The following is a 70,019-nucleotide window of genomic DNA, read 5'->3' as shown; positions in this document are numbered from 1 at the left end:
GGATTGTGTCAATCAAAAACCAAGCAGTGGGGTGCTTACGCTGTTTCTTTTTTGAAAAAATCTCTCGACAGCTCGATGATGCCTTTCTAGAGCATCCGGAGACCCTGGGCAGCGTTGCACCAAGCAGCGAGGATGAACTGGGCCCCCCTTTTTTTTGCTCAACGCCGATACAAAATGTTGAAGAGGACTCCGAGGAGGACGGCGAGGAGGAGATTAGGAGGAGGAGGCTTGGCATGGAACTGACTGAGCCAGTGCCACGTCGTGAGCGTAACAAAGTCATGCGGACTATTGTACGCGTTGCTGTTTGTGCTGTTCTTAATCACTGTCTTAGGGAAAAGCTTTTTGAAGATTGTGAGGGCTGTGTCATAGATGTGCCAGGCCAGCGGCACCCTGACTGTGTGACTTGGACTTCAGTGGATATAAACTGCCAGCTCCGGGGCCTGTGTGCTGAGCTGGGTTTGGAAAGCTTATTAACCACTGTGATTGCCATAGGTTATGCTATGCACTGTCTGTGTCTAACCCAAGAACGTTTAGCGCAAGGGGTGACCTTGATAAATGCTGAGCAATTCAGTGGAGACCCTGACCGTGTTTTAAAGAAAATGACCAAAGCGGAAGATGCCTGCTTAGAGCGTTATATTGACCGGTGGTCCGCACAAAAAGTTACAGAACCCTGCTTAAGAAAATGGCTATTTGTAAGAAATCTAAAAGGATTAAGTTAGAAAATGGTGAGGGGCCAAACATGCGATATAAAACTTGGGAGCTGTAAATTAAAAAAAAAATCTATTGAAAAGGGCTTTGTGACTCTCTGTATTTCTGTTAAAAGGGCTCTGGCCCTTAAGGGAGTTTAAAGGTTTTTTTTCTTTCTTTCTTTTTTTTTTTTTTTTTAATGGAGCATCTTGGTTTGTTTTGAAGGAGCTGTATGTCTTTTAAATAAAAAATTGTTTGTGAGCACCTCGCTCTTGTGTCTTTTGTGTAAGAGAGAGACCCATTGACAGCAAAAAAAAAAAAAGCTGAAATGTATGTTGTGGAAGGGGAAAAAATATCCTAAAAACGTGTTTACAATAAAACAAACAGGGATGGTTCAGACATGTGGTTCAGGACAATAGAGCTGACTTATCCTGTTGAACTGAATGGGTTTAACCACCCCCCTCACTGAATAGCCAGAGTGACTGTGATTACTCACCCTTGTTGCCATAGGGTTAATTTTGATGGCGGGGGGGTGCACCCATAGTCAGGGAGGTGGGTGGATGAGGATGGTGAGTTCTGATTAATATGAAATGAAATAAAACCTCAGGAGTTCACAGATGCTATTGGACAGTTTAAATGTAACCCCTGGAGTTGGCAGAACTCTATTGGACAGTTTAAATATGACCCCTGGAGTTGGCAGAATTCTATCGGACAGTTTAAATATAACCCCTGGTGTTGGCAGAACTCTATTGGACAGTTTAAATATAACCCCTGGTGTTGGCAGAACTCTATTGGACAGTTTAAATATGACCCAGGAGTTGGTGGAACGCTATAGGCCAGTTTAAATATGACTGAAGGCCATGGGGCACTTTTTCTAGAAAGCACCCCCACCCCACCAAACTTTAAGCATGAAAGACACATGTTTAAAACAACAACAACAACAAAAAACACAACCCCCAAGACATTCATTGATATCTGCAAAGGGTCCCTCACTTGAAATGGTTATTGTAAGAAGGCCCTACAGGGGTGGGGGGAAAAATGTATTTGAACTTAAAAAAGAAAAGCAGCCCAATTGTGCAGAAAACTTATTCCCCTCAGATCACAAAAGGGAATGCTAGGGAGGGGTCATCTAATCAACCTGCTAACTATTTTGAAACAAAAGAGTTAGGATGGTATAAAAACCTCAGGTAGCTTGGAGACTGTCTCTTTCAACAGCAACTCTCTTGAATTGCTGCTGGACTGGAAGAGGAGGTATGTTCCCTGTTTTTAACTCTGAAAATATATCTATATATTAGATAATGCCATTCTTTGGCCATGCTGTCTTAGTAAATAATGGTGCCTATCTTTCTTGCAGTGTGATCTGTTTAGCATGGAGCCAGTAACTTTAAGTTGCAGTTCATCACCAGGCCAAGGTAAAAAAAAAACATTTTTAACTGTAGTTTTGCTTAATAACTTCTGGTATTACATAGGATGAAAAGGGATTTGGGGGCTAATACTAACTAACATTTTGGCTTGTTTTTTAACCCAGAGGCCCCAAGCACACATGGCTGGGGCGGGGGACAGAACAACCAGGGGTCTCTTTAAAACCATGTGGGTTTATTGAAAAGTATTTTGTTGCAAACAGGGTTTTAAACTGCTCTGTGTGTGTGTGTGTGTAAAACATTGGTGGTTTTTAAAAAGTATATGTCTACAAAGTGATGGTGATGGTGTGTTTCCAATTAACAGGGTTTTTACTTTGCAAAATGAGATGTATTTTAAAATGTATATATATATATTTGTGGGGGTTGTTTTTAAAGTGGTAGAAATAAACTCAAAACCTGTGTTTGTTGTACAGCCTGAAATGGATTATTTTGTTTTAAAGCTAGGACTTTTTTAAATAGAAAAAACACCCTAATGTATATTTTTTGATTTTAAAGTTTACGAGACAGTTTCATGTGTCTTATTAGAATGTTGTTTGCTTTACAGTACGGTCAAAACGTGAGGGGGTAAACAGCCTCAAAAGAAAAAGGAAAGAGACAACTGAAAAGAAAAATTCACCAGTATCAGTGACGGATGGATGGATGAAGCCGGGTAAATATATTTTGCTTATTAGTCTGGTTAATTTACGAGGTTTGGTATTTTAAGTAAATACATAGGTATGGGTGAGAAAGCTGGCAAAGTTACGTTTTTGTACAAAATGCATTTTTCCCCCCTGCCCCAGTCAGTCATGTGCAGCCGTTCTGACAAGGCTGTAGTGGGAGCTACAAGGACACAACCCCGAGAACCACCAAAGAACCAGGAATCTGCTTTGAGACCTTTAACAAGGCAAAACAGCACAAGAGTGCAGATGAAGCATCAGGCCAGTCCAAACCTCATTTACGTCAAAGCCAAGGACAAAACAAAACACTCTGGTAAAAAACATCCATGCAAACACAACTCCAGTTCCTCAGCAGCCACAGCCACACCGAGCCCTGAGAAAACTGTGAGCGAAAACGCCCACATTCACAAACCCAGAGCACGCACTCTAGAGGCTCTGAATGTGCGCAGAAACACACACATTCACAAACCCGGAGCAGGCGCTCTAGGGGTTGTGAATAAAAAACCAAGGATTGATAAGCCATTCTCCCAAAACCATAAGCTTGTCACAGATCCCCCATATTCTAGTAGTTTGGAAGAGTTTGATGCTTCATTCAGAAAACTGATGGACGCTGTATGCTCGGGGGGTCTAAAACAACGGCATTCTCAAAAGATTTGGAAAAAATACGACGCTTTGTTCAGAAAACTGATGGACGCTGAATCCTCAGAGGGCCTAAAGGAAAGTTTTTCTGGAAAGGTTGGCTCTGATCAGGCATGACTAGGTGTGGAAAGGGGTACCCTCAAGGGTGCACATCAGCTCATGTGTAAACAAAAGGGCGGACAGCGCTTGGGGGATGAACAGATGGCTGCCAAAAAGTTCCAGGCCAGGGTAGCTGTAAAAATTTTAAAAAGGACTAAAGAGGTAATGAGGAAAAAAAAACAAAAAGAGATGCCCCCTGCCGGAGGCTCTCAAACTGGCATGTCTGAAAATGGGGAGGCGAAATCAGACTCTGGTTTAGAAAATTCCCCAGAGGGCTCCCTAGACGGGGCCCCATCTGCTCCCAATGACCCTCACGGAGGCGTCTCAGAGTCTGACTCTCAATTAGTATGGGGTGTAGAAGATGCCACTGATGGTTCCGTAGAGGAACCCCCAAGTAACCCTGAAAATGCAGAGGTGCATATGGAGAGAGTGAGAAGTTGGCAACGTGAATTACCTAGATTTGGGGGGTCGGTGTATTGTGAGGAGTTTCGTTTTGTCAATCTTGAGCAAATGAATTCAGCTGAAGAGGTTGTTGAAGCCATACACAGAGGGATACAGCTAGTTCTTGATGACATGAATGGTAGGGTAGGCCCTGATGATTCTGTACAGTTACGTATAGAGAGCCGTCATTGAACTGACCCTTTGTTTTCAGTCAGAAGAAGTAGGGATGAGCTGTCCGCTGAGGATTTCTTAAACCAGACCTCAAAGCTGCTACAGAGCAGTAGAGAATTGCATGTCGATGGGACATTGCGCCTCGTTGTGACAGTTATAAAAAATAGGGGTGGGGGCACTCGTAGAGTTTTAAATTCTATCCTTAGTAGTCAAATTATTCCAAAAAAGAGACAATGTTTAGTAGACCTGACTTACACCGGTACCAATCTATGTTTTGCGGGTGGGCTCTTTGCCGTCATGGCCGGTCATAAACCTACGGATGTGGAATTGTTAGCAGAGGCTAGAAAGTTGCACGAGAAACTGGGGTGGTGAGATCCAAAAAAGGTTCTGCTCAGTGACGTAGCAAAGTTTGAGCAGCATTTTGGAGTTAACATACAGGTGGTGCTGTATGCAGTGAAAGGTGGCTGGGGTTTTTTTAAAATGGGGTGCCCTGTGTACCCTAAGACTTACTTCATCCTGTTGCATGATGAACATTACTATGGGGTTCTGGTGTGGGGGTGCCGCTGAGGTGTCCTAGCTGTAGACTGTTGTGTTGGTCCAAAGAGTGTTTAGACAGACATGTCAACTGTGCATCAAAAAAACCAGTTGAATGTCTGTCTAAAACTTCGTGTGATCAGTGTCAGTCATACGTGGACAAGCGGCACCGGTGTAAAGGGAGGCGCTGTAAGCAGGGTCAGGGTTTGATCGTTGGAGATATAGACAGTCACCTCTGGTTTATGGACAGCCTTAGGAAGATCGAATCCTCAGAAAAGTATATTTTCTATGATTTTGAATGTACTCAGGAGACTGGGTTGCATGTGCCCAATTACATTTTTGCGATGTCCCTAAAGCCAGAACAATCCTGGGAAGTGAAGGGTGACGAATGTCTTTCTATGTTTGTTAAGACCTTTATTGGCAAAGAGTTCCGGGACTACACGTTCCTAGCGCACAAAGGTTCCAAAGGTTATGATGCGTACTTCAGCGTTAGACAGTTACTGAAGGAAAAGATGTGCACAGAACTGATCACTCAGGGTACTAAACTCATGTGTGTAGAAGTTAAGGCCCTGGGCATTGGTTTTATAGACTCTTTAAACTTCTTGCCCATGAAGCTTAGCAAGCTCCGGAAGGTGATGGGGTTTGAAGGTTACAAAGGGTATTTTCCACAGTTTTTTTTACCACTTTAGAAAATCAAAATTATGGGGGGCCTATGCCTGGTGTGGAGCACTATAGTGTAGAAAGCATGATGCCCAGGGAAAAAGCAGAGTTTCTCGACTGGTATCAAGACCACAGCTCTGAGACTTTTGACCTGCAGAAAGAGCTTGCGTATTACTGTCAGCAGGATGTAAAAATTTTGAGACAGGCTTGTATGCTATACAGAAAAGAAATGATGAAAATGACGGAGAAGGGCGATATAGTAGAGAGAGAACCTGGTAAATTCACCGAGATAAAACTGTGTATAGATCCATTCCGGCACATAACGCTGGCATCTGTCTGCATGGCTATGTACAGGTTTATGTTTTTGGAGCCTAACCTGGTAGCTCTTCTCCCTCCAGACAACTATCACAGACAGAAAAAGAGATATTCAACTCCATCTATTCAGTGGCTGTTGCATACCTCTCAAAAAGAAACTATACAAATACGGCACGCTTTACAGGGTGGGGAACTACAGGTAGGCCCCTACTTTGTAGACGGTTATGCCAATGTTGATTGGGTACACACAGCCTTTGAGTTTAATGGGGGTTTTTTTCACGGTTGTGTCACCTGTCATTGTGAAAAAGCACAAAACCCTATGATGGGTACAACTTTTGGATTTCTTTATTACAAGACGCAGCTCAAGACCGACTATCTAAAACGACTCGGTTTTGTAGTGAGGACTCTTTGGGAGCACGAGTGGGAGGTGATGAAAGAAACAGAGAGGGAGCTTGCACGCTTTTTAAACCGAGCCCAGTTACCCCAGCCTCTGATGCCTAGGGATGCTCTTTTTGGGGGGAGGACAAACGCTCTACGTCTATAGTATAAACCTAACCCTGGCGAAGAAATCCACTATTATGATTTTACCAGCCTGTACCCTTTCATAAACAAAACCAAAGACTATCCTATTGGACACCCCGATATAGTTTATGACAAATTTGGACCCCTTGCAAATTATTTTGGAATTGCAAAAGTTAAAGTGTTCCCTCCACGAGGCCTCTTTTTCCCATTGTTACCTGTCAGAGTGGGTGGCAAGCTTATGTTCCCACTATGCCAAACCTGTGCGGAAACCGAGCAGCGGGAGACGTGCACCCATACTGACGAGGAGAGGGCCATCCTGGGGACTTGGTGCACGGTGGAATTGAACGCTGCCATAGCGAAGGGGTACGTGGTGGCTAAAATCTAGGAAATCTGGCATTTTAATGAAACATCTGATGAACTCTTTTTAGAGTACATAAAATTACACCTCCGCCAGAAACAAGAGGCTTCAGGGTATCCCAGCTGGTGCACAGATGAAGAAAAACAAAATAAGTATGTTAACAATTTCTACCAGAAAGAAGGTGTGCATTTACACCAACACAAGATCAGGCTAAACCCCGCTAAACGCCAAATTGCTAAAGTGTTTTTAAATTCTCTCTGGGGTAAATTAGGCCAAAGAACAAAGCTGCCCAATACCAGCATTGTGAGAGACCCCGATGAACTCTTTCAGTATCTGTTTTCCCCCAACTATGAGGTTTCATCCTGTGAGTTTATCGACGATGAAACAGCGTGCGTATCTTGGAAGCAAGCAAAGGACCGTTATTCTCTCTCTGGCAATACCAGTGTTTTCATAGCCTGTTTCCCCACCGCTTATGCCCGCTTAGAGCTATACAGCCTCCTAGACGGGTTGCAAGAGCGGTGCCTGTACCACGACCCTGACTCGGTGATATTTGTGAAAAGGGAGGGGGCCTGGAATCCCCCTCTGGGGGATTATTTAGGGGACCTCATGAGCGAGATCCCGCCAGATCAACACATCACAGAGTTTGTGTCGGCAGGCCCCAAAACATACGGGTATAAGCTGTCGGGAGGAAAGGCCTGTACGAAGGTCAAAGGTATTACCCTGAACGTAGCAAACTGTGAAAAGATCAACTTTGACAGTTTGAAAGATCTAGTCCTGGACTATTGCACGGGCCTGCGAGAAAACCCCTCAAAAAAGATAGAGGTGCAGCAGCCCTCGATTGTAAGAAACAAAATCAGTGGCAAATAGAGACAAAAACCCTTAAAGAAATACAGAAAGTCGTTCACAACAAGAGGGTCCTAGGAGAAAGGTTTAAAACCCTGCCCTACGGCTTTTGATAAATGGATACAAGGTGGAAACACCCCTTTTCTGCAATTCTGGCGGGGCCTAGCAACTGCGGAAGAAGTTACTTTCTAACAAATGTATTGGATAATGCCATACAAACATTGTCTGTTACGCCTGAGACTATCGTGTGGCGTTACGGTTGTTGGCAACCTCTGTAGAAAGAACTGCTCTGTAAATATCCCTTTCTCAATTTTGTGGAGGGGCTGCCTGATGCGTTTGACGATGACCGTTTGTTTCCTACCAATAAAGTAAACATGATTATCCTAGATGATCTGATGAACTCTGCCTGTGAAAGCGATGAAATTGAGAAAGCCTTTACCAAGTATGAATTTTCTTTTTACGAATACAGACTAACACGGCTGTTACTCTGAAATTTACCAAGTACTTTCATCACAGGAACCTGACCATTATGTATATCGTTCAGAACGTATTTTGCCAAGGAAAAAAGAGTCACGCTATTAACCTAAACACAAAGTACATGGTTCTGTTCAAAAACCCCTGGGATAGATTACAAATTGCTAGACTCACTTGGCAAATGTACCCCGGCAAAGCTCAATTCTTTCTAGAAGCTTTTGAGGATGCTACCAAAAGGCCTTATGGCTACCTGGTGGTGGTGGATTTAAATGCTTCCACACCAGAAGCTTATAGACTAAGAACTGGTCTTTTCCCTCCAGACTGGCTGGCCGTTTATACTTAAAAAAGAACAACAGCCGGGTAGAAAAAGAGATGAATTATTGGCAGGCCCCTTTTTAACGGCTGGGGCTGCTGACTGAAAACATGTCTAGCTGTGTGAAGAGAAACCTGGGCCTTTTCAAATTACTTAGCAAATCGTCCCCGCAGCAAAGGAGGGCTATACTGTGCTCGGCCTCTGACGATCTAGTAGCGGCCATCTCAGAAATAGCGCTCAATGCCGTAAAAGGAAACGTACCTTTGACACAGAATCAAGTGCGTGTGCTGAAAGAGAAACACACGCTTATAAAAACTTTGTGTAATAAAAGGGTTTCACTTACAAGAAAGAAGCATCTGGTGAAGCAGTCTGGGGGGTTTATCGGAGAATGGTTAAGTTTTGCTATCCCTCTGATAAAGGGGCTTTTAACTAATCAATAATGGACTATGCAGAAAAAATGTACCTGTTGCCTAGCCGCCAGTTGGAGCAATTAAGGACTCCCCCTCCAGTAGAGGAAAATATCAGAACGATCGCAACACGCTTACTGGCTACTGAAATGAAGTCTGTTCTTCAAAGAACCGACTTAGGTGAATATGAAAAGGCTAAACTTTACAGCACCGTGCTTCAAAGGTACCTAACGTACGTGAAGCAGAGCGATGTGGAAGGGAAAAATAAGTCTGTTTCTACCAGAACAGGAACAGAGTGTGACTGCCAAACCCTCCGAAACACCAAAGACCGCAGACTCTGTTGCTCAGGAGGTGTTGGATAACGTGAATAAGTGTTATAAGAAAAATGCATTCGTATTGCTAAATAAGCTGGGCCAGGATAAAAGTCTCTCTTCATGGAACGATAAAGGGTCTTTTGTGTACAAAGGCTCTGTGGTTAATGGTTCTAACATGCTCGACTTAGTCAGGGCCGTCACCCAGATGCGCTCTGTTCCTAGCAGACACGTACCTAAAGGATGGGGTGTGTTTATGAATGCCATGGCGGAACTGAACATACCATCTTCCGTCATGGGCAATGCGACCAACAGAGATCTTTTGGAACGCCTCAAGGCCTCGACCGCCGACACCGGGGTGGATCAAGAAACCATGACCCCTTTTTTGCCATCTAAAAAACGAAAATTGGCTAAAAGAGCTGAATGGCTCAGTATGTGATCTTTTTCACGTTCCTTTTTCACGGCTCTTTTTCACGTTCCTTTTTCACGGAATGGCTCAGTATGTGATCTTTTTCATGTTCCTGTTTCACTTTCTAATTTTTTTTTGGTAATGTTTTGCTTTAAATAAAACATTTCTGAATTGGTCATTGTGTTTTGTTTGTTTGTTTGTTTGTTTTTAAAAAAACCATGCCAAACATCAATTGTCTTTAAACCCCTCACCTGGGGTGCTTTATTGGGTAACATGACTATGAAAATCATTACAAGATACACATGTCTGGGTTTGTTGAAACATGCTTTGAGCAAGGCTAGGCACGTCCAAGTATTTAAATTTATTTTTTACAAAATTCATTACCGTCCGGTCGTTTTGCACTAAGTCATTAGAATACAATTTTAAAATCTGGTCAAAAGATCAAGCCATGCTACGATGGTGTATGAAAAACACGCAGTGATAGCCGCAGGCAACGGAGCTGGGGTCTTGTAATTGTCTGTTGTGAAACACAATGTCTGTGGCATTTTTGTTTAAAAATTTCATCATGCTTTTAGGAAAGAACGCACTGTTTGGGGGATGCCCATACGAGTCAAGAAACTCTCCAAGGTTGCGCTCCACCAGATACAAGGCAAGCCAGTGTTCACCCGGTTGGTGGTGTGGATGTGTGTTGACCACCAAACCTAGGGGTCTCTGAGACAGCTTGCCGCCAGGGAGCCAATCGCAGGGAAATACATCTAAGAAATTCTTTTTCCTGTAAGGGTCCATTGATAAGACACGTGAGAGCTGCACGGTGTCCATGTTCACAAACAGAACATTTCTCCTCTGATTTATCTCTGTGATGTTGTCAAAAACCACATACACGATCATATTGACGGTAACGGTTAAAGCCTTCCCAAAACATATTTGTGCTCTCAGGTTCCCGGTTTTAATCAGGGAATAGCGATCGGCGCATTCCTGGTCTGGGGACAGGTCAAAGGGAAACAAGGTGTAACCCTGTGCAAACTCCTGACTGTCGATTAACAGAGAACGATCTTTCATGTGTTTACCAGCCGTCTGTACCAGATTCATGTATTCTCTCATGCAGCGTCCTGCCTCGAAGTCTGGTTGCAGAGGCGTGGTTGGTATCTGTTCACCATCCACAAAGAAGGCCACAAAATTAATATCGTAATGCTTAAAATGAAAGGGATTTTTAGTGTAACTTCCGCTAAAGGCATCATTATCCACAAACCCTAGTATTTTGGTTTACTGTCCCCAAAACAGGTTCTCCTGGTTACAGACCCTGCTGCCCGCAGGGATGCTAAACACTTTGATTCCCACACGGTTCACAGGGTATTTAGCATTAGTGGTAAGCAGGGCCTCAGCGTGCCCCAGACGAACACTCTGGGCCACCTGTACTTTCTTCACGAAAAGGGATGCTGACAGAATGCGCAGTTTAAAACCTTCGGTTCCGCTGCCCATTAAACAGAAAGCATCTTTACTGCGCGTCAGTTTAATTTTCATATCCTCTCCATTCAACCATCGTTTTTCTTGAAAAAACAGGTCGCTGTGTAGATGACCCGGAAGCTCTACTGTCCTGCTTTGGGCAGTCAGCTTTGCACGCCTCACAAACCCTAGATTCTCGCCATCCAACCCCGTTTCTTCCTGTTGTCTGGCAGGGTCTTTGTAAAAGGGGCCAGCGGAAAATTGTGTTGCCAGGGTGCCGTCGCTGTAATTGAGCCCCGATTCTATAAAGGCCCTGAGAGGGTAACAGTTCTTGCTTTGGCTGACAAGGCGGTCTCCCGGCGTGACATCCAGCTGACTAAACATAGAGGCCACTGGGTAATTCACCAGGCCCACCTCGGCGTCCGTGGCGAGCTCAGTTCCGTCTCCTTTTCCAATCTTGCAACACAGGTACAGCAGTGTGTTGTTTAAATCCATATAATCTACGCCATTCCCTGCTAGAAAAACGTCAATGGGGGCAGACTCCGTAACGGCCCACAGAGGTGGCACCTCGATGTAGATGCTTTTCTCCATGCTGGTCTGCGGAGGGGCTGTTTGGAACAAGTCTAATTCGGATTTGGTGCACTCTTCAGAACTGCAGTGAACAAAAGCCATGTTGATTCAAATATATCTCTTTTATCAGGCAGCCAGCGTTTCCTCTTTCGTCCCGGCTTCCTCTTGGACTTTCGCTTGTGGCTGACCCTGCGGGTCAAAGCCCTTCTTTTAAAGGGTTTCGGGGGGCCTGTGCGTCGCGGGTATGACGCATTTCTCTTTCTCTTCTTCCTCCTTTTAATGTACATCAGCCCCGATCCTTCCTGTGAAGCTGTGTTCCCCACCTTCTCCAGAACAGCGCGGGAGACATGACCTACCACGTCTTTAGCTATGTTTTGAGCGGCAGTTTTTACGTGGGGTTTAATAATCTCTAGCCCCCTCCTCAAAAGCGGTACGGCTTTTCGAAAGAGGCTACGGAATATTCCACCCACGCCCGCCCCATACGTCACGGGGGCACCATGATATCCAGGAAGGGCATATCCCACCTGGGCTTTGGAATAGTTCCTGTAGATGTTGGGGTCGCCGTAATTTTTTAGGATCGCCATAATAGTGTTTTGCTTTTTAGAAAACTCGCTGTCTCCGGGGACGCAGGTGTAGCTTGATGATCACCTTGCCAAAGCGAAATGAGACGCTTCTGTTCTGATCTGTCTTTATTTCAATGGTAACGGTGTCGATGTGGTGTTTACTGATAGGGACGTAATGAGGTTTATCGTAGGTGATGGTGACAAACTCGTTGTTCCTTCCTTGGACGGGGACACAACGTAACAGGGGAACAGAAAAGTCCCCCACAAAGTGATGTTCTACGATATCCGTGTACAGATACAAGGAATTAAAACCCCCTGTAATGTCTGCCGAGAAAGGGAATTTTTGGACGCTGCGTTTCGGGCCCAAGCCCAGGATATTAGCTAGCTCCCCGCTGGTAGAAAACATATAAGTAAAAGCAGCGGATTTAAGTCTAATTTTTCTACCCACAGGGTCGTAGTTCATGACCATCTCAGGCGATCCGGGGTGACGAGCCACGGTCCTGTTCATATGATCCAGTAATTCGGGTATGGACGGGTAAAAACCTCATTGTAGGATGAAACTCCACGCCATATCTCCAAAGGTGATTTCAAAAGGGGTGTCGTCGTTGATAGTGTTCCAGCTGTGCGGGTGTTGTATTTCCACTATCCCCACCTCCCAGGAACCCGGGAGATCCAAGGGCTTCATTAGCCATATTGTGAAGTTCGAGCTGGTGTTTGGGGAAAAATTGCAGAGCTGGCATTGCTGGGCAAAGTCATGTAAAACCCGCTGTCGCTCATCTTCTCTGTCTTTGTAGGAGGAATAACTTTTGTTTGTTTTTGTTGTTTGTTTGTTGTTTGTGTCTAAATGTCACAGAGTTGAGAAGCTTTCACCCCGCTGTTAAACTTATCAGGCCACCCCAACCATTTCACCAGTAGTTGCTTTTTTCTCCCTTTTCCTTTCTCCGCTAGAATTTTTTCAATCCTGTAAATCCTGTCTCGTTTGGGGTTTACTTTTTGTAATTCTTCAGGGTAAAAAGATCCAGGAACTGTCTCACCCTCCTAGTCTTTTAATCGGTATACAGGTCTCTGACCCCTGGTTAAGGCTTCATCCACTATGACTATCTCATCGGTAAATGTCTGTTCATAACCTTTTTCAAAAGCTCCTTTGGTTTTAGATAAAATATCTCCACATCCTAGTTTTTAAAGTTCTGTTAAACCGCTCCAGAACCCCTGCTTTGACTTCATTATTAGTAACAAAATGGGGAATGCCATGCCGTTTTAACAATCTGCTTAAGGGTTTGTTTAAAAATTCTTTCCCCCGATCGGTTTGTGATTTTTGAGGCACAGGCCCTTCGCTAAAAATAGCTTGAAAGGCCTTGGATACCTCACCACTTGTCTTGTCCCTTAGGCCTAAGGCCCAGGCATATTTGGATAGAATGTCTACCACTGTTAAGATGTACTTAAAATTGCTGTTGTGTTTGGAGACCTGGTGCATATCCACCCAATCTGCCTGCCATTGCGCATCCACATCTGAAACAATGGTCTTGTTTCTTTTAAAACGTATTTGAGCCACTTTGTGTAAAGTCTAAGCATCCTGGTCTGAAAGCCACACTGTTACTTGTCTTCTATTTGAAGTTTTACTCTGCTTTTTGGCACTTGAAAAAGAGGGTTCACCCCGCCAAAGCTCCCAGCTTCCCCGCGGGTGTAATATATTTTCTTTAGCAGAGCCACCTGTGGAGACATGACTGTTCCTGGCACCATCTTTTACTAACACAAGTGTGGGTGGGGGACAACATTCATATCAACACATTTAAATAAGTTTTATTAATCGCCTGGTTTAACACAACCTTTTACAACCGCCTGTAAAAATGGACGCCATGAGTCCAAACATGAGGGTGTCTGTGCTGGTTCATTCTTCTATTTTGTCCTTTTCTTCTTGAGATCTGTGTCTCAGACATGAGCAAAAACAGCTGATGCATGATACATTTACTCCCACAGGGCTACCGATGTGTAAGTTCTCAAAGGCCTCCAGAAAGGCATCATCGAGCTGTGGAGAGATTTTTTCAAAAAAGAAACAGCGTAAGCACCCCACTGCTTGGTTTTTGATTTACACAATCCCTGGTTCCTAGCCCCCCATTACACACCCCCACCCCGACCGTCACATCTGAAACATTCATTTACCTCAGCCACGTCTTTTTCATTCACCTTGTCCACCCGTAACTCCCCCAAGCCATGATCACCTTCCACCTCTAGGGGGGTGGACAACAAGAGGCCATCATGCTCATCGCGGTGCCTCACAAGCAGCCGGGTTTCGGGGTCCGGTGTGTCCATCAACGGCTGGGCCAAAGGGTCCTCCTCAGAACTCTCGCTGATGTCGCGCTTTCTCCACACAAGTCCAAAGGCCCTCGGGGCTAAAACAAAGTCTGAAGTTCTCACGGGGGTGGTGAAGGAGTCCATGTTTCAAGGATTTCTAAAACACGCGCTCTTGGTAAAAGACAGTCTCTTCTGACCGATGCTGGGACTTATGGGGTGATGGTGCGGCGCTCTGATTGGCACAGGGGTCACATGCCCCTCTTCTGGGTGGTTCACCCCATCCCTGAACCTGCCCTATTTTGGTCAAATCTGCTCTCGGGGCGGCGTGATTGGTAGACGTTGGTGGGAGGAGGAGTTGTTAGAGGGGTCACAAGACCCACTTCCAGAGAGGACACCCCGCCCCGGAACTTATTGGTTCCTGATTGGTCAAATCTCCTCTTGGGGGAAGTCCTACAGGGGCAAAACCACTCCTGATTGGTAGAGGGCAGAGGGTTAGAGCAGTCACATGGCATACCTTGCTTCCGGTCATGTGGCAACCTTGCCCCTGGAAGTAATACCCCATGGGGCGGGACTTCCGGTGAACGGGGGCAGAGGTCAAGGGGTGGGGATAAGGAGAAAAGGGGTGGGGTGGGTGTCACCTGACACACCTTGCTTCAGGTCATGTGGCAGCCTTGACCGCCGAAGTGATACCCCACGGGAGCGGGACTTACGTTGGGGGGGGGCAGGAGTCAAGGGGTGGGACTAAGGGGTCAAGGGGCGGGGTTAGGTTTTGATTGACGGTAGGGCCCTCATACTCCTGAGGTTACCTTTAGCTTCTTAACCCCTTACAGATGACAGGATTTTTCCTCTGGACAGGAGGGATTGTAAAGGAGTTTACCCTTCCCTTTATATTTATGACAACAGGTGAAAGTGTTTTGCCTCTGGCCACAAGGGATTTTATAGCACCGGGGACAGAAAGGTGGTTCCCCTTCCCTTTATATTTATGACAGGCCCTTTCTTATGTTATTATAAAAATACATAAGTGTCACGGCCACATTGTGACTGACAAATAGCTTCCTTTCTCATTTCCACTGTGTAATTATAAAATAACTCCACTGGGATATAAATATTGCTCTTACATTTCAGTGGATAGTACATAGGGCTGCACAAACAAGTCATTGTGTCAGGAAATTTTAGCTCGTACTGACTTCATTAGTGCTTTTTATCTGGCCTGTTGTAAAACGAGGCAAATATCAGGATGAGCTGATGTACCCCCAGAAGACCTGTGTGTACCCCTGGGGTACACGGACCCCTGGCTGAGAACCACTGATCTCCACTAACGCACAAGGGAATTGGCCTCAGTACACATTGGCATCACCTGATCAGCCAGTGTCCCATGCAGGGCTGTGAAATCTCCCATCTCCGGGCCCACCAGGATGTCATGGGGCAGCCCCAGCCGATCCCCCAGGGGGCAGGTGTTTGCCAACCTTTCTGCAGAGAAGGACCTGGGGATCACAGTGGATGAGAAGCTGGCTATGAGTCAGCAGGGTGGCCTTGTTGCCAAGAAGGCTAACGGCATTTTGGGCTGCATTAGTAGGAGCGTTGCCAGCAGATGGAGGGAAGTGATTATTCCCCTCTATTCGGCACTGGTGAGGCCACATCTGGAGTAGTGGGTCCAATTTTGGGCCCCCCACTACAGAAGGGATGTGGACAAATTGGAGAGAGTCCAGCGGAGGACAACGAAAATGATTAGGGGGCTGGGGCACATGACTTAGGAAGGGAGGCTGAGGGAACTGGGCTTATTTAATCTGCGGAAGAGAAGAGTGAGGGGGAATTTGAGAGCAACCTTCAACTACCTGAGGGGGTTCCAAAGAGGATGGAGCTCGGCTGTTCTCAGTGGTGGCAAATGACAGAACGAGGAGCAATGGTCTCCAGTTGCAGTGGGGGAGGTCTAGGGTGGAGATGAGGAAACACTATTTCAATAGGAGTGTGGTGAAGAGCTCCATTGGGTTGCCTAGGGAGGAGGTGGAATCTCCATCCTTTGAGGTAGGGTTTAAGGCCCAGCTTGACACAGCCCTGGTTGGGGTGGGTCCTGCTTTGACCTCCTGAGCTCTCTTCCAACCCTGATCTTCCATGGTTCTCTGATTCTCTGAACCTGCCTGCTGTACCCACAGCCAGCTGCTTCATTGTTGCTCTGGTCACTGCAGAAAATGCCCAGCCACCATGTGGGTGCCCCAGGCCCTCTGCCTGCTGTCTGCTCTCCTGGTCATAGGGGAGTCCCATCCGCCCCCAGGCACAGGGAGCCGGGCACCGATGAGGAGCAGGAAAGGTTTGGAAATCACAGAGAATTCTCAGGAGCCAGGAAAACCGTCCCCCAACCTTGTCATCCTGCTTGGAAATGTTCCTCTGCCCCCAGCGCTGAGATTCCTGCCAGGACTCCTGGGATCATTCCCCGGCTCTGGGAGGGAGTGGGGGGTCTCTTCTAGGGTGTATGTACCCCACGCTGGCCCAGCGAGTGCAGGGAGAAAAGGGCCGAGCAGCAGAGAGGGGTTTGCAGATTCCTGGGCACAGGGACTAGCGTGAGGGCCGTGCTGAGCTGGGTGAGCTGGGACCGCGCCCTGCTTGGCCAGGAGGGGAGACTGTTGCACCATCGCACTGACTCACATGGTCTCATTTCTGGGAGCCAGGACTCCTGGGTTCTATGGCCAGGTCAGGGACGGGGTGGGTCTAGAATAGGGTGGAAGCCAGCAGCAATTAGGACTCCTTGGTTAAAAGAACAGGAGTACTTGTGGCACCTTAGAGACTAACAAATTCATATAAATTTGTTAGTCTCTAAGGTGCCACAAGTACTCCTGTTCTTTTTGGGGATACAGACTAACACGGCTGCTACTCTGAAATCTGACTCCTTGGCTGTATTCGTGGCTCCGAGTCTGACACCGCCTCTTTCTGCCTCAGTTTCCCTGTTTATAAGATGGGGATAATGTTTCCTTCCTCCCACCTGGGACCCTGGCAAAGGCAGGGAAAAAACATTTGGAGGTTGAAGTGATGTTTCCAGAGGAAAGCTCCAAAAAAAACCGAAATGGACCAACCGTTTTTCTTTCTTTCTTCCGTCACTTAAAAACTTATGTTCACTGACTGAATTGAAACTCTCCCAAGCTCTGGACAGGAAAGAGTTAACGATCATGGGATCTCTTTAGCCAGCCCAGAGTTTTTGCATGCATGGTGGAGGTGTGAAGCCATCAGTGGCAAGGGTGAACGATCACCAATCAAATTCGGAAGAAGAGAGTTGACAGGACAGGATGGTCCCCGGCTTTGGAGTCGAAACTTTATTCGTGGTTGCATTTCAGTGTAGAGTATATAGAGCAATATGAACAAGGGGTCGACAGTTTAGCTCGTACTGACTTCACTCGTGCCTTAATGTGGCCTGTTGTAAAACAAGGCAAATATCAGGATGAGCTGATGTACCCCCGGACGACCTGTGTGTACCCCTGGGGTACACGGACCCCTGGCTGAGAACCGCTGATCTCCACGAATGCACAAGGGAATTGGCCTCAGTACACATTGGCATCACCTGATCAGCCAGTGTCCCATGCAGGGCTGTGAAATCTCCCATGTCCGGGTCCACCAGGATGTCATGGGGCAGCCCCAACCAATGCCCCAGGGGGCAGGTATTTGCCAACCTGCCGGATAAAACCACAGCCAGATGCTTCCTCGCTGTTCTGCTCACTGCAGCAAACACCCGGGCACCATGTGGGTGGCTCTGCCCCTCTGCCTGCTGTCCGCTCTCCTGGCCACAGGTGAGTCCCGTCCGTCCCCGGGCACAGGGACCGGGGTGGTGGGGGCGGGAATTCACCTGGGGAACGTGCCACTGTCGATGGCGGATTCTGGGGTCAGGATGGAATTTGTGGGTAAACCCAGTGAGAGGAAAACCCGGGGCCACGTCCCCCGGCTGACTCGGGGAGAGCAGGGATTGGAGCCTGGGACTCCCACAGCCCACGCTAGGGGCCTGGCCAGCAGGTCTGAGTCCGTCTGTCCTTCCTTCTTCTCATTCTCCTCCAGCTCTCACCCGGGCTTGGGGTCATCCCGATGAGGAGCACCACCCCCGTCCACATGTAATCCTGCTTGGAAATGTTCCCCTGCCCATCAGCACTGAGATTCCTGCCAGGACTCCTGGGTTCATTCCCCGCTTTTGAAAGGGGAATGGGGGTGCAACAGGTGGGGGCTGGGAGCCAGGACTCCTGGGCTCACTCCCCAGCTGCAGAAGAGGGCTGGGGTGTAGTGAGTTTGCACAGAGACACCTGCAAATCAGGACTCCCGGGTTCTGTCCGTGGCTCTAAAAGAGGAGTGGGGTCTCGTGGGTTAGAGTGGGCTGGGAGTCAGGAGTGAGGACTTCTCTGCAAACACGGAATTGAACACATATTTTTTCTACCTCAGTTTCCCTATTTCTTTGGTAGGGATAATATAACTTTGCTACCCTCTATGGGCATAGAAGGGGCAGGGGTAGGGGCAGGGTTCTGCAGTTTAATTGATGTTTCCACATGAAAGCTCTAAAAAACCAAAGTGGGCAAATTTCTTTCTTTCTTTCTTTCTTTCTTTCTTTCTTTCTTTCTTTCTTTCTTTCTTTCTTTCTTTCTTTCTTTCTTTCTTTCTTAAAAACCTTTCGCTCATGTCATGAATTTAAAGGCCCCCACGCTCTGGAGAGGAAAGAGTTGATGCTCCTGGGATCTCTGGCTGGAGGCGCACAGCCATCAATCCAGAGGCTTAACAAGCATCAATCGTATCCTGAAGAAGAGAATTGGCAGGATCAGCGATGAAAAGTGGGCTGAAGTCGAGTGTGGCTGAGCTGACGTAACTCTGAGAGGCAGAGGCCTGGAGCAGAGAGTTACGGCGGGGTGTGTGTGTGTGTGTGTGTGTGTGAAAGGTTCACCACAAAGCCAGGCAGAAACCCCTCTTCAGAGCAGCCGAATTCTTGTTTTTCTGTCTACACAGACGTGTGGGGTTTGTTCGCAGGCACAAGCTGCACCCCAGATAGCCACGTCAGCAGCTGAAAATGTATTCTAGCCACAGACACTCAGGCAGCAAACAGACTTGTCTGCAGTGTTGAGTCAGATACAAATGACCAGCTAGCAAGATGCCTTTCCCCATGCAGAGAGTTAAATGGGAACTGGGCAGAACTGCTGCAAAAGCAGGTGGAATTTCTCCAAGATCTGCCTGCCCACACGTTCAGTGAGGAGGCATTGGTGGTAACAACTCCCACAGCGCCAGCTCTTGGTTCCTGGTGGTATTTCGCCCACGGGCACTGCCTGGGGCGGGGTGGGGAGCCGGGGTTTGTACTGAGAAGGGATTTTTCCAACCTCCAGGGAGCGCTCTGCAATGTGAGGTGTGTGCGTCCAAAGGGCTATCGTGCTCCGGCCCCCTGCAGCCCTGCGCCCCCTCGGAAGGGACCTGCGTCACCATCGTGGCAGAGTTTAGGCCGGGTGAGTGAAAGAAGATTCCTACTCAGTGTAGACACCATTGTCCTCCTGAAGCCAGGGGTCGAACCCAGGAGTCCTGGCTCCCAGCCCCTCCCCCTACTCTAACCAATAGACTCCGCGCCTCTGCTCAGTCTGGAAAGATAATGTCATAGATGGGGGATGGGGTGAGATGGGGAATTGCAGTGGGTGGCTGTGGGGCCTGGATCAGACAGAAGAGAGGATTTTATCGGGGTTGGGGGGGAAGATGAGATTAGTTGGGGGTGGGGTGGATGGAACAAAAGGGGAGGATGGAGCAGCTGGGGGTCCATTGGGAAGTTCAGAGGTGATGCTCTATTTCCCTTCCACAGAGGGATCCTCCTTGTCCTACACGGGTAAATCGTGCCTGGAGCCCAAGAACTGTGAGCCCGGCCCCTTCTCGGTGACCTACGCGCACAATGTCACCGTGCGCGCGAACATCGCCTGCTGTAACACCGACGGCTGCAACGCCGGAGCCATCCCAGGTGTGTGTCTGCTGCAAACCTAGAGCCCTGCTCCGGCCACACCTGCCTGGAGAGAACCCAGGAGTCCTGGCTCCCAGTCCAACCCCCACCTCTAACCGCTAGACCCCACTCCTTTCCCCGAGCGGGGATGGAGCCCAGCGTGTGGTGACTCCCCACCCCTGGCTGACTGTGTGTGTCTGACTGTTTTCAGTGCCAACTGTGAGCTCCGTCCCCAACGGCCGGCAGTGCCCATCGTGCTTCACCCAGTGGGCAGGTAGCTGTAAGGACAATGAGCACTTGGCTTGCACCGGCGCCGAGGACCATTGTGTTGAGGAACCTGGGATATTAACAATGGGTAAGTCCTCCAGATGCGGGAGGGGTCTGAACACAGAGCACGAGGTGGAGCCCAGGTGTCCTGGCTCAGTCCCAGCCCCCCTTGCTCTGACCCACTAGACTCCACTCCCCTGGCAGAGTTGCAGAGAGAACCCTGGAGTCCTACTTGCTGAGATGCCAAAGGAGCACCCAAGGAGGATAAGGCCACTGTGGAGAAACTAAATGAATTCTGTGCATCGGTCTTCACGGCTGAGGCTGGGAGGGAGATTCCCAAACCTGAGCTATTCTGTTTTGGTGACAAATCTGAGGAACTGTCCCACATTGAGGCGTCATTACAGGAGTTTTTGCAACAAATTGATAAATTAAACAGTAATAAGTCACCAGGACCAGATGGGATTCACCCAAGAGTTCGGAAGGAACTCAAATGTCAAATTACAGAACAACTCACTGTGGTTTGTAACCTACTATTTAAATCAGCTTCTTTCCCAAATGGCTGGAGGATGGCTAATGACACGCCAATTTTGAAAAAGGGCTCCAGAGCTGATCCCAGCAACTACAGGCCAATAAGTCTGTCTTCAGTACTGGGCAAACTCATTGAAACTATAGGAAAGAAGAGAACTGTCAGCCACACAGATGACCATAATTTGTTGTGGAAGGGTCAACATGGTTTCGGTAAAGGGAAATCACGCCTCACCAATCTACTAGAATTCTCGGAGGGGGTCAAGAAGCGTGTGGACAAGGGGGATCCAGTGGATATAGTGTACTTAGATTTTCAGAAAGCCTTTGAAAAGGTCCCTCACCAAAGGCTCTTAAGCAAAGTGAGCTGTCATGGGATAAAATCCTCTCCTGGCTCAGTAAGTGGTTAAAAGATGGGGAAAAAAGGGTAGGAAGAAATGGTCAGTTTTCAGAAGGGAGAGAGGTAAATAGTGGGGTCCCCCAGGGATCTGCACTGGGCCCAGTCCTATTCACCATGTTCCGAAATGTTCTGGAAAAAGGGGTAAATAGTGAGGTGGCAAAATTAGCAGAAGATACAAACCTACTCAAGATAGTTAAGTCCAAAGCAGATTGTGAAGAGGTACTAAAGGGTCTCTCAGAACTGGGTGACTGGGTAACAAGACGGCAGATGAAATTCAATGTTGATAAATGCGAAGTAATGCACATGGGCAAACGTAATCCCAACTAGACATACACAATGATGGGTCGAATTTACCACTCAAGAAAGATCTTGGAGTCACTGTGGAGAGTTCTCTGAAATCATCCACTCCATGTGCAGCGGCTGTGAAGAAAGCGAACAGAATGCTGGGAATCATTAAGTAAGAGACAGAGAATAGGACAGAAAAGATTGTGTTGCCTCAATATAAATCCATGGGATGCCCACAGCTTGAACACTGCATGCGGATGTGGTCGCCCCATCTCAGAAAAGAGATATTGGAATTGGAAAAGCTTCAGAAAAGCCCAACCAAAATGATGAGGGGGATAGAACGGCTTCCATATGAGGAGGGATTAATAAGAGGGGGACTTTTCCCCTTGGAAAAGAGAAGGCTAAGGGGGGATATGATCGAGTTCTAGAGAAGGTTGAAGGGTGTGGAGGAAGTAAATAAGGAAGTGTTATTTACTCCTCCTAACATAAGAATGAGGGGTCACCACAGGCAGCAGGTTTAAAACAAACCAAAGGAAGTACTGCCTCACACAATGCACAGTCAACTTGTGGAACTCCTTGCCAGAGGATTTTTTGAAGGCCAAGACTATAACAGGGTTCAAACAGGAACTAGAGAAGTTCCTGGAGGACAGGTCCATCTGTGGCTATCACCAGGAAGGGCAGGGGTGGTGGCCCTAGCCTCTGTTTGCCAGGAGCTGGGAATGGGCGACAGGGGATGGATCAGTGGAAGGTTCCCTGTTCTGTTCATTCCCTCTGGGGCACCTGGCATTGGCCAGAGGATACTGGGCTAGATGGACCTTTGGTGTGACCCAGGAGGGCCGTTCCTCTGTTATGTTCTCACGTAGTTCCAGCCCCCTGCTCTGAGCACTAGACCCCACTCTGCCTGCAGAGCCGGGTGCAGTCCTGCTGGGAGGGGAGTGTGGGAGAGACCTCATGGAAGTCGCAGGGGGGATGTGGGAGCCCCCGATCACGTCTGTCTCCCCCCGTCCAGTTGGCATCAACCTGAGGCAGGCTGCAGTTGGATGTGCCTCCCCTGGCGCCTGCGTGAAGAGAGCGGGGTTGAAGAAATACGCCCAGGGCGTGCTGGAGTGGCTCTTCCAGGCGAAGTGCTACCCAGCTCCCAGGGCTGGCGGAGGCAACAGGGGGCCCTGAGCCCCGGCCTGGCGTCCTCCTCTTCTGCTGTGTGCTGGGCTGCAGTGAACCTCCCTTCAGCCGCCACCGGCTGCTGCTTCTCTTTGGGGGGATTGCGGGTTCCTTTTGTGCATTGGCTGAATAAAGCGAGTTGTGGAGAAAGCACCCCCCTTGCTCCTTGTCCCCTGACCGCCCCCTACCGGGCCCCCCCCCCCTATCTGTGCACAAGTGAGGCTGGCAGGAAGAGAACCCGGGAGTCCTGACTCCCAGTACCCCACCCTGTAACCCACCAGAGCCCACTCCCTTCTGAAAGCCAGGGATAGAGCCCAGGAGTCCTCACTCCCAAGCCCCCTGCTCTAACCACTGGACCCTTCTCCCCTTGCAGGGCCAGGGAATGGAACCCAGGAGTCCTGCCTAGACCCCCTCCCCCAAGGCAAGGCCCGTGGCCGGGGGAAAGGCACCGGCTGGCTGAGCTCCCCAGGGGAAGGAGGGCTGTGGGAAGGAGAGGCCGTGGCTCACACAGCTGTCCAGGAATCGGGAATGCCCTGGAGGGGAGAAATCTCCTTCTAGGTTGATTTTGCAGGGCTCAGTTCATCCCGCTCTCTGGAGCGGCTCCACTGGGAGTGCCGGGCTCAGGGAAGGTGTCAAGAAACAGGGCAGATCCCCCCAGCCGGTGGTGTTGTGAGCAGATTTCACCCAGCGTGAACTCCTGGATCGCTGCCCCCGTCTGACCCCGGAGTCACAGCCAGTCCCCTCAGATACTCTCAGACAAGCCGGACTTTGTGAGGAAAGGTCACGTACACCCCAAACCAGCCCACCCAGATTGTTCCCAGCACCAGGAGACCGGTCTCTTACCCCAGAGACACGGGACCCCAGATCCTACACCAAAGGCAACGCTGGCAGCCAGGTCTGTAGGAAACTCGCTAAAGGTTCGTGAGCCAAGGAAAGGGAATGAGGGTCACGAGGGGTTAAAGCCTGTAAAATTCAAGCCCAGGTGAGTCGCAGTCTATAATTCCAAACGGTGGCGGTGATGGAAGAAACTGCCATTTTCCCAAGTCTTTTCAGGTGCCCCCAGACGGTCTCCAGGGATCCCCGCTTTGCATCCGGTTCCAGTCCCTGTAGGAGTCCAGCCAGCCCAGCGAGGCAGGATCCTTCCCTGAATCCATCCTTACAGCTTCTTCTCCCAGAGAAGAAGCTGGCAGGGCCCCCACGCACGTGGGCTTTGCCTTCGATGGGGGGAGGGAGGAACGCGGCGGTCTGCACACGCGATGGCCCCTGCCTTTGGACTCAGCACTTTTCTGGTGCTAAAGTTCCTCATTAGCATCCCTCCGGCGTCTCTGCTGGGTCAGTGAGTCCCAGGGCTGTGCTCAGGGTGAATGGTTTTTACTCCGTTAAAAGAGCAGACGGGGAAGGGAAAACCATACCACGGACCATTGGTTTTCATGAAATCGAAACGCCAAACACACTGTTCTATCTTCGCCATGCCTTTGATCTAGGCCAGGGGCTCTCGACCTTTCCAGACAGCTGTACCCCTTGAGGGAGTCTGATGTGTCTTGGGTACCCCAAGTTTCCCCTCACTTAAAAACGACTTGCTCACAAAACCAGCCATAAAAATGCACAATGTCACGGCCAAGCTGCTGCTGACAAGCTGCTTCCTTACTCATTTCCACCATTATAAAATAACTGGGCGGGAAAGCAGGACAAATCCTGCACTGGCATTTCACTGGCATATGAACAAGGGGTCGACATTTTGGCTCGTATTGACTTCACTCGTGCCTTAATGTGGCCTGTTGTAAAACAAGGCAAATATCAGGATGAGCTGATGTACCCCCGGAAGACCTGTGCGTACCCCTGGGGTACACGGACCCCTGGCTGAGAACCACTGATCTCCACTAACGCACAAGGGAATTGGCCTCAGTACACATTGGCATCACCTGATCAGCCAGTGTCCCATGCAGGGCTGTGAAATCTCCCATCTCCGGGCCCACCAGGATGTCATGGGGCAGCCCCAGCCAATGCCCCAGGGGGCAGGTATTTGGCAACCTGCCAGATAAAACCACAGCCAGATGCTTCCTCGCTGTTCTGCTCACTGCAGCAAACACCCGGCACCATGTGGGTGGCTCTGCCCCTCTGCCTGCTGTCCGTTCTCCTGGCCACAGGTGAGTCCCGTCCGTCCCCGGGCACAGGGAGCCGGAATTCACCTGGGGAACGTGCTGCTGTCGATGGCGGATTCTGGGGTCAGGATGGAATTTGTGGGTAAAACCAGCGACAGGAAAACCCGGGGCCACGTCCTCCGGCTGACTCGGGGAGAGCAGGGATTGGAGCCTGGGACTCCCACAGCGCACGCTAAGGGCCTGGCCAGCGGGTCTGAGTCCGTCTGTCCTTCCTTCTCCTCGTTGCTCCTCCAGCTCTCACCCGGGCTTGGGGTCATCCCGATGAGGAGCACCACCCCCGTCCACATGTAATCCTGCTTGGAAATGTTCCCCTGCCCATCAGCGCTGAGATTCCTGCCAGGACTCCTGGGTTCTTTCCCCGGGTTTGAAAGGGGAATGGGGGTGCAACGGGTGAGGGCTGGGAGCCAGGAAACCTCTCCTTTGAACTGACTTAGCATGTGAAGGGAGGCGTCGCTTGCCTTTGACCTTTGATTTCTTTGTACCTGTCTTGGGGCGTACGCACCCCATGGTGTCCCAGAGACTGAAGGGTTAAAGCGTGCCCTGCTAACCACAGCTGGGAGGAATAAAGGGGCTGGAAAGCCGTGGGGCAGAGCACCTGCCAGAGAGGAGGGAGCGGCTGGCTGCAAGCCCCCAGAGGTGCAGGGACGCAGAGCCCCGGGGGGAGGTAGGGAGGTGCTCCGGGCTCTGGCAGGGTGGGAGCTCCTCTGAGCCCGTTTATTTCGTTGGAGGGCCCTGAGCCGGCAGTCAGAGGATTGGGCAGGCCTGGGATCCCCCCTGCCCTGGTTGGGCTACGTGAACGTTGGGGCTGTGCCACATTTGGCCAGAGGGAGGCGCCGTCACACCCCTCACACAGACCGTTTCTGCCTTTTCTGGCTTGTAATCACTTAGCTCCTGCCCTTCCCTGGTTCTCAGTGTTGGATCTAAAGCAGGGTGTGTCTGGGACCTTCCCGTGGGCTGACAGGATCGGGGCGTCTCCTTCCAAGGAATCAGCCAGGACTTTCTAGGAGCTTGTGTTGGCCCGGAGGGCGCTGGGAGTTCTGGGCCGGGGGGTTTGCTGGGCTGGGGGGTTTGCTGGTGTCGCTCTGCAGTGTGCTTCTCGGGGGTGGGGGAGGGGGCTGGCTGCAATATAAAGGGGAGCGATTTACAGGCTGGAGCAGGGGTGGGCAAACTTTTTGGTCCGAGGGCCACAGCTGGGTATGGAAATTGTATGGCAGGCAATGACTGCTCAGGAAATTGGGGGTGAGGGGCTGAGGGCTCTGGCTGGGGATGAGGGTTGGGGGTGCAGGAGTGTGCTCCGGGCTGGGACCGAGGGGTTCAGATGGAGGGAGGGGATCAGGGCTGGGGCAGAGGGCTGGGGTGCAGGAGGGGTTCAGGGGTGCAGGCTCCGGGCGGCGCTTACCTCAAGCAGCTCCCCGAAGCAGCGGCATGTCCCCGCTCTGGCTCCTACGCCGAGGCTCTGGGCGCCACCTCGTCCGCAGGCGCCGCCCCTGCAGCTCTCATGGGCCGCAGCTCCCAGCAAGTGGGCGCTGCGGGGGTCCCTACACATAGGAGCCGGAGGGGGGACCTGCTGCTGCTTCTGGGAGCTGTGTAGAGTGGGGCAAGCCCCCCACCCCACTCCTTGGCTGGAGCACCAGAGCGGGCTAAGCCCCGGACCCCGCTCCTCGGTGGGAGCTCGAGGGCCGGATTAAACTATCTGAAGGGCCGGATGCGACCCCTGAGTGGTAGTTTGCCCACCCCTGGGGTGGAGAACTGAGGGGCCCTGGCGGGTCATGGGTCCAGGCTGTAGGCTGGGGACTGTCCCAGGGACGCCCTTTGCACGGGAGGATCAAGAGGAGAAAGAACAAAGGAGACCCCTTCCCCCTCCCCGCCTCTTTGGTCTCTGGGAGCTGAGGCTGGGATATTGGATTCAGCTCCAGCCGAGCTTAATCCAATATCCCAGCTCCCGGAGACCGGGGGTGTGTATGCCAGGACACCTGGGTTCAGTGCAGATGCGGGCAGCGGTGCGGCAACTTGTCCAAACACACACACGAGCTCTGGGGAATTTCAGTTTAGGACCCAGCTTTATTCAGTGCCTTTACTTCTGGAAATAGATAGCGTTAAATCAGGGAGTGCTGGGTGTCAGGGCTCCTGGGTTCTATCCCTGGCTCTCCGAAGGGAGTGGTGTGCCGTGGTTAGAGCGGGGTGGCTGGGAGCCAGGACTCCTGGGTTCTATCCCAGCTCTGGGAGAGGAGTGGGGGCTGATGGGGTCGAGCAGTGGGGGCTGGGAGCCCAGGCTGTCCCCAGTTCTGTCCCCACGCTGGTCTCTCAGGGGCTGCTGTGGAATACAATAAGACCCAGCGCTGTTCCCCAGCACGTCACAGTCTGTCCAGAGACACACGCGCCCCCTCCTCCCACTCTGGCTGTAATGGGCTTTGCCTGGGGCCCTGACTCCCTGGATCTTTGCAAAAGCAGTTCAGCTTCATTATCCTTTGGGCACAGATGGGGAAACTGAGGCGTGGGTGGGTGTGGGGAGAGGAGAGAGACCCACGGACCACGAGGGCATCATTCAGCTGTGGGGTGGCTCCCCCTGGCGGAGGGGGGGCAACACAGAGGGGGCGTTAGGAGAGGAATTTCACTGCCAGGAGCCCAGCCAGACTGGGCAAGATGCTGCCCAGGACGACGGGGCCCAGCATCCGCTGAGCACTGCTGGGCGTGTAACACTCAGTCTGTGCTATTGTGTAGGTGAACACTCCCGAGTTCAGAATCTCGCCCTTCTTGAGTTCGCAGGCATTCGGGGTAGCGCAGCTGCTGGCTGCAAAGGGTATCGTGATGTTATCTGCGCAGAGACAGAGACGCTGATCAGACACGGGGCATCCCAGCTCTGCTGAGCCAACATAACCACCCCCCCCACACACAACCCTGCAGCCTGGAACCCCCCCACATTGCATCTTTAGCACAGAGTGGCACCCACGATGCCAATGGTAATTAGTAGGCTTCAGAGTCAACACCTTGTTGAGACAGAACGGGCATGTGTCACCCCCTGGGTCCTGTGGGTTTGAGCCTGCCTGGAGACTCCCTGCTGGTTGCGGGGTTCTCTTGGGCCTGGGGGAAAAGGCAAGTTCTTAACTCCCATTAGCTAAGGCCTGGTGACGTAGACAGTGGGCCTGTCGGAGTTGCTCTGAATGGAGTATCAGGAACTGGTCGCTGTGACACTGGCAGGCAGGTGCCAGCTCATGTCAGAGCCTCAGGCCACTTTACTTGTGGGTCAGTGTAGGTCAAAGTGATGGTGAGGCGAGAACAGTGTCTTCGGCGCTGAAACTTCCTGAAAACGAAAGGGGCATTACTCGCATCGTTCGCACTTCTCCGCCTCCTGTCTTGATGTCACAGCAAACGCTGACACCATGTCTCCCCTGCAACTAACCGAGAAGGGTTAATTCCAAAGCAAGTGGCCACTGCGTGAGAGGACGGGCAGGTAAAGACTCAGAGGGCGTTCCTCGCTCTCCCCCACCGAAGGAAGAGCCCACGTGGGTGGGGACCCTGGCGGCTTGTTCTCTGGGAGCGGGAGCTGGAAGTTTGGCTTCAGGAAAAGATCCTGCATCTCTGGCCGGTTTGGCGTCTCCCGGGGCGGAATAGCTGGACGCAAAGACGGCGATTCCCCAGGGTTATTCGGGGCAGCCCTGAGGGACACTGGGGAACCTGGCAGGTTGCTGCCGTTGGGGCTTACAGACGGACTCCCCTGGGCATCGATTGTGCCTGCTATAACCGCGTTGACTAGCTACTAAACCTGGAGGTGGTTGACGGCAGAGTTGGCTGCCAGCGTCGCCTTTGCTGTGAGACGGAAAGTACCAGCGGAGCTGGGATAAGTGACTGGGAGCAACCTGCTGTGGGGTGAGTTTTGGTGGAAGTGACCATTGCTCATAAGTGCCGTTTGTCTGGGTGGCCAGACAGAACTGGAGCATCTCAGGCTGTCACTCCGCGGTGAGACTGGCTCAGTGAGCCAGGAAATCTCGCCTGGTGGAATCGTATCAGAGAACACGCCATCTGCTCGGGGGTCTGTCCTGGGTCTGTCAGTCCGCCCTGAGATAGGCACTCACGGTCACGAGCCGCTCCAGACAGCGTGACAGCCACCTAGCCGGGTAACTGCCCTGGACAGAAGAGAACCCCAGCCACCGGGCATGGATTTGTAACGCCCGGCGAGGGGAGGGACGGCATCCACGGGACAGCAACCGGGACCCCAGGGCAGGTCACAGCGGTGAGAGCTCAGCTGCCCGGCCCTGGGGAGCCGCATGGTGGACGTCTCTTGTTCTTCCCTGGGCGGCGGTTGCTACTTCAGGCTCATGGTGGCCAGCGAGAAGCCGGGAAGGCTGGGCTGTGCAGGCCCTGGGGCCGGCCCGCCCCTTCTGCCTGCAGTCCCACCCCTGTTCTGCCCCTTCCCCCGTGGCCCTGCCCCGGTTCCACCCACAGTCCTGTCCCAGTCCACCCACCCCCTTGCAGCCCCCCGCCCACGTCCCCAAGACCAGGAAAGATCTGTCCGGCCGCCAGCTGGGGCTGAGAGCTCTTCCAGTCCCCAGGCCACAGCCGCAGCCGGGATCCGGGCGCTGGGGCTTCCCCCGCCACCTGGCACTTCTGCCAGGCACCGGGCTTGGGGCGCAGGGGTGCCCATTTTCCAGGGGGCCCCCAATGGGCTGAGGCTGCTGGGCACAGGCCCTGACAGCCCATTGGCTAATCCACCACCGCTGCACTGCGGGTGGGGGTGCAGGCTCCCCTGGCTGAGCTGGCCTGGCAGGGCGGGGCAGGTGGGGACAGGGGGCTCTGTGTGTGGACGGAGCGGGGTTTGGGTTTAAACACGGGTCAGAGCCATGTCCACAGGGAGAGGGGGAAGCCGGCTGGCTTTGGAACAGGGGAGCGTGGCTCCAAACTCGCTTGCAAAGACACCGGCTGTGAGAAGAGGCTCTGGCCCCATTGGGAGCCTGGGGCTGAGCCTTGCCCAGAGCTGGGCCAAGTGCGTAGCCAGGTAAAGCGGGAACTGCCGGGAGGCTGCGGGGGCCTGGTCTACTGGAAATCCCGGCCCCGGGCCTCCCTTTGTCCTCGTGCCGATGGGCCCGGAGAGCCGGGGCTGGAAGGAATCCGGGACAGGCGCTCACCTTCCGAGATCTGCCCGCTGATGGAAATGCACTGGCTGGCACGGCCCTCGCACTGCAGGGTCTCCGTGCTGGAACAGCTGCTCTGACCCGGGGCAATGCAGATCGGGCACCGGCCTCCCGTGTAGACGGTGTTGATGATCGGCCCTGCAAGACCCCCAAAGAGAGGGTCAGTGGGGGTTGACGGGCTGGGCTGCGGACAGGTGCCTTCTCTACTTTGTTACCACTTATTTCTAGCACAGCAATAGCTGAGATCAGGGACCCCGTTGTGCCAAGAGCTGCACAGACTCCCCAGAGCAGGGGCCCTGATTGCACTGGGCACTGCATAGATCCCCCCCAGCCTGCTACTGGGGGCCCCCCATTGTGCCAGGCACTGCACGCCTCCCTCCCCTGAGATCAGGGTCCCCCCTATGGCACCAGGTGCTACCCGGGACCGCACCCTTCTCCAGAAAAAAAACTTTTTCCGAACCAGTTTGACACTCAGTCGTTCCCTGGGCCACTGGGAACAAGCAGGGAGGGATACAGAGACGTAGAGACAGAAGGGAACCAGGTATTGCAGCTGTTCGTAGAGCAGGTCTGGGATTGAATCTTCACAAAGACCCCGTTCCCGAAGAAGAGGGAGACGTTCCTGGGCGTGGCGGAGGATACACAGGAGAAGGAATAGCCTGCATTTTCCTTCGGTTCTGGTTAGAAGCAAAACAGTAACAAAAATTATTTACAGATGAAACCAGCGCCCCGAGGGCTGGTGATTCCTGGGAGCCACCTCACGCCTGCACTGGTAACAGGAGACAGGATCTGGTGAGGAGGGAAATAAAGCAGGGTTTCCATTTTAATTTCTGGTGCCAGCGTCCCCCCTTTCCCGTCCGGTCCCCGCAGGCCTCGGGCTCGTGGAGGTGGCCTTGCCTGGGTTGATCTCACTCCCCCGTTAAAGCCAGTGCCTGGGATCGGTGCTGGCAGGGGCAGGGTGCACCGGCCAGTGTCTGCAGCAGTTTGGGGTGCAGAGGGATGCAACAAAGTGGGAATTGAGCTCCTATTTCTATGATGCAGTGGAGTGCCTTAGTTTCCCTCTGTGCTTTGCAAGGCTGTGGAGGGCACGCCCCTCCATCCATCCCCCTGCACACCTGTGATGAAGTGGGACTGTTCTTAATGTTTCCTCTGAATAGTGTGGGGGTGCCTCAGTTTCCCCTAGGAAGTTCTTAAGTATCTAGGTGGTGGGGTAAGGGTGTATGATCGCTGCAGAGCTCTAGAGGGCAGGTGTGTGCAGGATGTCATGGAGTCCCTGGGCGATGCTCTGGAACTGCTCCCCATGAAGCCAGGCAGGACTCTGGGGAAGTCTCCTTTCTGGGAGCAGCCTGTCTGCAGGACACACAGCTCCCCCGGCTCCACCTTCCTGGGTCTGACCTCGGAGCATTCAGCCTCCTCTGCCCTTCCGTGCACTTCCTACAGCAATTCCGCTCAGGTGCGGCTCCTGGGGAAGCCAGAGGGTCCTGCCCCCCAACTCCGCAGTCAGACAGGACTCTCAGCCAGCCAGGAAAACAGAAGGTTTATTAGACGACAGGAACATGGTCTAACACAGAGCTTGTCGGTGCAGAGAACAGGACCCCTCAGCTGGGTCCATTTTGGGGGGCAGTGAGCCAGACAACCCCGCCTGCCCTTCACTCCATGTCCCAGCCAGCCCCAAACTGAAACTCCCTCCAGCCTCCCCTCCCCTGGGCTTTGTCCCTTTCCCGGGCCAGGAGGTCACCGGATTCCTTTGTTCTCCAGCCCTTTAGCTCTCACCTTGCAGGGGGGAAGGGCCCAGGCCATCAGTGGCCAGGAAACAGGGTGTCAGCCATTGTCTGTGTCCAGACCCCTGCACACACCTGCCCTCTAGGGCTCTGCAATGATCATACCCCCTTATCCCACCCCCTAGATACTTAAGAACTGCGTAGGGGAAACTGAGGCACCCCCACACTATTCAGAGGAAACATTAAGAACAGTCCCACTTCGTCACACAGGAGTCTGGACACAGAGAATGGCCGACACCCTGTTTCCTGGCAACTGATGGCCTGGGCCCTTCCCCCCTGCAAGGTGAGAGCTAAAGGGTTGGAGAACAAAGGAATTAGGTGACCTCCTGGCACGGGAAAGGGGAAAGCCCAGAGGAGGAGGGGCTGGAGGGAGTTTCAGTTTGGGGCTGGCTGGGGAGTGGAGTGAAGGGGAGACGGGGTTGTCTGGCTCACTGCCCCCCAAAATGGACCTGGCTGAGGAGTCCTGTTCTCTGCACCCACAAGCTCTGTGTTAGACCATGTCCCTGTCATCTAATAAACCTTCTGTTTTACTGGCTGGCTGAGAGTCCCATCTGAGTGCGGAGTTGAGGGGCACGACCCTCTGGCTTCCCCGGGATCCCGCCTGGGCGGACTCGCTGTGGGAAGCGCATGGAGGGGCAGAGGAGGCTGAATGCTCCGAGGTCAGACCCAGGAAGGTGGAAGCCGGGTGAGTTTTGTGTCCTGCAGACAGGCTGCTCCCAGAAAGGAGACTTCCCCAGAGTCCTGCCTGGCTTTGTAGGGAGTATGTCCAGAGCATCGCCCAGGGACTCCCTGACAACACCCATCCTTCCATCCGTCCATCCTTCTACATGTCCACCCTTCCCCCCACACACCCATCCATCCATTCCCCTACGAGACTGTCTGTCCATCCATCCATCTGCCTTCACGCCTGTCCATCCATTCCCCCACACACCTGTCAAGGTTCCTTCCCCACTCTGAACTCTAGGGTACAGATGTGGGGACCTGCATGAAAACCTCCAAAGCTTACTTTTACCAGCTTCGGTTAAATCTTCCCCAAGGTACAAATTAATTTACCCTTTGCCCTTGGATTTCCACTGTCACTACCAAACTTTATCTGGGTTTACTGGGGAATGTAGTTTGGACACATCTTTTCCCCCCCAAATCCTCCCAACCCTTGCACCCCACTTCCTGGTTAAGGTTGGTAAAAATCCTCACCAATTTGCATAGATGACCACAGATCCAAACTCTTGGATCTTAGAATGATGAAAAAGCATTCAGTTTTCTTACAAGAAGACTTTTAATAGAAGTAAATAATCACCTCTGTAAAATCAGGATGGTAGATACCTTACAGGGTAATTAGATTCAAAACATAGAGAATCCATCTAGGCAAAACCTTAAGTTACAAAAAAGACACACAGACAGGGATAGTCATTCTATTCAGCACAGTTCTTTTCTCAACCATTTAAAGAAATCATAATCTAACACATACCTAGCTAGATTACTTACTAAAAGTTCTAAGACTCCATTCCTGTTCTGTCCCCAGCAAAAGCAGCATACAGAGAGACACAGACCCCTTGTTTTTCTCCCTCCTCCCAGCTTTTGAAAGTATCTTCTCTCCTCATTGGTCATTTTGGTCAGGTGCCAGCGAGGTTACCTTTAGCTTCTTAACCCTTTACAGGTGAGAGGATTTTTCCTCTGGCCAGGAGGGATTTTAAAGGGGTTTCCCCTTCCCTTTATATTTATGACAGTCTTATTAGAATGTTGTTTACTTTACAGTACGGTCAAAACATGAGGGGGTAAACAGCCTCAAAAGAAAAAGGAAAGAGACGACAGAAAAGAAAAATTCACCAGTATCAGTGACGGATGGATGGATGAAGCCGGGTAAATATATTTTGCTTATTAGTCTGGTTAATTTATGAGGTTTTGTATTTTAAGTAAATACATAGGTGTGGGTGAGAAAGCTGGCAAAGTTACGTTTTTGTAAAAAATGCATTTTTCCCCCCTGCCCCAGTCAGTCACGTGCAGCCCTTCTGACAAAGCTGTAGTGGGAGCTACAAGGACACAACCCCGAGAACCACCAAAGAACCAGGAATCTGCTCTGAGACCTTTAACAAGGCAAAACAGCACAAGAGTGCAGATGAAGCATCAGGCCAGTCCAAACCTCATTTACGTCAAAGCCAAGGACAAAACAAAACACTCTGGTGAAAAACATCCATGCAAACACAACTCCAGTTCCTCAGCGGCCACCGCCACACGGAGCCCTGAGAAAACTGTGAGCGAAAACGCCCACATTCACAAACCCAGAGCACGCACTCTAGGGGCTCTGAATGTGCGCAGAAACACACACATTCACAAACCCGGAGCAGGCGCTCTAGGGGTTGTGAATAAAAAACCAAGGATTGATAAGCCATTCTCCCAAAACCATAAGCTTGTCACAGGTCCCCCATATTCTAGTATTTTGGAAGAGTTTGATGCTTCATTGAGAAAACTGATGGATGCTGTATCCTCGGGGGGTCTAAAACAACGGCATTCTCAAAAGATTTGGAAAATCTCAAGGGTGCACATCAGCTCATGTGTAAACAAAAGGGCGGACAGCGCTTCGGGGACAAACAGATGGCTGCCAAAAAGTTCCAGGCCAGGGTCGCTGTAAAAATTTTAAAAAGGGCTAAAGAGGTAATGAGGAAAAAAACCCAAAAAGAGATGCCCCCTACCGGAGGCTCTCAAACTGGCCTGTCTGAAAATGGGGAGGCGAAATCAGACTCTGGTTTAGAAAATTCCCCAGAGGGCTCTCTAGACGGGGCCCCATCTGCTCCCAATGACCCTCACGGAGGCGTCTCAGAGTCTGACTCTCCATTAGTATGGGATGTAGAAGATGCCACTGATGGTTCCATAGAGGAACCCCCAAGTAACCCTGAAAATGCAGAGGTGTATATGGAGAGAGTGAGAAGTTGGCAACGTGAATTACCTAGATTTGGGGGGTCGGTGTATTGTGAGGAGGTTCGTTTGTCAATCTTGAGCAAATAAATTCAGCTCAACAGGTATCAACAGAGGGATACAGCTAGATCTTGATGACATTAATGGTAGGGTAGGCCCTGATGATTCTGTACAGTTACGTTTAGAGAGCCGTCATTGAACTGACCCTTTGTTTTCAGTCAGAAGAACGAGGGATGAGCCGTCCGCTGAGGATTTCTTAAACCAGACCTCAAAGCTGCTACAGAGCAATAGAGGATTGCATGTCGATGGGACATTGTGCCTCGTTGTGACAGTTGTAAAAAATAGGGGTGGGGGCACTCGTAGAGTTATAAATTCTATCCTTAGTAGTCAAATTATTCCAAAAAAGAGACAATGTTTAGTAGACCTGACTTACACTGGTACCAATTTCTATGTTTTGCAGGTGGGCTCTTGGCCATCATGGCCGGTCATAAACCTACGGATGCGGAATTGTTAGCAGAGGCTAGAAAGTTGCATGAGAAACTGGGGTGGTGAGATCCAAAAAAGGTTCTGCTCAGTGACGTAGCAAAGTTTGAACAGCATTTAGGAGTTAACATACAGGTGGTGCTGTATGCAGTGAAAGGTGGCTGGGTTTTTTTAAAACGGGGGGCCCTGTGTACCCTAAGACTTATTTCATCCTGTTGCACGATGAACATTACTATGGGGTTCTGGCGTGGGGGTGCCGCTGAGGTGTCCTAGCTGTAGACTGTTTTGTCGGTCCAAAGAGTGTTTAGACAGACATGTCCACTGTGCATCAAAAAAACCAGTTGAATGCTTGTTTAAAACTTTGTGTGATCAGTGTCAGTCGTACGTGGACAAGCGGCACCGGTGTAAAGGGAGGCGCTGTAAGCAGGGGCAGGGTTTGATCGTTGGAGATATAGACAGTCACCTCTGTTTTATGGACAGCCTTAGGAAGCCCGAATCCTCAGAAAAGTATATTTTTTAGGATTTTGAATGTACGCAGGAGACTGGGTTGCATGTGCCCAATTACATTTTTGCGATGTCCCTAAAGCCAGAACAATCCTGGGAACTGAAGGGTGACGAATGTCTTTCTATGTTTGTTAAGACCTTTATTGGCAAAGAGTTCCGGGACTACACGTTCCTAGCGCACAAAGGTTCCCAAGGTTATGATGCGTACTTCAGCGTTAGACAGTTACTGAAGGAAAAGATGTGCATAGACCTGATCACTCAGGGTAGTAAACTCATGTGTGTAGAAGTTAAGGCCCTGGGCATTCGTTTTATAGACTCTTTACACTTCTTGCCCATGAAGCTTAGCAAGCTCCGGCAGGCGATGGGGTTTGAAGGTTGCAAAGGGTATTTTCCACAGTTTTTAACACTTTAGAAAATCAAAATTATGTGGGGCCTATGCCTGGTGTGGAGCACTATGGTGTAGAAAGCATGATGCCCAGGGAAAAAGCAGAGTTTCTCGACTGGTATCAAGACCACAGCTCTGAGACTTTTGACCTGCAGAAAGAGCTTGCGTATTACTGTCAGCAGGATGTAAAAATTTTGAGACAGGCTTATATGCTATACTGAAAAGAAATGATGAAAATGGCGGAGAAGGGCAATATAGTAGAGAGAGAACCTGGTAAATTCACCGAGAGAAAACGGTGTATAGATCCATTCCGGCACATAACGCTGGCATCTGTCTGCATGGCTATGTACAGGTTTATGTTTTTGGAGCCTAACACGGTAGCTCTTCTCCCTCCAGACAACTATCACAGACAGAAAAAGATATTCAACTCCATCTATTGAGTGGCTGTTGTATACCTCTCAAAAAGAAAATATACAAATACGGCACGCTTTACAGGGTGGGGAACTACAGGTAGGCCCCTACTTTGTAGACGGTTATGCCAATGTTGATGGGGTAGACACAGCCTTTGAGTTTAATGGGGGGTTTTTTCACGGTTGCGTCACCTGTCATTGTGAAAAAGCACAAAACCCTATGATGGGTACAACTTTTGGATTTCTTTATTACATGATGCAGCTCAAGACCGACTATCTAAAACGACTTGGTTTTGTGGTGAGGACTCTTTGGGAGCACGAGTGGGAGGTGATGAAAGAAACAGACAGGGAGCTTGTGAGCTTTTTAAACCGAGCCCAGTTACCCCAGCCTCTCATGCCTAGGGATGCTCTTTTTGGGGGGAGGACAAACGCTCTACGTCTATAGTATAAACCTAACCCCGGCGAAGAAATCCACTATTATGATTTTACCAGCCTGTACCCTTTCGTAAACAAAACCAAAGACTATCCTACTGGACACCCCGATATAGTTTATGACAAATTTGGACCCCTTGCAAATTATTTTGGAATTGCAAAAGTTAAAGTGTTCCCTCCACGAGGCCTCTTTTTCCCATTGTTACCTGTCAGAGTGGGTGGCAAGCTTATGTTCCCACTATGCCAAACCTGTGCGGAAACCGAGCAGCGGGAGACCTGCACCCATACTGATGAGGAGAGGGCCATCCTGGGGACTTGGTGCACGGTGGAATTGAATGCTGCCATAGCGAAGGCGTACGTGGTGGCTAAAATCTAGGAAATCTGGCATTTTAATGAAACATCTAATGAACTCTTTTCAGAGTACATAAAATTACACCTCCGCCAGAAACAAGAGGCTTCAGGGTATCCCAGCTGGTGCACAGATGAAGAAAAACAAAATAAGTATGTTAATGATTTCTACCAGCAAGAAGGTGTGCATTTACGCCAACACGAGATCAGGCTAAACCCCGCTAAACGCCAAATTGCTAAGCTGTTTTTAAATTCTCTATGGGGTAAATTCGGCCAAAGAACCAAACTACCCAGTACCAGCATTGTGAGAGACCCTGACGAACTCTTTCCGTACCTGTTTTCTCCCAACTATGAGGTTTTGTCCTGTGAGTTTACCGATGATGAAACAGCGTGCGTATCTTGGAAGCACGCAATGGACCGTTATTCTGTCTCTGGCAATACCAATGTTTTCATAGCCTGTTTCCCCACCGCTTATGGCCGCTTAGAGCTATACAACCTCCTAGACGGGTTGCAAGAGCGGTGCCTGTACCCCGACCCTGACTCGGTGATATTTTTGAAAAGGGAGGGGGCTTGGAATCCCCCTCTGGGGGATTAGTTAGGGGACCTCACGAGCGAGATCCCGCCAGATCAACACATCACCCAGTTTGTGTCGGCAGGTCCCAAAACATACGGGTATAAGCTGTCGGGAGGAAAGTTCTGTATGAAGGTCAAAGGTATTACCCTGAACGCAGCAAACTGTGAAAAGATCAACTTTGACAGTTTGAAAGATCTAGTCCTGGACTATTGCACGGGCCTGTGAGAAAACCCCTCAAAAAAGACAGAGGTGCAGCAGCCCTCGATTGTAAGAAACAAAAAACAGTGGCAAATAGAGACAAAAACCGTTAAAGAAACACAGAAAGTCGTTTACAACAAGAGGGTCCTAGGAGAAGGATTTAAAACCCTGCCCTACGGCTTTTGAAAAATGGATACCAGGTGGAAACACCCCTTTTCTGCAATTCTCGCGGGGCCTAGAAACTGCGGGAAAAGTTACTTTCTAACAAATGCATTGGATAATGCCAAACAAACATTGTCTGTTACGCCTGACACTATTGTGTGGTGTTACAGTTGTTGGCAACCTCTGTGTAAAGAACTGCTCTGTAAATATCCCTTTCTCAATTTTGTGGAGGGGCTGCCTGATGCTTTTGACGATGACCGTTTGTTTCCTACCAATAAAGTAAACATGATTGTGCTATATGATCTGATGAACTCTGCCTGTGAAAGTGATGAAATTGAGAAAGCCTTTACCAAGTACGTTCATCACAGGAACCTGAGCATTATGTATATCGTTCAGAACGTATTTTGCCGGGGAAAAAATAGTTGCGCTATTAACCTAAACACAAAGTACATGGTTCTGTTCAAAAACCCCAGGGATAGATTACAAATTGCTACACTCGCTCGGCAAATGTACCCCGGCAAAGCTCAGTTCTTTCTAGAAGCTTTTGAGGATGCTACAAAAAGGCCTTATGGCTACCTGGTGGTGGTGGATTTAAATGCTTCCACACCAGAAGCTTATAGACTAAGAACTGGTCTTTTCCCTCCAGACTGGCCGGCAGTTTATACATTAAAAAGAACAACAGCTGGGTAGAAAAAGAGATGAATTATTGGCAGGCCCCTTTTTAACAGCCGGGGCTGCTGACTGAAAACATGTCTAGCTGTGTGAAGAGAAACCTGGGCCTTTTCAAATTACTTAGCAAATCGTCCCCGCAGCAAAGGAGGGCTATACTGTGCTCGGCCTCTGACGATCTAGTAGCGGCCATCTCAGAAATAGCGCTCAATACCGTAAAAGGAAACGTACCTTTGACACAGAATCAAGTGTGTGTGCTGAAAAAGAAACACACGCTTATAAAAACTTTGTGTAATAAAAGGGTTTCACTTACAAGAAAGAAGCATCTGGTGCAGCAGTCTGGGGGGTTTATCGGACCACGGTTAAGTTTTGCTATCCCTCTGATCACGGGGCTTTTAACTAATCAATAATGGAGTATGCAGAAAAAAATGTACCTGGTGCCTAGTCACCAGCTGGAGCAATTAAGGGCTTCCCCTCCAGCAGAGGAAAATATCAGAACGACCGCAACACGCTTACTGGATGCTGAAATGAAGTCTGTTCTTCAAAGAACTGACTTAGGTGAATATGAAAAGGCTAAACTTTCCAGCACCGTGCTTCAAAGGTACCTAACGTACGTGAAGCAGAGCGATGTGGATAAAGGAAAAATAAGTCTGTTTCTACCAGAACAGGAACAGAGTGTGACTGCCAAACCCTCAGAAACACCAAAGACCGCAGACTCTGTTGCTCAGGAGGTGTTGGATAACGTGAATAAGCGTTATAAGAAAAATGCATTCGTATTGCTAAATAAGCTGGGCCAGGATAAAAATCTCTCTTCATGGAACGATAAAGGGTCGTTTGTGTACAAGGGCTCTGTGGTTAATGGTTCTAACATGCTCGACTTAGTCAGGGCCGTCACCCAGACGTAAGAAAAACACGCAGTGATAGCCGCAGGCGACGGAGCTGAGGTCTTGTAATTGTCTGTTGTGAAACACAATGTTTGTGGCATTTTTGTTTAAAAATTTCATCATGCGTTTAGGAAAGAACACACTGTTTGGGGGATGCCCATATGAATCAAAAAACTCTCCAAGGTTGGTTGGTATCTGTTCACCATCCACATACAAGGCCACAAAATTAATATCGTAATGCTTCAAATGAAAGGGATTTTTTAGTGTAACTTCCGCTAAAGGCATCATTATCCACAAACCCTAGGACAAGCATTTTGGGTAACTGTCCCAAAAACAGGTTCTCCTGGTTACTGACCCCGCTGCCCGCAGGGATGCTAAACACTTTCATTCCCACACGGTCCACAGGGTATTTAGCATGAGCGGTAAGCAGGGCCTCAGAGTGCCCAGACGAGTGCTCGGGGCCACTCGTACTTTCTTCACCAAAAGGGATGCTGACAGAATGCGCAGTTTAAAACTTTCGGTTCCACTGCCCATTAAACAGAAAGCATCTTTACTGCGCGTCAGTTGAATTTTCACATCCACTCCATTCAACCATCGTTTTTCTTGAAAAAACAGGTCGCTGTGTAGATGACCCGGAAGCTCTACTGTTCTGCGTTGGGCAGTCAGCTTTGCACGCCTCACAAACCCTAGATTCTCGCCATCCGACCCCATTTCTTCCTGTTGTCGGGCAGGGTCTTTGTAAAAGAGGCCAGCGGAAAATTGTGTGGCCAGGGTGTCGTCGCTGTAATTGAGCACCGATTCTTTAAAGGCCCTGTGAGGGTAACAGTTGTTGCTTTGGCTGACGAGGCGGTCTCCCAGCGTGACATCCAGCTGACTAAACATAGAGGCCACGGGGTAATTCACCAGGCCCACCTCGGCGTCCGCGGTGAGCTCAGTTCCATCTCCTTTTCCAATCTTGCAACACAGGTACAGCAGTGTGTTGTTTAAATCCATATAATCTGCGCCATTCCCTGCTATAAAAACGTCAATGGGGGCAGACTCTGTAACGGCCCACAGAGGTGGCACCTCGATGTAGATGCTTTTCTCCATGCTGGTCTGGCGGAGGAGCTATTTGGAACAAGTCTAGTTCGGATTTCGTGCGCTCTTCAGAACCGCAGTGAACAAAAGCCATGTTGATTCAAATATATCTCTTTTATCAGGCAGCAAGCGTTTCCTCTTTTGCCCCGGCTTCCTCTTGGACTTTCGCTTGTACTGACCCTGCGGGTCAAAGCCCTTCTTTTAAAGGGTTTCGGGGGGGCCTGTGCATCGCGGGTATGACGCATTTCTCTTTCTCTTCTTCCTCCTTTTAATGTACATCAGCCCCAATCCTTCCTGTGAAGCTGTGTTCCCCACCTTCTCCAGAACAGCGCGGGAGACATGACCTACCACGTCTTTAGCTATGTTTTGAGTGGCAGTTTTTACGTGGGGTTTAATAATCTCTAAGCGGTACGGCTTTTCGAAAGAGGCTACGGAATATTCCACCCACGCCTGCCCCATACATCACGGGGGCCTCATGATATCCAGGAAGGGCATATCCCGCCTGGGCTTTGGAACAGTTCCTGCAGATGTTGGGGTCGCCATAATTTTTTAGGATCGCCATAATAGTGTTTTGCTTTTTAGAAAACGCACTCTCTCCGGGGACGCAGGTGTAGCTTGATGATCACCTTGCCAAAGCGAAATGAGACGCTTCTGTTCTGATCTTCTTTATTTCAATGGGAACGGTGTCGATGTGGTGTTTACTGATAGGGACCTAATGAGGTTTATCGTAGGTGATGGTGACAAACTCGTTGTTCCTTCCTTGGACGGGGACACAACGTAACAGGGGAACAGAAAAGTCTCCCACAAACTGATGTTCTACGATATCCGTGTACAGATACTAGGAATTAAAACCCCCTGTAATGTCTGCCAAGAAAGGGAATTTTTGGATGCTGCGTTTGGGGCCCAAGCCCAGGATGTTAGCTAGCTCCCCGCTGGTAGAAAACATATAAGTAAAAGCGGCGGATTTAAGTCTAATTTTTCTACCCACAGGGTCATAGTTCATGACCATCTCAGGCGGTCCGGGGTGACGAGCCATGGTACTGTCCTTATGATCCAGTCGTAGGATGAAACTCCACGCCATATCTCCAAAGGTGATTTCAAAAGGGGTGTCGTCGTTGATAGTGTTCCAGCTGTGCGGGTTTTGTATTTCCACTAACCCCACCTCCCAGGAATCCAGGAGATCCAAGGGCTTCATTAGCCATATTGTGAAGTTCGAGCTGGTATTTGGGGAAAAACTGCAGAGCTGGCATTGCTGGGCAAAGTAACGTAAAACCCGCTGTCGCTCATTTTCTCTGTCTTTGTAGGAGGAATAACTTTTGTTTGTTTTTGTTGTTTGTCTGTTGTTTGTGTCTAAATGTCACAGAGTTGAGAAGCTTTCACCCCGCTGTTAAACTTATCAGGCCACCCCAACCATTTCACCAGTAGTTGCTTTTTTCTCCCTTTTCCTTTCTCCGCTAGAACTTTTTCAATCCTGTAAATCCTGTCTCGTTTGGTGTTTACTTTTTGTAATTCTTCAGGGTAAAAAGATCCAGGAACTGTCTCACCCTCGTAGTCTTTTAATCGGTATACAGGTCTCTGACCCCTGGTTAAGGCTTCATCCACTATGACTATCTCATCGGTAAATGTCTGTTCATAACCTTTTTCAAAAGCTCCTTTGGTTTTAGATAGTCTCACGTGGTCGCCTTTTCTAAAAGGGGCAACAACCACTTTTATTTTAAAACCATCGCCATAAACCCTTTTCCATACCTTCAGAGAATTGGAAGGGTTAACATCAGCGGGTCTGGTACGTATAGTTCTGTGAAAGCTCTGATTGTAACTCTTTATAAAGTCAGGTAACACATCGATGTAGCGAAAGGTGTAATGGGCTGTAAAATATCTCCACATCCTAGTTTTTAAAGTTCTGATAGATCGCTCCACAACCCCTGCTTTGACTTCATTATTAGTAACAAAATGGGGAATGCCATGCCGTTTTAACAATCTGCTTAAGGGTTTGTTTAAAAATTCTTTCCCCCGATCGGTTTGTGATTTTTGAGGCACACGCCCTTCGCTAAAAATAGCTTGAAAGGCCTTGGATACCTCACCACTCGTCTTGTCTCTCAGGCCTAAGGCCCAGGCATATTTGGATAGAATGTCTACCACTGTTAAAATGTACTTAAAATTGCTGTTGTGTTTGGAGAACGGGTGCATATCCACCCAATCTGCCTGCCATTGCGCATCCACATCTGAAACAATGGTCTTGTTTCTTTTAAAACGTATTCGAACCGCTTTGTGTAAAGTATAAGCATCCTGGTCTGAAAGCCAAGCTGTTACTTGTCTTCTATTTGAAGTTTTACTCTGCTTTTTGGCCACTTGAAAAAGAGGGTTCACCCCGCCAAAACTCCCAGCTTCCCCGGGGGTGTAATATATTTTCTTTAACAGAGCCGCCTGTGGAGACATGACTGTTCCTGGTACCATCTTTTACTAACACAAGTGTGGGTGGGGGACAACATTCATATCAACACATTTAAATAAGTTTTATTAATCGCCTGGTTTAACACAACCTTTTACAACCGCCCGTAAAAATGGACGCCATGAGTCCTAACATGAGGGTGTCTGTGCTGGTTCATTCTTCCATTTTGTCCTTTTCCTCTTGAGATCTGTGTCTCAGACATGAGCAAAAACAGCTGATGCATGATACATTTACTCCCACGGGGCTACCGATGTGTAAGTTCTCAAAGGCCTCCAGAAAGGCATCATCGAGCTGTCGAGAGATTTTTTCAAAAAAGAAACAGCGTAAGCACCCCACTGCTTGGTTTTTGCTTTACACAATCCCTGGTTCCTAGCCCCCATTACACCCCCCCACCCCGACCGTCACTTCTTAAACATTCATTTACCCGAGCCACGTCTTTTGCATTCACCTTGTCCGCCCGTAACTCCCCCAAGCCATGATCACCTTCCACCTCTCGGGGGGTGGACAACAAGAGGCCACCACGCCCATCACGGTGCCTCACAAGCAGCTGGGTTTCGGGGTCGGTTTCCGGTGTGTCCATCAACGGCTGGGCCAAAGGGTCCTTCTCAGAACTCTCGCTGATGTCGCGCTTTCTCCACACAAGTCCAAAGGCCCTCGGGGCTAAAACAAAGTCCGAAGTTCCCACGGGGCTGGTAAAGGAGTCCATGTTTCCACGATTTCTAAAACACGCGCTCTTGGTAAAAGACAGCCTCTTCTGCCAGACGCTGGGACTTATGGGGTGATGGAGCTGCGCTCTGACTGGCAGAGGGGTCACACGCCCCTCATCTGGGTGGTTCACCCCATCCCAGAACCTGCCCTATTTTGGTCAAATCAGCTCTTGGGGTGGCCTGATTGGTAGACGTTGGTGGGAAGAGGAGTTGTTAGACGGGTCACACAAATCATTTCCAGATGGGTCACCCCGCCCCGGAACTCATCCTGATTGGTCAAATCTCCTCTTGGTCCTATCGGGACAAAACCCCTCCTGATTGGTAGAGGGTGGGAGGAGGAGTTGTTAGAGGGGTCACACGACCCATTTCCGGAGAGGACACCCCGCCCCGGAACTCACCCTGATTGGTCAAATCTCCTCTTGGGGGAAGCCCTACAGGGGCGAAACCTCTCCTGATTGGTAGAGGGAAGTGGGAGGAGTAGTTAGAGGGGGTCACATGATATACCTTGCTTCCGGTCATGTGGCAGCCATGACCCTGGAAGTAATACCCCATGGGGCGGGACTTCCAGTGAAGGGGGCAGTGGTCAAGGGGTGGGGTTAAGGGGTCAAAGGGTGGGGTGGGTGTCACAAGACACACCTTGCTTCAGGTCTTGCGGCAGCCTTGACCCCGGAAGTAATACACCATGGGGAGGCACTTCCGGTGGGGGGTCAAGGGGTGGGATTAAGGGGTCAAGGGGCGGGGTTAGTGTTTGATTGACGGTAGGGCCCTCATACTACTGAGGTTACCTTTAGCATCTTAACCCTTTACAGGTGAGAGGATTTTTCCTCTGGACAGGAGGGATTGTAAAGGAGTTTACCCTTCCCTTTACATTTATGACAACAGGTAAAAGTGTTTTGTCTCTGGCCACGAGGGATTTTATAGCACCGGGGACAGAAAGGTGGTTCCCCTTCCCTTTATATTTATGACAGGTCCTTTCTTATGTTATTATAAAAATACATAAGTGTCACGGCCACACTGTGACTGACAAAGAGCTTCCTTTCTCATTTCCACCGTGTAATTATAAAATAACTCCACTGGGATATAAATATTGTTCTTACAGTTCAGTGGATAGTACATAGGGCTGCACAAACAAGTCATTGTGTCAGGAAATTTTAGCTCGTACTGACTTCACTAGTGCTTTTTATCTGTCCTGTCGGAAAACAAGATAAACATCAAGATGAGCTGATGTACCCCCCTGGAAGATCTGTGTGTACCCCTGGGGTACACGGACCCCTGGCTGAGAACCGCTGATCTGCACTAATGCACAAGGGAATTGGCCTCAAGACACATTGGCATCACCTGATCATCCAGTGTCACATGCAGAGCTGTGAAATCTCCCATCTCCGGGCCCACCAGGATGTCATGGGGCAGCCCCAGCCGATGCCCCAGGGGGCAGGTGTTTGCCAACCTTTCTGCAGAGAAGGACCTGGGGATTACAGTGGATGAGAAGCTGGCTATGAGACAGCAGGGTGGCCTTGTTGCCAAGAAGGCTAACGGCATTTTGGGCTGCATTAGTAGGAGCGTTGCCAGCAGATGGAGGGAAGTGATTATTCCCCTCTATTCGGCACTGGTGAGGCCACATTTGGAGTAGTGGGTCCAGTTTTGGGCCCCCCACTACAGAAGGGATGTGGAGAAATTGGAGAGAGTCCAGCGGAGGGCAACGAAAATGATTAGGGGGCTGGAGCACGTGACTTAGGAGGGGAGGCTGAGGGAACTGGGCTTCTTTCGTCTGCAGAAGAGAAGAGTGAGGGGGGATTTGAGAGCAGCCTTCAACTACCTGAGGGGGGTTGCAAAGAGGATGGAGCTCAGCTGTTCTCAGTGGTAGCAGATGACAGAACGAGGAGCAATGGTCTCAAGTTGCAGTGGGGGAGGTCTAGGCTGGAGATCATGAAACACTATTTCAATAGGAGGGTGGTGAAGCGCTGCATTGGGTTCCCTAGAGAGGGGGTGGAATCTCCATCCTTTGAGGTGTTCTATGGTTCTCTAATTCTCTGAACCTGCCTGCCGTACCCACAGCCAGCTGATTCATGGCTGCTCTGGTCACTGCAGAAAATGCCTGACCACCATGTGGGTGCCCCAGCCCCTCTGCCTGCTGTCTCCTCTCCTGGTCACAGGGGAGTCCCATCCGTACTCAGGCACAGGGAGCTGGGCATTGATGAGAAGCAGGAAACCTTTGGAAATCACAGACAAATCTCAGGAGGCAGGAAAAGCGTCCCCCATCCTTGTCATCCTGCTTGGAAATGTTCCCCTGCCCCCTGCGCTGAGATTCCTGAGATTCATATACATTTGTTAGTCTCTAAGGTGCCACAAGTACTCCCGTTCTTTTTGGGGATACAGACTAACACAGCTGCTACTCTGAAATCTGACTCCTTGGCTGTATTCGTGGCTCTGAGTCTGACACCGCCTCTTTCTGCCTCAGTTTCCCTGTTTATAAGATGGGGGTAATGTTCCCTTCCTCCCACCTGGGACCCTGGCAAAGGCAGGAGAAGGCATTTGGAGGTTGAAGTGATGTTTCCAGAGGAAAGCTCTGAAAAAAACCAAAGTGGACCAATTGGTTTTCTTTCTTTCGTCCTTCAATTAAAAACTTATGTTCACTGACTGAATTGAAACTCTCCCAAGCTCTGGACAGGAAAGAGTTAAGGATCATGGGCTCTCTTCAGCCAGCCCAGAGTTTTTGCATGCGTGATGGAGGTGTGAAGCCATCAGTGGCAAGGGTGAACGATCACCAATCAAATTCTGCAGAAGAGAGTTGACAGGACAGGATGGTCCCGGGCTTTGGAGTCAACACTTTTGTGGTGCTTGCATTTCAGTGTAGAGTATATAGAGCAATATGAACAAGGGGTCGACAGTTTAGCTCGTACTGACTTCACTCGTGCCTTAATGTGACCTGTCGTAAAACGAGGCAAATATCCAGATGAGCTGATGTACCCCCGGAAGACCTGTGCGTACCCCTGGGGTACACAGACCCCTAGCTGAGAACCGCTGATCTCCACTAACGCACAAGGAAATTGGCCTCAGTACACATTGGCATCGACCTGATCAGCCAGTGTCCCATGCAGGGCTGTGAAATCTCCCATCTCCGGGCCCACCAGGATGTCATGGGGCAGCCCCAGCCGATGCCCCAGGGGGCAGGTATTTGCCAACCTGCCGGATAAAACCACAGCCAGATGCTTCCTCGCTGTTCTGCTCACTGCAGCAAACACCCGGGCACCATGTGGGTGGCTCTGCCCCTCTGCCTGCTGTCCGCTCTCCTGGCCACAGGTGAGTCCCGTCCGTCCCCGGGCACAGGGAGCCGGAATTCACCTGGGGAACGTGCCGCTGTCGATGGCGGATTCTGGGGTCAGGATGGAATTTGTGGGTAAAACCAGCGAGAGGAAAACCCGGGGCCACGTCCCCCGGCTGACTCGGGGAGAGCAGGGATTGGAGCCTGGGACTCCCACAGCCCAGGCTAGGTGCCTGGCCAGCGGGTCAGAGTCTGTCTGTCCTTCCTTCTTCTCGTTCCTCCTCCAGCTCTCGCCCGGGCTTGGGGTCATCCCGATGAGGAGCACCACCCCCATCCACATATAATCACGCTTGGAAATGTTCCCCTGCCCACCAGCACTGAGATTCCTGCCAGGACTCCTGGGTTCATCCCCCGGGTTTGAAATGGGAATGGGGGTGCAATGGGTGGGGCTGGGAGCCAGGACTCCTGGGCTCATTCCCCAGCTGTAGAAGAGGGCTGGGGTGTAGTGAGTTTGAGCAGAGACGGCTGCGAATCAGGACTCCCGGGTTCTGTCCGTGGCTCTGAAAGAGGAGTGGGGTCTCGTGCGTTAGAGTGGGCTGGGAGTCAGGAGTGAGGACTTCTCGGCTGTCTTCTTGGTTCTAACCCTGAATTGAACACATCTTTTTTCTACCTTAGTTTCAATATTTCTTTGATAGGGATAATATGACTTTGCTACCTTCTAGGGACATAGAAGGGGCAGGGGAAGGCGTTCTGAGGTTTAATTGATGTTTCCACATGAAAGCTCTAAAAAAACCAAAGGGGGAAAATTTTTCTCTTTCTTTCTTTCTTAAAACTACCTGACGCTCACGACATGAATTTAAAGGCCCCCACGCTCTGGAGAGGAAAGAGTTGATGCTCCTGGGATCGCTGGCTGGAGGCGCACAGCCATCAATCCAAAGGCTTAAGAAGCATCAATCGTATTCTGAAGAAGAGAATTGGCAGGATCTGCAATGAAAAGTGGGCTGAAGTCGAGTATGGCTGAGCTGACGTAACTCTGAGAGCAGAGAGTTACGGCGGGGTGTGTGTGTGTGTGTGATGAAAGGTTCACCGCCAAAGCCAGCAGAAACCCCTCTTCAGAGCAGCCAAATTCTTGTTTTTCTCTCTACACAGACGTGTGGGGTTTGTTCGCCGCACAAGCTGCACCCCAGATAGCCCCGTCAGCAGCTGAAAATGTATTCTAGCCACAGACACTCAGGCAGCAAACAGACTTGTCTGCAGTGTTGAGTCAGATACAAATGACCAGCCAGCAAGATGCCTTTCCCCATCCGGAGAGTTAAATGGAACTGGGCAGAACTGCTGCAAAAGCAGGTGGAATTTCTCCAAGATCTGCCTGCCCACACGTTCAGTGAGGAGGCATTGGTGGTAACAACTCCCACAGCGCCACCTCTTGGTTGCTGGTGGTATTTCGCCCACGGGCACTGCCTGGTGAGGGCTGGGGAGCCGGGGTTTGTACTGAGAAGGGATTTTTCCAACCTCCAGGGAGCGCTCTGCGATGTGAGGTGTGTGCGTCCAAAGAGCAATCGTGCTCCGGCCCCCTGCAGCTCTGCGCCCCCTCGGAAGGGACCTGCGTCGCCGTCGTGGCAGAGATCAGGCTGGGTGAGTGAAAGAAGATTCCTACTAAGTGTAGACACCATTGTCCTCCTGAAGCCAGGGGTCGAACCCAGGAGTCCTGGCTCCCAGCCCCTCCCCCTACTCTAACCAATAGACTCCGCTCCTCTCCAGGAGCAGGGACTCAGTGGTTTGAGTCATTGACCTGCTAAACTCAGGCTTGTGAGTTCAATCCTTGAGGGGGCCCTATTAGGGATCTGGGGCAAAAATTGGGGATTGGTCTTGATTTGAGCAGGGGGTTGGACTAGATGACCTCCTGAGGTCCCTTTCAACCCTGATATTCTATGATTCTATGAAATTGACTACCCAGTCTGGAAAGATAATGTCATAGACGGGGGATGGGATGAGATGGGGAATTGCAGTGGGTGGCTGTGGGGCCTGGATCCGACAGAAGAAGGATTTTATCGGGGGTCGGGGGGGAAGATGAGATTAGTTGGGGGTGGGGTGGATGGAACAAAAGGGGAGGATGGAGCAGCTGTGGGTCCATTGGGGAGCTCAGAGGTGATGCTCTGTTTCTCTTCCACAGAGGGATCCTCCTTGTCCTACACGGCTAAATCGTGCCTGGAGCCCAAGAACTGTGAGCCCGGCCCCTTCTCGCAGACCTACGCGCAGAATGTCACCATGCGGGTGAACATCGCCTGCTGTGACAGCGATGGCTGCAACGCCGGGGCCATCCCAGGTGTGTGTCTTCTGCAAACCTAGAGCCCTTCTCCGGCCACACCTGCCTGGAGAGAACCCAGGAGTCCTGGCTCCCAGCCCAACCCCCCCATCTCTAACCACCAGACCGCACTCCCCTCCCACAGCTGGGGACAGAACCCAGGAGTCCTGGCTCCCAGCCCCCCTGCTCTAACCACTAGACCCCACTCCCTTCCCCGAGCTGGGATCGAGCCCAGCGTGTGGTGACTCCCCACCCCCGGCTGACTGTGTGTGTCTGACTGTTCTCAGTGCCAACTGTGAGCTCCGTCCCCAACGGCCGGCAGTGCCTGTCGATTTTCAAATTGGATGGTATTTACTGGAAGCCTTTCGGGATCTTGGCCTGCACCGGTGCCGAGGACCATTGTGTTGAGGAATCTGGGCAATTAAAAGTGGGTAAGTCCTCCAGATGGGGGCGGGGTCTGAACACAGAGCATGAGGTGGAGCCCAGGTGTCCTGGCTCACTCTCAGCCCCCCTGGCTCTGACCCACTAGACTCCACTCCCCTGGCAGATTTGCAGAGAGAACCCTGGAGTCCTACTTGCCGAGTGCCAAAGGAGCACTCAAGGAGGATAAGGCCACTGCGGAGAAACTAAATGAATTCTGTGCATCGGTCTTCACGGCTGAGGCTGGGAGGGAGATTCCCAAACCTGAGCCATTCTGTTTTCATGACAAATCTGAGGAACTGTCCCAGACTGAGGTGTCATTACAGGAGTTTTTGCAACATATTGATAAATTAAACAGTAATAAGTCACCAGGACCAGATGGGATTCGCCCAAGAGATCGGAAGGAACTCAAATGTCAAATTACAGAACTACTAACTGTGGTTTGTAACCTACCATTTAAATCAGCTTCTGTCCCAAATGGCTGGAGGATGGCTAATGACACGCCAATTTCTAAAAAGGGCTCCAGAGGTGATCCTGGCAACTACAGACTAGTAAGTCTGACTTCAGTACAGGGTAAACTCATTGAAACTATAGGAAAGAAGAGAACTGTCAGCCACATAGATGACCATAATTTGTTGGGGAAGGGTCAACATGGTTTCCGTAAAGGGAAATCACGCCTCCCCAATCTACTAGAATTCTCGGAGGGGGTCAAGAAGCGTGTGGACAAGGGGGATCCCGTGGATATAGTGTACTTAGATTTTCAGAAAGCCTTTGAAAAGGTCCCTCACTAAAGGCTCTTAAGCAAAGTGAGCTGTCATGGGATAAAATCCTCTCATGGCTCAGTAAGTGGTTAAAAGATGGGGAAAAAAGGGTAGGAAGAAATGGTCAGTTTTCAGAAGGGAGAGAGGTAAATAGTGGGGTCCCCCAGGGATCTGCACTGGGCCCAGTCCTATTCACCATGTTCCGAAATGTTCTGGAAAAAAGGGTAAGTAGTGAGGTGGCAAAATTAGCAGAAGATACAAACCTACTCAAGATAGTTAAGTCCAAAGCAGATTGTGAAGAGGTACTAAAGGGTCTCTCAGAACTGGGTGACTGGGCAACAAAACGGCAGATGAAATTCAATGTTGATAAATGCGAAGTAATGCACATGGGCAAACGTAATCCCAAGTAGACATACACAATGATGGGTCGAATTTCCCACTCAAGAAAGATCTTGGAGTCATTGTGGAGAGTTCTCTGAAATCATCCACTCCATGTGCAGTGGCCGTGAAAAAAGAGAACAGAATGCTGGGAAATATTAAGAAAGGGACAGAGAATGGGACAGAATAGATCGTGTTGCCCCAATATAAATGCATGGGAAGCCCGCAGCTTGAACACTGCAGGCGGATGTGGTCGCCCCCTCTCAGAAAAGAGATATTGGAATTGGAAAAGCTTCAGAAAAGCCCAAACAAAATGATGAGGGGGTTGGAACGGCTGCCATATGAGGAGAGATGAATAAGAGTGGGACTTTTCAGCCTGGAAAAGAGACGGCTAGGGGGGGATATGATCAAGGTCTAGAGAAGGTTGAAGGGTGTGGAGGAAGGAAATAAGGAAGTGTTATTTACTCCTCCTAACATAAGAAGGAGGGGTCACCACAGGCAGCAGGATTAAAACAAACCAAAGGAAGTACTGCTTCACACAACGCACAGTCAACCTGTGGAACTCATTGCCGAAGGATGTTTTGAAGGCCAAGACTATAACAGGGTTCAAACAGGAACGAGAGAAGTTCCTGGAGGACAGGTCCATCTGTGGCTATCGCCAGGATGGGCAGGGATGGTGGCCCTAGCCTCTGTTTGCCAGGAGCTGGGAATGGGCGACAGGGGATGGATCAGTGGAAGGTTCCCTGTTCTGTTCATTCCCTCTGGGGAACCTGGCATTGGCCAGAGGATACTGGGCTAGATGGACCTTTGGTGTGGCCCAGGGGGGCCGTTCCTCTGTTATGTTCTCACGTTGTTCCAGCCCCCTCCTCTGAGCGCTAGACCCCACTCTGCCTGCAGAGCCGGGTGCAGTCCTCCTGGGAAGGGAGTGTGTGAGAGACCTCATTGGGGTCGGGGGGGGGGGGGATGTTGGAGCCCCTGATGACGTCTCTATCCCCCCGCCCAGGTGACGTCAAACTGTTGAAGAGTGCGGCTGGATGTGGCTCCCGTGGCGCCTGCATAAAGAGATTGTTGATGAAGAAATACGCCCAGGGCGTGATGGAGTGGCTGATCCGGTCCGACTGCTACCCAGCTCCCTGGGCCGGTGGAGGCATCGGGGAGCCCTGAGCCCCGGCCTGGCGTCCTCCCCTTCTGCTGAGTGCTGGGCTGCAGTGCACCTCCCTTCAGCAGCCTCCGGCTGCTGCTTCTCTTTGCGGGGATTGCGGGTTCCTTTTGTGCATTGGCTGAATAAAGCGAGTTGTCTGGAAAGCACCCCCCTTGCTCCTTGTCCCCTGACCGCCCCCTACCGGGGCCCCCCCCACCCCTATCTGTGCACAAGTGAGGCTGGCAGGAAGAGACCCCGGGAGTCCTGACTCCCAGTACCCCCCCACCCTGTAACCCACCAGAGCCCACTCCCTTCTGAAAGCCAGGGATAGAGCCCAGGAGTCTGGCTCCCAAGCCCCCTGCGCTAACCACTGGAACCCCCTACTCCCCTTGGCAGGGCCAGGGAATGGAACCAGGAATCCTGCCTAGACCCCCTCCCCCAGGCAAGGCCCGGGCGGGGAAAGGCCCCGGGCTGGCTGAGCTCCCCTGGGGAAGGAGGGCTGTGGGAAGGAGAGGCCGTGGCCTCACACAGCTGTCCAGGCGGGCGGGAACGCCCTGGAGGGGAGAAATGTCCTTCTAGGTTGATTTTGCAGGGCTCAGTTTGTCACCCTATCTGGAGCGGCTCCACTGGGAGTGCCGGGCTCAGGGGAAGGTGTCAGAAACAGGGCAGATCCCCCCAACGGGTGGTGCTCTGTGAGCAGATTTCACCCAGCGTGAACTCCTGGATTGCTGCCCCCCTCTGACCCCGGAGTCACAGCCAGTCCCCTCAGATACTCTCAGACAAGCCAGACTTTGTGAGGAAAGGTCACGTACACCCCAAACCAGCCCACCCAGATTGTTCCCAGCCCCAGGAGACCGGTCACTTACCCCAGAGACACGGGACCCCAGATCCTACACCAAAGGCAACGCTGGCAGCCAGGTCTGTAGGAAACTCGGTAAAGGTTCGTGAGCCAAGGAAAGGGAATGAGGGTCACGAGGGGTTAAAGCCGGTAAAATTCATGCCCAGATGAGTCGCAGTCTGTAATTCCAAACAGTGGCGGTGATGGAAGAAACTGCCATTTTCCCCAGTCTTTTCAGGTGCCCCCAGACAGTCTCCAGGGATCCCCACTTTGCACCCGGTGCCGGTCCCTGTAAGAGTCCAGCCAGCCCAGCGAGGCAGGATCCTTCCCTGAATCCATCCTTACAGCTTCTTCTCCCAGAGAACAAGCTGGCAGGGCCCCCACCCACGTGGGCTTTGCCTTCGATGAGGGGAGGGAGGAACGCGGCGGTCAGCACACGCGATGGCCCCTGCCTTTGGACTCAGCACTTTTCTGGTGCTAAAGTTCCTCATTAGCATCCCTCCGGCATCTCTGCTGGGTCAGTGATTCCCAGGGCTGTGCTCAGGGTGAATGGTTGTTACTCTGTTAAAACAGCAGACGGGGAAGGGAAAACCATACCACGGCTCATTGGTTTTCATGAAATCGAAACTCCAAACACACTGTTCTACCTTCGCCATGCCTTTGATCTAGGCCAGTGGCTCTCGATCTTTCCAGACAGTTGTACCCCCTGTGGGAGTCTGATGTGTCTTGGGTACTCCAAGTTTCCCCTCACTTAAAAACGACTTGCTCACAAAACCAGCCATACAAATGCACAATGTCACGGCCATGCTGCTGCTGACAAGCTGCTTCCTTTCTCATGTCCGCCATTATAAAATAACTCGGTGGGAACACAGGACAAATCCTGCACTGGCATTTCAGTGTAGAGTATATAGAGCAATGTGAACAAGCGGTCAACATTTTAGCTCGTACTGACTTCACTAGTGCTTTATATCTGGCCTGTTGTAAAACGAGGCAAACATCAAGATGAGCTGATGTTCCCCCCGGAAGACCTGTGTGTACCCCTGGGGTACACGGACCCCTGGCTGAGAACCACTGATCTGCACTAATGCACAAGGGAATTGGCCTCAGTACACATTGGCATCATCTGATCAGCCAGTGTCCCATGCAGGGTTGTGAAATCTCCCATCTCCGGGCCCACCAGGATGTCATGGGGCAGCCCCAGCCGATCCCCCAGGGGGCAGGTATTTGCCAACCTTTCCGCAGAGAAGGACCTGGGGGTTACAGTGGATGAGAAGCTGGCTATGAGTCAGCAGGGTGGCCTTGTTGCCAAGAAGGCCAACGGCATTTTGGGCTGCATCAGTAGGAGCGTTGCCAGCAGATGGAGGGAAGTGATTATTCCCCTCTGTTCGGCACTGGTGAGGCCACATCTGGAGTACTGGGTCCAGTTTTGGGCCCCCCACTACAGAAGGGATGTGGACAAATTGGAGAGAGTCCAGCGGAGGCCAAGGAAAATGATTAGGGGGCTGGGGCACATGACTTATGAGGGAAGGCTGAGGGAACTGGGGTTATTTAGTCTGCAGAAGAGAAGAGTGAGGGGGGATCTGATATCAGCCTTCAACTACCTGAGCGGGGTTCCAAGGAGGATGGAGCTCGGCTATTCTCAGTGGTGGCAGAGGACAGAACGAGGAGCAATGGTCTCCAGTTGCAGCGCGGGAGGTCTAGGCTGGAGATCATGAAACACTATTTGTCACGGAGTGTGGGGGAGTCCAGGCCCTGCACCCCTCTTCCCGCGTAGTGTTGCTCCCGGGGTAGCAACTTCTTGCTCAGGTACACGATGGGGTGTCTCTTCCCCTTTTCATCCTCCTGCATTAACACCGCCCCCAGTCCCGTGTCTGAGGCGTCGGTGAACACCACAAAGGGCTTGTCAAAGTCTGGGTTTGCCAGAACTGGGCCACTGACCAGAGCCTCCTTCAGCGCCCGGAAAGCCTCCTGGCACTGCTCGGTCCAGACCACCTTGTCTGGCTTCCCCTTCTTGCATAGCTCAGTGATGGGGGTGGCTATGGCGCTAAAGTGGGGCACAAATCTGCGGAAGTATCCTGCCATCCCAATAAAGGCTTGGACCTGCTTTTTGGTGTGGGGAGCGGGCCAGTCTCTGATCACCTCCACCTTGGCTGGTTCCGGCTTTAGGCGGCCGCTCCCCACCCGATGGCCCAGGTAAGATACTTCAGCCATCCCCACCTTGCACTTCTCCACTTTTACAGTCAGCCCAGCCCCCGGGAGTCGGTCCAGCACTTGTCTAACCTGGGACACGTGGTCCTCCCAGGTCTGGCTAAAGACACAGATGTCATCAATATACGCCACGGCAAAACTCTCCATCCCCCTCAGGAGCTGGTCCACCAGGCGCTGGAAGGTGGCCGGCGCTCCCTTGAGGCCGAAAGGCAGGGTCAGGAACTCGTAGAGCCCCAGAGGGGTGATAAAGGCCGATTTCAGCCGGGCATCTACATCCAGCGGCACTTGCCAGTAGCCCTTTGTAAGGTCCATGGTGGTGAGGTACTGAGCTCCTCCCAGCTTGTCTAGGAGCTCGTCCGGCCTGGGCATGGGGTAGGCATCAGATACAGTGATGGCATTGAGCTTCCGATAGTCCACACAGAACCGGACCGACCCATCCTTTTTGGGGACCAGCACCACCGGCGAGGCCCAAGGGCTGGCCGATGGCTGGATCACCCCCAAAGCCAGCATGTCCCGGACCTCTCTTTCCAGGTCCTGAGCAGTTTTCCCTGTGACTCGGCTGGTTGTAAAACAGCTGTCGGTACGGATGCAGCACCCCCTTAATCTCAGCTTGCTGGGCAGGGGTTAGCTGATCCGAGAGGGGAATTGTTTCCAGGGGGGAACCAGCTCTGGTCCCAGGGAATAGATCTACTAAAGGGTCTTCTCCCTGCTCCTCCCACTGTCCACACACGGCCAACACCACATTCCCCCTGGCATAATATGGCTTCATCATATTCACATGGTACACCCGGCGGTGGTGCGCCCGGTTCGACAGCTCCACCACATAGTTTACCTCATTGAGCTGCTTGACAACCTTGAAAGGACCCTCCCAGGCGGCCTGTAGTTTGTTCTTTCTCACGGGGATGAGAACCATCACCTGATCCCCGGTGGCGTAGGCACAGGCCCGCGCTGTGCGGTCGTACCAGGCCTTCTGCCACTGCCTGGGGGTAGCGGGTGGCAAAATCTACCACCACCAGAATGTATTTCTTCCCCGACCGGGTCATCTTGCTGAGAGGCCCCACGATGTCCATGGCCACCTTCTGGAAAGACTCCCCTATGATGGGCAAAGGTCTCAAAGCCGCTTTCCCCTTGTCCCAGGCCTTCCCCACCCTCTGACAGGGGTCACAGGATTGGCAATACTGCCGGACGGTGGTAAAGACCCCGGGCCAGTAAAAGTTCTGTAGCAACCTCTGCCGGGTGCGCCGGATTCCCTGGTGCCCTGCGAGGGGGATGTCATGGGCCAGGGACAGGAGCTTGCGGCGATACTTCTGGGGGACCACCAGCTGCCTCCTGATCCCACAGGACTCCACTTCCCCTGGGGGAGCCCATTCTCGGTACAGGAACCCCTTCTCCCACAGGAACCTCTCCTGGCAGCCTCTCCTCATGGTCCGTCCCACACTGAGGTCGGCCAGGTCCCTGAGCTTCCGCAAGGAGGGATCTTTCCTCAACTTGGCCTGGAACTCAGCGGCTGGGGAAGGGATGGGGCCCGGTTCCCCTTCAGTGGGCAGGTCTGAGGCCACAGCCTCTCTGAGCCGTGCCCCTCGGCTCTCCCTCCCCACCGGGGTAGGGTCCTGCACCTCCGGTGTGGTACCCTCCCCAAGGTCAGGGCGCAGTGCCCCTCGCCGGCTCTGGCTACGGGTCACAACCAGGGCGGTCTGGGGGTTGCTTGGCCAGTCCTCTAGGTCTCCCCCCATCAAAACCTCAGTGGGCAAATGGTGGTGTACCCCCACATCCTTGGGGCCCTCCTTTGCCCCCATTTCAGGTGTACCCTTGCCACGGGCACCTTAAATGGGGTCCCGCCCACCCCCGTCAGGGTCAGGTAGGTGTTGGGGGCCACCCGATCTGGGGCCACCACCTCGGGCCGGGCCAGCGTCACCTCCGCGCCCGTATCCCAGTATCCCTTGACCTTCCTCCCATCCACTTCCAGGGGAACAAGGCACTCTCTCCGGAGGGACAGCCCCGCGCCCACCCTGTAAACTGAGCACCCTGAGTCCAGAGCCTCCAGCCCTCTGGCGGGGCTGGCTGGGAGTATCATAGAATCATAGAATATCAGGGTTGGAAGGGACCTCAAGAGGTCATCTAGTCCAACCCCCTGCTCAAAGCAGGACCAATCCCCAGTCAAATCATCCCAGCCAGGGCTTTGTCAAGCCTGACCTTAAAAACTTCCAAGGAAGGAGATTCTACCACCTCCCTAGGTAACGCATTCCAGTGTTTCACCACCCTCCTAGTGAAAAAGTTTTTCCTAATATCCAACCTAAACCTCCCCCACTGCAACTTGAGACCATTACTCCTTGTCCTGTCCTCTTCTACCACTGAGAATAGTCTAGAACCATCCTCTCTGGAACCACCTCTCAGGTACTTGAAAGCAGCTATCAAATCCCCCCTCATTCTTCTCTTCCACAGACTGAACAATCCCAGTTCCCTCAGCCTCTCCTCATAAGTCATGTGTTCCAGACCCCTAATCATTTTTGTTGCCCTTCGCTGGACTCTCTCCAATTTATCCACATCCTTCTTGTAGTGTGGGGCCCAAAACTGGACACAGTACTCCAGATGAGGCCTCACCAGTGTCGAATAGAGGGGAACGATCACGTCCCTCGATCTGCTCGCTATGCCCCTACTTATACATCCCAAATTGCCATTGGCCTTCTTGGCAACAAGGGCACACTGCTGACTCATATCCAGCTTCTCGTCCACTGTAACCCCTAGGTCCTTTTCCGCAGAACTGCTGCCGAGCCATTCGGTCCCTAGTCTGTAGCGGTGCATTGGGTTCTTCCGTCCTAAGTGCAGGACCCTGCACTTACCTTATTGAACCTCATCAGGTTTCTTTTGGCCCAATCCTCCAATTTGTCTAGGTCCCTCTGTATCCTATCCCTGCCCTCCAGCGTATCTACCACTCCTCCCAGTTTAGTATCATCCGCAAATTTGCTGAGGGTGCAATCCACACCATCCTCCAGATCATTTATGAAGATATTGAACAAAACCGGCCCCAGGACCGACCCCTGGGGCACTCCACTTGACACCGGCTGCCAACTAGACATGGAGCCATTGATCACTACCCGTTGAGCCCGACAATCTAGCCAACTTTCTACCCACCTTATAGTGCACCTTATAGAGTACTCTTCCCTCCGGAGCAGGTGGTAAGCTGGCAGCCCCCCTTGCCTGGGCCGTCTGCCCCTCGTCCAGCTGGGTCCCTACTGGATTTCTACTGCCACCACCAAACTTTATCTGGGTTCCTGAGAAAACATAGTTTGGAAACATCTTTCCCCCCCAAATCCTCCCAACCCTTGCACCCCACTTCCTGGGGAAGGTTTGGTAAAAATCCTCACCAATTTGCATAGGTGACCACAGACCCAAACCCTTGGATCTTAGAACGATGAAGAAGCGTTGAGTTTCCTTACAAGAAGACTTTTAATAGAAGTAGAAAAGAATCACCTCTGTAAAATCAGGATGGTAGATACCTTACAGGGTAATTAGATTCAAAACAGAGAGAATCCCTCTATGCAAAACCTTAAGCTACAAAAAAGACACACAGACAGGAAGTCATTCTATTCAGCACAGTTCTTTTCTCAGCCATTTAAAGAAATCATAATCTAACACATACCTAGCTAGATTACTTACTAAAAGTTCTAAGACTCCATTCCTGTTCTGTCTCCGGCAAACGCAGCATACAGACAGACCCAGACCCTTTGTTTTTCTTCCTCCTCCCAGCTTTTGAAAGTCTCTTGTCTCCTCATTGGTCATTTTGGTCAGGTGCCAGCGAGGTTACCTTTAGCTTCTTAACCCTTTACAGGTGAGAGGATTTTTCCTCTGGCCAGGAGGGATTTTAAAGGGGTTTCCCCTTCCCTTTATATTTATGACAATCCACATCACTCTGCTTCATGTACGTTAGGTACCTTTGAAGCACGGTGCTGTAAAGTTTAGCCTTTTCATATTCACCTAAGTCAGTGTTTTGAAGAACAGACTTCATTTCAGTATCCAGTAAGCGTGTTGCGATCGTTCTGATATTTTCCTCTGCTGGAGGGGGAGCCCTTAATTGCTCCAAATGGTGGCTGGGCACCAGGTACATTTTTTCTCCATACTCCATTATTGATTAGTTAAAAGCCCCGTTATCAGAGGGATAGCAAAACTTAACCGTGCTCCGATAAACCCCCCAGACTGCTGCACCAGATGCTTCTTTCTTGCAAGTGAAACCCTTTTATTACACAAAGTTTTTATAAGCGTGTGTTTCTTTTTCAGCACACGCACTTGATTCTGTGTCAAAGGTACATTTCCTTTTACGGTATTGAGCGCTATTTCTGAGATGGCCGCTCCTAGATCGTCAGAGGCCGAGCACAGTATAGCCCTCCTTTGCTGCGGGGACGATTTGCTAAGTAATTTGAGAAGGCCCAGGTTTCTCTTCACACAGCTAGACATGTTTTCAGTCAGGAGTCCCGGCTGTTAAAAAGGGGCCTGCCAATAATTCATCTCTTTTTATACCCGGCTGTTGTTCGCTTTCACAGGCAGAGTTCATCAGATCATCTAGGATAATCATGTTTACTTTATTGGTAGGAAACAAACGGTCATCGTCAAACGCATCAGGCAGCCCCTCCACAAAATTGAGAAAGGGATATTTACAGAGCAGTTTTTTCTATAGAGGTTGCCAACAACCGTAACACCACACAATAGTCTCAGGCGTAACAGACAATGTTTGTTTGGCATTATCCAATGCATTTGTTAGAAAGTAACTTTTCCTGCAGTTGCTAGGCCCCGCCAGAATTGCAGAAAAGGGGTGTTTCCACCTTCTATCCATTTTTCAAAAGCCGTAGGTCAGGGTTTTAAATCCTTCTCCTAGGACCCTCTTGTTGTAAACGAATTTCTGTGTTTCTTTAAGGGTTTTTGTCTCTATTTGCCACTGATTTTTGTTTCTTACAATCGAGGGCTGCTGCACCTTTATCTTTTTTGAGGGGTTTTCTGGCAGGCCCATGCAATAGTCCAGGACTAGATCTTTCAAACTGTCAAAGTTGATCTTTTCACAGTTTGCTACGTTCAGGGTAATACCTTTGACCTTCATACAGGCCTTTCCTCCCGACAGCTTATACCCGTATGTTTTGGGGCCTGCTGACACAAACTCGGTGATGTGTTGATCTGGCAGGATCTCGCTCGTGAGGTGCCCTAAATAATCCCCCAGAGCGGGATTCCGGGCCCCCTCCCTTTTCACAAATATCACCGAGTCGGGGTCGTGGGACAGGCACCGCTCTTGCAACCCGTCTAGGAGGCTGTATAGTTCTAAGCGGCCATAAGCGGTGGGGAAACAGGCTATGAAAACGTTGGTATTGCCAGAGACAGAATAACGGTCTTTTGCGTGCTTCCAAGATACGCACGCTGTTTCATCATCGATAAACTCACAGGATGAAACCTCATAGCTGGGAGAAAACAGGTACTGAAAGAGTTCGTCAGGGTCTCTCACAATGCTGGTATTGGGCAGGTTGGTTCTTTGGCCGAATTTACCCCATAGAGAATTTAAAAACACTTCAGCAATTTGGTGTTTAGCGGGGTTTAGCCTGATCTTGCGTTGCCGTAAATGCACACCTTCTTTCTGGTAGAAATTTAACATACTTATTTTGTTTTTCTTCATCTGTGCACCAGCTGGGATACCCTGAAGCCTCTTGTTTCTGGTGGACGTGTAATTTTATGTACTCTGAAAAGAGTTCATCAGATTTTTCATTAAAATGCCAGATTTCCTAGATTTTAGCCACCACGTACCCCTTCGCTATGGCAGCGTTCAATTCCACCGTGCACCAAGTCCCCAGGATGGCCGTCTCCTCATCAGTATGGGTGCACGTCTCCCGCTGCTCGGTTTCCGCACAGGTTTGGCATAGTGGGAACATAAGCTTGCCACCCACTCTGACAGGTAACAATGGAAAAAGAGGCTCGTGGAGGTACACTTTAACTTTTGCAATTCCAAAATAATTTGCAAGGGGTCCAAATTTGTCATAAACTATATCAGGGTGTCCAGTAGGATAGTCTTTGGTTTTGTTTACGAAAGGGTACAGGCTGGTAAAATCATAATAGTGGATTTCTTCGCTGGGGTTAGGTTTATAATATAGACGTAGAGCGTTTGTCCTCCCCCCAAAAAGAGCATCCCTAGGCATGAGAGGCTGGGGTAACTGGGCTCGGTTTAAAAAGCTTGCAAGCTCCCTGTCTGTTTCTTTCATCACCTCCCACTCGTGCTCCCAAAGAGTCCTCACCACAAAACCAAGTTGTTTTAGATAGTCGGTCTTGAGCTGCGTCTTGTAATAAAGAAATCCAAAAGTTGTACCCATCATAGGGTTTTGTGCTTTTTCACAATGACAGGTGACACAACCGTGAAAAAACACCCATTAAACTCAAAGGCTGTGTCTACCCCATCAACATTGGCACAACCGTCTACAAAGTAGGGGCCTACCTGTAGTTCCCCACCCTGTAAAGCGTGCCGTATTTGTATATTTCTTTTTGAGAGGTATACAACAGCCAATAGATGGAGTTGAATATCTCTTTTTCTGTCTGTGATAGTTGTCTGGAGGGAGAAGAGCTACCGGGTTAGGCTCCAAAACATAAACCTGTACATAGCCATGCAGACAGATGCCAGCGTTATGTGCCGGAATGGATCTATACAGTGTTTTATCTCGGTGAATTTACCAGGTTCTCTCTCTACTATATTGTCCTTCTCTCATTTTCATCATTTCTTTTCTGTATAGCATATAAGCCTGTCTCAAATTTTTACATCCTGCTGACAGCAATACGCAAGCTCTTTCTGCAGGTCAAAAGTCTCAGAGCTGTGGTCTTGATAACAGTCGAGAAACTCTGCTTTTTCCCTGGGCATCATGCTTTCTACACCATAGTGCTCCACACCAGGCATAGGCCCCCATAATTTTGATTTTCTAAAGTGTTAAAAAAATATGGAAAATACCCTTTGCAACCTTCAAACCCCATCGCCTGCCAGAGCTTGCTAAGCTTCATGGGCAAGAAGTTTAAAGAGACTATAAAATGAATGCCCAGGGCCTTAACTTCTACACACATTAGTTTACTACCTTGAGTGATCAGTTCTGTGCACATCTTTTCCTTCAGTAACTGTCTAACGCTGAAGTACGCATCATAACCTTTGGGACCTTTGTGCGCTAGGAACGTGTAGTCCCGGAACTCTTTGCCAATAAAGGTCTTAACAAACATTGAAAGACATTCGTCACCCTTCAATTCCCAGCATTTTTCTGGCTTCAGGGACATCGCAAAAATGTAATTGGGCACATGCAACCCAGTCTCCTGCGTACATTCAAAATCATAGAAAATATACTTTTCTGAGGATTCGGGCTTCCTAAGGCTGTCCATAAAACAGAGGTGACTGTCTATATCTCCAACGATCAAACCCTGCCCCTGCTTACAGCGCCTCCCTTTACACCGGTGCCGCTTGTCCACGTACGACGGACACTGATCACACAAAGTTTTAGACAGGCATTCAACTGGTTTTTTTGATGCACAGTTGACATGTCTGTCTAAACACTCTTTGGACCGACAAAACAGTCTACAGTAGGACACCTCAGCGGCACCCCCGCGCTGTCTGAGCATGTTGCACTCAAGCAGGGGTGGCAATGGTACCTGCAGGAGTGGGCGTGACTGTGCACCGTCTGGCAAAACTCACAGTAATTTTTTGCTCCGAACAACTTTTTCACATCCGGAACCTCATGGTAATGTTCATCGTGCAACAGGATGAAATAAGTCTTAGGGTACACAGGGCCCCCCGTTTTAAAAAAAACCCCAGCCACCGCATACAGCACCACCTGTATGTTAACTCCTAAATGCTGCTCAAACTTTGCTACGTCACTGAGCAGAACCTTTTTTGGATCTGACCACCCCAGTTTCTCATGCAACTTTCTAGCCTCTGCTAACAATTCCGCATCCGTAGGTTTATGACCGGCCATGACGGCCAAGAGCCCACCCGCAAAACATAGATTGGTACCGGTGTAAGTCAGGTCTACTAGACATTGTCTCTTTTTTGGAATAATTTGACTACTAAGGATAGAATTTATAACTCTACGAGTGCCCCCACCCTATTTTTTACAACTGTCACAACGAGGCAATGTCCCATCGACATGCAATTCTCTACTGCTCTGTAGCAGCTTTGAGGCCTGGTTTAAGAAATCCTCAGCGGACAGCTCATCCCTACTTCTTCTGACTGAAAACAAAGGGTCAGTTCAATGATGGCTCTCTAAACGTAACTGTACAGAATCATCAGGGCCTACCCTACCATTAATGTCATCAAGAACTAGCTGTATCCCTCTGTGTATGGCTTCAACAACCTCTTCAGCTGAATTTATTTCTCAAGATTGACAAAACAAACTCCTCACAATACACCGACCCCCCAAATCTAGGTAATTCACATTGCCAACTTCTCACTCTCTCCGTATGCACCTCTGCATTTTCAGGGTTACTGGGGGTTCCTCTACGGAACCATCAGTGGCATCTTCTACATCCCACACTAATTGAAGTCAGACTCTGAGACGCTCCGTGAGGGTCATTGGGAGCAGATGGGGCCCCGTCTAGAGAGCCCTCTGGGGAATTTTCTAAACCAGAGTCTGATTTCGCCTCCCCATTTTCAGACATGCCAGTTTGAGAGCCTCCGGTAGGGGGCATCTCTTTTTGGTTTTTTTCCTCATTACCTCTTTAGCCCTTTTTAAAATTTTTACAGTACCCTGGCCTGGAACTTTTTGGCAGCCATCTGTTTGTCCCCGAAGCGCTGTCCGCCCTTTTGTTTACACATGAGCTGATGTGCACCCTTGAGGGTACCCCTTTCCACACCTAGTCATGCCTGATCAGAGCCACCCTTTCCAGACCCCTTTCTTTAGGCCCCTGAGGATTCAGCGTCCATCAGTTTTCTGAACAAAGCGTGGTACTTTTCCAAATCTTTTGAGAATGCCGTTGTTTTAGACCCCCCGAGGATACAGCGTCCATCAGTTTTCTGAATGAAGCATCAAACTCTTCCAAAATACTAGAATATGGGGGATCTGTGACAAGCTTATGGTTTTGGGAGAATGGCTTATCAATCCTTGTTTTTTATTCACAACCCCTAGAGCGCCTGCTGCGGGTTTGTCAATGTGTGTGTTTTCGCTCACAGTTTTCTCAGGGCTGGGTGTGGCGGTGGCCGATGAGGAACTGGAGTTGTGTTTGCATGGATGGTTTTTACCAGAGTGTTTTGTTTTGTCCTTGGCTTTGACGTAAATGAGGTTTGGACTGGCCTGATGCTTCATCTGCACTCTTGTGCTGTTTTGCCTTGTTAAAGGTCTCAGAGCAGATTCCTGGTTCTTTGGTGGTTCTCGGGGTTGTGTCCTTGTAGCTCCCACTACAGCCTTGTCAAAAGGGCTGCACGTTACTGATTGGGGCAGGGGGGAAAAATGCATTTTTTACAAAAACGTAACTTTGCCAGCTTTCTCACCCACACCTATGTATTTACTTAAAATACAAAGCCTCATAAATTAACCAGACTAATAAGCAAAATATATTTACCAGGCTTCATCCATCCATCCATCACTGATACTGGTGAATTTTTCTTTTCAGTTGTCTCTTTCCTTTTTCTTTTGAAGCTGTTTACCCCCCCATATTTTGACCGTACTGTAAAGCATACAACATTCTAATAAGACTGTCATAAATATAAAGGGAAGGGTAAACCACTTTAAAATCCCTCCTGGCCAGAGGAAAAATCCTCTCACCTGTAAAGGGTTAAGAAGCTAAAGGTAACCTCGCTGGCACCTGACCAAAGCTGGGAGGAGGGAGAGAAACAAAGGGTCTGTATGCTGCTTATGCCGGGGACAGAACAGGAATGGAGTCTTAGAACTTTTAGTAAGTAATCTAGCTAGCTATGTGTTAGATTATGATTTCTTTAAATGGCTGAGAAAAGAGCTGTGCTGAATAGAATGACTATCCCTGTCAGTGTGTCTTTTTTGTAACTTAAGGTTTTGCCTAGAGGGATTCTCTATGTTTTGAAGCTAACTACCCTGTAAGGTATCTACCCTCCTGATTTTACAGAGGTGATTCCTTTACTTCTATTAAAAGTCTTCTTGTAAGAAAACTGAGTGCTTTTCATTGTCCTAAGATCCAAGGGTTTGGGTCTGTGGTCACCTATGAAATTGGTGAGGATTTTTACCAAACCTTCCCCAGGAAGTGGGCTGCAAGGGTTGGGGGATTTTGGGGGGGAAGACTTGTCCAAACTACGTTTTCTCAGGAACCCAGATAAAGTTTGGTGGTGGCAGTGGAAATTCCAGGGGCAAAGGGTAAAATTAATTTGTACCTTGGGAAGTTTTAACCTAAGCTGGTAAAAGTAAGCTCAGGAGGTTTTCATGCAGGTCCCCTCATCTGTACCCTAGAGTTCAGAGTGGGGGAGGAACCTTGACAAAGACACATGAAACTGTCTAGTAAACTTTAAAATAAAAAAATATTCATTAGGGTGTTTTTTCTATTTAGAAAAGTCACAGCTTTAAACAAAATAATCCATTTCAGGCTGTACAACAAACACAGGTTTTGAGTTTATTTCTACCACTTTAAAAACAACCTCCATATATATATATATATATATATATATATATAAATTTAAAGTACATCTCATTCTGCAAAGTAAAAACCTTGTTAATTGGAAACACACCATCACTATCACTTTGTATACATATAATTTTTTAAAACCACCTATGTTTTACACACACACACACACAGCAGTTTAAAACCCTGTTTGCAACAAAATACTTTTCAATAAACCCACATGCTTTTAAAGAGACCCCTGGTTGTTCTGTCCCCCGCCCCAGCCATGTGTGCTTGGGGCCTTTGGGTTAAAAAACAAGCCAGAATGTTAGTTAGTATTAGCCCCCAAATCCCTATTCATCCTATGTAATACCTGAAGTTATTAAGCAAAAAACGACAGTGAAAAATGTTTTTTTTTACCTTGGCCTGGTGATGAACTCCAACTTCAAGTTACTGGCTCCATGCTAAACAGATCACACTGCAAGAAAGATAGGCACCATTATTTACTAAGACAGCATGGCCAAAGCATGGCATTATATAATATATGTATATATATTTTTCAGAGTTAAAAACAGGGAACATACCACCTCTTGCAGTCCAGCAGCAATTCAAGAGAGTTTCTGTTGAAAGAGACAGTCTCCATCTACCTGAGGTTTTTATACCATCCTAACTCTTTTGTTTCAAAATAGTTAGCAGGTTGATTGGATCACCCCTCCCTAGCATTCCCTTTTGTGATCTGGGGGAATAAGTTCTCTGCACAATTGGGCTGCTTTTCTTTTTTAAGTTCAAATACATTTTTTTCCCCCACCCCTGTAGGGCCTTCTTACAATAACCATTTCAAGTGAGGGACCCTTTGCAGATATCAATGAATGTCTTGGGGCTTGTGTTTTTTTTAAACATGTGTCTTTCATGCTTAAAGTTTGGTGGGGTGGGGGTGCTTTCTAGAAAAAGTGCCCCATGGCCTTCAGCCAACTCCTGGGTCATATTTAAACTGGCCTATAGCGTTCCACCAACTCCTGGCGTCATATTTAAACTGTCCAATAGAGTTCTGCCAACTCCAGGGGTTATATTTAAACTGTCCAATAGCATCTGCGAACTCCTGAGGTTTTATTTCATTTCATATTAATCAGAACTCACCATCCTCACCCACCCACCTCCCTTACTATGGGTGCACCCCCCCCATCAAAATTAACCCTATGGCAACAAGGGTGAGTAATCAGTCACCCTGGCTATTCAGTGAGGGGGGTGGTTAAACCCATTCAGTTCAATGGAATAAGTCAGCTCTATTGTCCTCAACCACATGTCTGAACCATCCCTGTTTGTTTTATTGTAAACGCATTTTTAGGATTTTTTCCCCCTCCCACAACATACATTTCAGCTCTTTTTTTTTGCTGTAAATGGGTCTCTCTCTTACACAAAAGACACAAGAGCGAGGTGCTCACAAACAATTTTTTATTTAAAAGACATACAGCTCCTTCAAAACAAACCAAGATGCTCCATTTAAAAAAAAAGGAAAGAAGAAAGAAAAAAAACCTTTAAGCTCCCTTAAGGCCAGAGTTTTATATCGCATGTTTGGCGCCTCACCATTTTCTAACTTAATCCTTTTAGATTTCTTACAAATAGCCTTTTTCTGAAGCAGGGTTCGGTAACTTTTTGTGCGGACCAGCCGGTCAATATAACGCTCTAAGCAGGCATCTTCCCGTTTGGTCCTTTTCTTTAAAACACGGTCAGGGTCTCCACTGAATTGCACAGCATTTATCAAGGTCACCCCTTGAGCTAAACGTTCTTGGGTTAGACACAGACAGTGCATAGCATAACCTATGGCAATCACAGTGGTTAATAAGCTTTCCAAACCCAGCTCAGCACACAGGCCCCGGAGCTGGCAGTTTATATCCACTGAAGTCCAAGTCACACAGTCATGGGGCCGCTGGCCTGGCGCATCTATGACACAGCCCTCACAATCTTCAAAAGCTTTTCCCTGAGACAGTGATTAAGAACAGCATAAAGAACAACGCCTACAATAGTCCGCATGACTTACGCTCACGACGTGGCACTGGCTCAGTCAGTTCCATGCCAAGCCTCCTCCTAAACTCCTCCTCGCCGTCCTCCTCGGAGTCCTCTTCAACATTTTGTATCGGCGTGGAGCAAAAACAAGGGGGGCCCAGTTCATCCTCGCTGCTGGGTGCAACGCTGCCCAGGGTCTCCGGGTCCTCTAGAAAGGCATCATCGAGCTGTGGAGAGATTTTTTCAAAAAAGAAACAGCGTAAGCACCCCACTGCTTTTTTTGATTGACACAATCCCTGGTTCCTAGCCCCCCATTACACACCCCCACCCCGACCGTCACTTCTTAAACATTCATTTACCTCAGCCACGTCTTTTTCATTCACCTTGTCCGCCCGTAACTCCGCCAAGCCATGATCACGTTCCACCTCTCGGGGGGTGGACAACAATAGGCCGTCACGCTCATCGCGGTGCCTCACAAGCAGTCGGGTTTCGGGGTCCGGTGTGTCCATCAATGGTTAGGCCAAAGGGCTCCCCTCAGTCACCCCCGCCTCTCCTCGGAACTCTCGCTGATGTCGCGCTTTCTCCGCGGTTTGTCGAAGGCCCTCGGGGCTAAAACAAAGTCCGAAGTTCTCACGGGGTGGTGAAGGAGTCCATGTTTCCACGATTTCTAAAACATGAGCTCTTGGTAAAAGACAGCCTCTTCTGCCCAACGCTGGGACTTATGGGGTGATGGTGCTGTGCTCTGACTGGCAGAGGGGTCAGACGCCCTTCGTCTGGGCGGTTCACCCCATCCCAGAACCTGCCCTATTTTGCTCAAATCTGCTCTCGGGGTGGCCCGATTGGTTGGTGGGAGGAGGAGTTGTTAGAGGGTCACACGAATCATTTCCGGAGGGGTCACCCCGCCCCCGGAACTCACCCTGATTGGTCAAAGCTCCTCTTGGGGGAAGTCCTACACGGGCGAAACCTCTCCTGATTGGTAGAGGGCAGTGGGAGGAGTTGTTAGAGGGGTCACATGAGACACCTTGCTTCCGGTCATGTGGCAGCCTTGACCCTGGAAGTAATACCCCATGGGGCGGGACTTCCGGTGAAGGGGGGCAGAGGTCAAGGAGTGGGGTTAAGGGTTAAGGGGTGGGGTGGGTGTCACATAACACACCTTGCTTCCTGTCATGTGGCAGCCTTGACCCCGGAAGTAATACCCCATGGGGGCAGAACTTCAGGTGGGGGGCAGGGTGTCAAGGGGTGGGGCTGAGTCGTCAAGGGGCGGGGTTAGGGTTTGATTGACGGTAGGGCCATTATACTACTAACCTGGCTGGCACCTGACCAAAATGACCAATGAGGAGATAAGATACTTTCAAATGCTGGGAGGAGGGAGAAAAACAAAGGGTCTGTGTCTGTCTGTGTGATGGTTTTGCTGGGGACAGAACAGGAATGGAGTCTTCAAACTTAATAAGTAATCTAGCTAGGTATGTGTTAGATTATGATTTCTTTAAATGGCTGAGAAAATAGCTGTGCTGAATAGAATGACTATCCCTGTCTGCGTGTCTTTTTGTAACTTAAGGTTTTGCCTAGAGGGATTCTCTCTGTTTTGAATCTAATTACCCTGTAAGGGATTCGCCATCCTGATTTTACAGAGGTGATTCTTCTCTACTTCTATTAAAAGTCTTCTTGTAGGAAACGGAATGCTTTTTCATTGTTCTAATGATCCAAGGGTTTGGGTCTGTGGTCACCTATGCAAATTGGTGAGGATTTTTACCAAACCTTCCCCAGGAAGTGGGGTGCAAGGGTTGGGAGGATTTGAGGGGGAAAGATGTTTCCAACTACGTTTTCTCAGGAACCAGATAAAGTTTGGTGGTGGCAGTGAAGTCCAAGGGCAAAGGGTAAAATAGTTTGTACCTTGGGGAAGTTTTAAACCTAAGCTGGTAAAAGTAAGCTAGGAGGTTTTCATGCAGGTCCCCACATCGGTACCCTGGAGTTCAGAGTGGGGAAGGATACCTTGACACCTGTAAAGGGTTAAGAAGATAGGTAACCGTGCTGGCACCTGACCCAAAATGACCAATGAGGAGACAAGATACTTTTAAATTGGGAGGGGGGAAAAAAGGGTCTGCCTGTCTGTGGGATCTTTTGCTGGGAACAGCTCAGGAATGGAGTCTCAGAACTTCTGTTAGTTAGTAAGTAATCTAGCT

General features: G+C 50.1%; 2 protein-coding genes and 2 long non-coding RNA genes across 5 annotated transcripts; 2 read left to right on the top strand and 2 right to left on the bottom strand.

Moving 5' to 3' along the window:
- The first annotated feature begins 17,802 nt into the window (after window positions 1-17,802).
- Window positions 17,803-22,704, top strand: LOC119564241 (phospholipase A2 inhibitor and Ly6/PLAUR domain-containing protein-like). Its single transcript, XM_043535609.1, has 5 exons — window positions 17,803-17,904; window positions 19,468-19,584; window positions 19,929-20,081; window positions 20,272-20,415; window positions 22,544-22,704. Exons 1-5 carry the CDS (start codon window positions 17,811-17,813, stop codon window positions 22,702-22,704), a joined length of 669 nt encoding a protein of 222 aa, XP_043391544.1. The 5' UTR covers window positions 17,803-17,810.
- Window positions 22,705-26,934: 4,230 nt separating this feature from the next.
- LOC114018489 lies at window positions 26,935-33,317 on the bottom strand. 2 transcript variants are annotated; one of them, XR_006287390.1, is made up of 4 exons: window positions 33,250-33,317; window positions 30,447-30,660; window positions 29,981-30,124; window positions 26,935-27,672 (listed from the first exon to the last, which is right to left on the bottom strand). It is a non-coding gene; the product is annotated as an uncharacterized LOC114018489 (long non-coding RNA). The 2 variants fall into 2 exon arrangements; XR_006287391.1 differs by lacking the exon at window positions 26,935-27,672 and adding an exon at window positions 27,882-28,252 and having other exon boundaries at window positions 33,250-33,303.
- Window positions 33,318-33,354: 37 nt separating this feature from the next.
- On the bottom strand, window positions 33,355-44,851 carry LOC122463763. The gene is made up of 2 exons (XR_006287392.1): window positions 44,745-44,851; window positions 33,355-33,397 (listed from the first exon to the last, which is right to left on the bottom strand). It is a non-coding gene; the product is annotated as an uncharacterized LOC122463763 (long non-coding RNA).
- A 2,259-nt stretch (window positions 44,852-47,110) lies between these two features.
- LOC119564240 (phospholipase A2 inhibitor and Ly6/PLAUR domain-containing protein-like) lies at window positions 47,111-52,249 on the top strand. The gene is made up of 5 exons (XM_043535608.1): window positions 47,111-47,259; window positions 48,740-48,856; window positions 49,395-49,547; window positions 49,814-49,957; window positions 52,089-52,249. The coding sequence occupies exons 1-5, from the start codon at window positions 47,166-47,168 to the stop codon at window positions 52,247-52,249; spliced, it is 669 nt and encodes a 222-aa protein (XP_043391543.1). The 5' UTR covers window positions 47,111-47,165.
- Window positions 52,250-70,019: the final 17,770 nt, after the last annotated feature.

Source organism: Chelonia mydas, chromosome 24, assembly GCF_015237465.2.
Source record: "Chelonia mydas isolate rCheMyd1 chromosome 24, rCheMyd1.pri.v2, whole genome shotgun sequence".
Taxonomy (NCBI): domain Eukaryota; kingdom Metazoa; phylum Chordata; order Testudines; family Cheloniidae; genus Chelonia; species Chelonia mydas.
This window is presented reverse-complemented; position numbering and strand designations above follow the sequence as displayed.

Bases quoted from the DNA above. Each gene is read 5' to 3' on its own strand.
- LOC119564241 (XM_043535609.1), top strand. From the start codon at position 17,811: ATGCTTCCTCGCTGTTCTGCTCACTGCAGCAAACACCCGGGCACCATG. The intron at 17,905-19,467 runs GTGAGTCCCGTC...TCCAACCTCCAG, and splicing joins GTCCGCTCTCCTGGCCACAG to GGAGCGCTCTGCAATGTGAG. The intron at 20,416-22,543 runs GTAAGTCCTCCA...CCCCCCGTCCAG, and splicing joins ACCTGGGATATTAACAATGG to TTGGCATCAACCTGAGGCAG.
- LOC119564240 (XM_043535608.1), top strand. From the start codon at position 47,166: ATGCTTCCTCGCTGTTCTGCTCACTGCAGCAAACACCCGGGCACCATG. The intron at 47,260-48,739 runs GTGAGTCCCGTC...TCCAACCTCCAG, and splicing joins GTCCGCTCTCCTGGCCACAG to GGAGCGCTCTGCGATGTGAG. The intron at 48,857-49,394 runs GTGAGTGAAAGA...TCTCTTCCACAG, and splicing joins CGTGGCAGAGATCAGGCTGG to AGGGATCCTCCTTGTCCTAC.